Source organism: Homo sapiens, chromosome 2 (genome assembly GCF_000001405.40).
Source record: "Homo sapiens chromosome 2, GRCh38.p14 Primary Assembly".
In the NCBI taxonomy this organism is placed as follows: Eukaryota; Metazoa; Chordata; class Mammalia; order Primates; family Hominidae; genus Homo; species Homo sapiens.
The window spans coordinates 227674891-227746111 of record NC_000002.12 but is presented as its reverse complement, the minus strand read 5'-3'; the positions used below and the strand labels follow the sequence as shown (position 1 = coordinate 227746111).

The window sequence follows — 71221 nt, the reverse complement described above, 5'->3', positions numbered from 1 at the left end:
CAGCAGATCACGGGAGTGCTGCAGCAGCCTCCACAGCAGCCACGGCAGCAGGGGCAGCAGCTGGAGCAGCAGCCCACCCGGTAGCACCTGCAGGTGGTGCAGCTGCCACAGCCACCACCGCAGCCACCACCGCCGCAGCCACCACCGCAGCCACCACCACAGCCACCACTGCAGCCACCACAGCCACCACCGCAGCCACCACACCCACAGCAACCCATGGTGTCAGTAGAGAGGACTGAGGAGAAGCGAGGATAGAGGGCTCAGGAGAGATGAAGAGGTCTGATGCCGCCTTCTGTCCGGGGAAGCCCTTATATAGCAACTCCAGCAAGCCAAGCCCAATATGTGGCCCATTTCTTGTTGTTGTTTATCCTATTTCTTGTTGTTGTTTATGAGATCTCATAAAAGATCTCATGAGTTGTCTTACGCCCTACCTTGTGAACATCTTAACAAGCTAATATTGCTAAATTTAACTTTTGCTCATCTCTTAAACCTCTGTTTGGATGAGAACACACCTCTAAGATGTTTGTGTTTGCAAGAACTTAAATGTGTGTTAGGGCTTAAAATAGTGCCCGACACATTGTAAGTATTCAATAGGTATCTTTTGAATTAAATAAATGCCTAGAACATTTAAGAATAATCTTCATTTCTTTATAATCATGAGAGTCTGAATCCAGAGCCAGGTAAAAAGTCTTGTGTCTCTGTTGATACTTCTCAGTTGTCACAGGTTGGACAAAACATTGTTTTTCTCTCTGTTGGAATTCATCACACAGTCTTATGATATTAAAAAAAAACCTTCTTGGCTGGGCACGGTGGCTCACGCCTGCAATCCCAGCACTTTGGGATGCCGAGGCGGGTGGATCACCTGAGGTCGGGAGTTCAAGACCAGCCTGACCAACATGGAGAAACCCCATCTCTACCAAAAATACGAAATTAGCCAGGTATGGTGGCACATGCCTGTAATCCTAGCTACTTGGGAGGCTGAGGCAGGAGAATCACTTGAACCCAGGAGGTGGAGGTCACGGTGAGCTGAGATCATGCCATTGCACTCCAGCCTGGGAGACAGAGGGAGACTCTGTTTCAAAAAAAAAAAATTAGACCAGCTACTCAGGAGGCTGAGGCAGGAGAATCACTTGAACCTGGGAGGCAGAGGTTGCAGTGAGCCAAGATTGTGCCATTGCACTCCAGCCTGGGTGACAGAGTGAAATTCCATCTAAAAAAAAGAAAGAAACAGAGTAGGCATTTCTGAATGTATTACCTTGCACCTTATATCTCACCTTAAAACACAAATATTCTCTTTTCTAGCTCCTTGGGATTTTTCATTCACCAGAAGAATTGCTTGATCATAAAAAATTCCAAAAAAAATATTGTGCTATGTGAAATGCTAAAAACGCAATTATTTAGGGCCTACTCCTAAGTCATCTCCCAAGGGTGAGGTTTCTGTTTGTTGTTTATCTGTTAAATAATTGGGAAAACAAAAGCAACAAAGTTTACATTTGGTGGCTGGCCTTCTCTCGTGCCTCTCTCACGTTTAAGACCCATGGGGAGGCTCCAGGCTTAGGCCTGCCCACGCACTAATGGAATGTTTATTTGGAATGATCCCATTCGGTCCAACTGACTCTACCTGTCAGGCCTCCATTTCCTGCCCCAGGTAGCCCGTGGGTGTGAGTAAGTCAGTAGGGTAAGGTTCTTGCCTGACTATCTCCAGAGTTAAAGGCCTGCCCGGCTAATCTCTATTCTCCAGACAACGCACAGAAGAGGCCCATGCGGTGGAGACCCCGCAGTCCCTCTTGGAACTTACGCTGCAGGTTCTGATCAACAACCACCAGGCTCTGCAGGGGGCTGCATGTCCCCCAGGATGTCGGTGTCCGTGGTTTTACAACTGGCACCTCTTTCATAAGCTGACTTTTTGAAAGCAGAAGAAAGGCTTAAGACACCCTCCCTTGATCTACCTCTCACAGGTGTGGGGCTATGAGGAGTCCTCCTGCTCTCTGTTTTGTCTGCCCAGTGCCCTACATGAGACACTCGTATAATGTCTATGATGCCCACAGTAGAGACATAAGGGCCAGACTCCCTCAGTTGGTTCCTGCTACTTCCAGACCTGCCTGCCCTGCTGTATGAGATGGCTGTCCTTTTTGTTTCATTTTGTTCCTTGATTTTTTGAGACAGGGTCCTGCTCAGTCACACAGACTAGAGTGCAATGGTGCAATCATAGCTCACTGCAGCCTCAGGCTCCTTGGGTTCAAGTGCTTCTCCATCTTCAGCCTCCCAGTAGCTGGGACTATAGACCCATGCCACCAGGTTCAGCTACAGACGGCTGACTCTGGACTCTGTCTGGGGACCTTGTTTTTGTGCTCTTCTCCCTTTTCTTTTTAGATGGAGTTTCACTCAGTCGCCCAGGGTGAAGTGCAGTGGCACAATCTTCACTCACTACAACCTCTGCCTCCTAGGTTCAAGCAATTCTCATGCCTCAGCCTCCCAAGTAGCTGGGATTACAGACGTGCACCACCACACCTGGCTAATTTTTGTATTTTTAGCAGAGACAGGGTTTCACCATGTTGGCCAGGCTGGTCTCGAATTCCCGACATCAGGTGATCCACCCACCTCAGCCTTCCAAAATGTTGGGAGTGTAGGCATGATCCACCACTCCCGGCCTGTGGTGTGCTTTTGACATCACAGCTAAGAAGTATTAATGACCTCAGTAACCCCTAACCAGGGAGAGCAGCGCTCCTAATTCTTCTACTTTCCTGGACCCATGTGTCTTCCAACACATACACAATAGCTTTGGGGCTGGGCTGGGAGATGTCAGGCAAAAACAGCAGCAGTGACAGCATGACAATGGCTGCCCTCCCCTCTCTGTGGAATGCAGATGTCTGATTTTTCAATTGGCCAAAATCTTCAATGTCTCAGGGTTCCTGTAGGCTGAGAGTGAAGTTATTTGGGGGAAGTATCAGGGGATTCTTGGGCTCAAGTTTGCTCAGGCCATAGGTTTCAGTAAGTAATTCACCCTAATCTTATTCTCTGCAAGTGTTCAGCATTTATTATTATTATTATTATCATTATTTGAGACGGAGTCTCACTCTGTTGCCCAGGCTGGAGTGTAGTGGCGCGATTTCAGCTCACCGTAACCTCCACCTCCCAGATTCAAGTGATTCTCTTGCCTCAATCTCCTGAGTAGCTGGGACCACAGGCACGCAATACCACACCTGGTTAATTTTTGTGTTTTTTTAAGTAGAGACACGGTTTCACTACGTAGGCCAGGCTGGTCTTGAACTCCTGACTTCAGGTAATCCACCCGCCTCATCCTCCTAAAGTGCTGGGATTACAGGTGTGAGCCACATCACCCAGCATGTCTTCAGAATTCTTATAGCTCATGCCCAGAACATCTTTGCTCAGGGAATTAGACCACATCTACAACCATTGCTTAGATTCCCAGGGAAACACAACCTAGATGGGACACCTGCCTCAAAACACGTTCACAACAGAGTTGAGGGTTGTTCCAAAATGCACGCTATGGATAGTAACAGCACTTTCCCAAACACTTCAGAAGGTGCCACACCTAGACATCAGCAGCTGCCTCTACCTCTTTCCTGAGTCCACCTGTTGTCATGTCAGGTTATGGAAATTGGCATAGAACATTGAAAAAGAAAAATGGGGAAAATTGAGTGGTTTTTCTCTCCTCTAAATTTTTTTTTCTGAATTTAGAATAATAAATATAAGTTCATTATAAACAATTTTAAAATACAGAAAAACGTAAAGGAGAAAATTAATAGTGCCTGTAATAACCACTTTTACCATTTTGTCGTATTTTCTTCCATCATTTTCCTATGCCTTTTAAAAATGGAGATGGGGTCTTGCTATGTTGTCCAGGCTGGTCTTCAGCTCCTGGGCTCAAGCAGTCCTCCTGTCTTGGCCTCCCGAAATGCTGAGATTACAGGCATAAGCCACTTCACATTGCTCCATCATTTTTCTATGTTTTGTTTTTTTCCAATATTTGTATTTTGTAGAATCTTAAACCCACAGAAAATTTGCAAGAATATTATAGTAAAATCCTGTATACCATTTACTTAAGTTAACCAGTAGTTAACATTTTGCCATACATTTCATTTTAGTTCTCTCTCTTTCATTTTATTTTATTTTATTTTATATTACATTTTTGTAGAGATGGGGTCTGGCTATGTTGCCCATACTGGTCTTGAACTCCTGGCCTCAAACCATCCATCCACTTCAGCCTTCCAAAGCATTGAGATTACAGAAGTGGGCCACTGCACCCAGCCTTCTCTCTCCCATTTGAATGAAAGTAAGTTGAAGAGGAATACTACAAATTTTAGTAAGTGTCTCCCAAAAGGGAGATTCTCCTATAGAACTACAATACTATTATCACACTTGAGAGATTTAAAAGTGACACGTTTTTATGTAATGTTTAACCAATCTTAAATTTCCCTAATTATCCCAAGAATGTCCTATAATTTGGAATTGCATTTTTAATAATTTTTCATGTCAGATCCAATCAAAGATGTATTTTTATTGAACTTTAATCTAGAACGGTTTTCCAGCATTTTATTTTTGTCCTGGAGAGTTGTTTTGCAAAATAACCCTCAACAGAGATTTGGCTTATTGTTTCCTCGTGGTCAGGTTCTGGTTAAACGTTTTTGCAGAAATATTACACAGTTGATGTGTTTTCCTCAGTGCATCACATCAACAAGTGTGTGATGTTAATTGATCCCATTTCTAGTGATATTAAATTTTATCACCCAATTAACATGATGTCCACCAGATTTTGCCATTGCTAATCTACTGTTTTCTTTTCTTTTTTTTTTTAATTATTTGTTTTTTCTTTGAGATGGAGTTTTGCTCTTGTCACTCAGGCTGGAGTGCAATGGCGCCATCTCAGCTCACTGCAATGGCGCCATCTCAGCTCACTGCGACCTCCACCTCCCAGGTTCAAGTGATTCTCCTGCCTCAGTCTCCCGAGTAGCTGGGATTACAGGCATGTGCCACCACGCCCAGCTAATTTTTATATTTTTAGTAGAGATGGGGTTTCACCATATTGGCTGGGCTGGTCTCAAACTCCCGACCTCAGGTGGTCTGACCACCTCGGCCTCCCAGAGTGCTGGTTATACAGGCATGAGCCACAGCACCTGGGTTCTTTTTTCTTTTAATTAACATAGACTATTACCTTGATTTTTTTTTTTTTTTTTTTTTTTGAAATGGAGTCTTGCTCTGTCGCCCAAGCTAGAGTGCAATAGCGCCATCTGGGCTCAGCCTCCCGTGTAGCTGGGATTACAGGCACGTGCCACGATGCCTGGCTAAATTTTTGTATTTTTAGTAGAGAGAGGGTTTCACCATTTTGGCCAGGCTGATCTTGAATTCCTGACCTCAGGTGATCTGCCCACCTTGGCCTCTCAAAGTACTGGGATTACAGATGTGAGCCATCATGCCCGGCTATTTCCTTGAATTTATATGGCAAAATTAAAAATATTGTGAATATATAATTTTGTATCCCGGTTTTTAACTTAACATTTAATCATATACAATTACCCTCATTATTAAATATTTGCTTTTCAGAAACTGTTTCTTAATGACCACATAAACGCCAATTATGTATGTAACTTCTGTAAATTACCTCATATTCACCACTAAGCTCCCTAAGCAATTAAACATTTAGCTAACCATCTGGAAGAATAAACCTGGATACCAACCACCACCACCACAACAATAACAAAATGACAAAAATGGGTTTTTTCCTTCTTTTTTTTTTTTGAGACAGGGTGTCAATCTGTCACCCAGGCTAGAGTGACAGTGGCACCATCATAGCTCGCTGCACCCTCGAACTCCTGGGTTCAAACAGTCCTCCTGCCTAATCCTCCCAAGTAGGTAGGATATCAGGCATGAATCACCACACTCAGCTAATTTTTATTTTTATTTTTTTGTAGAGACAGGGTCTCACTGTGTTGCCCAGGCTGGTCTTGAACTCTTGGCCTCAAGCGATCCTCATGCCTCAGCCTCCCAAAGTGCTGACATTACAGTTGGGAGCCACTCTACTCAGTGTTTTTGGTTTTTTGTTTTTTTACTTATTTTGAAATTATAATAGACTTTTGGTTGCAAAAATAGCATAGAGAGGGCCCACGTACTCTTAGTCCAGCTTCCGTCAAGGATAACATCTTACACAACTAGAGTATGACATAAAATGATTTTTTAAGTAAAACCCTTGCATCATGCCATAAAACCCTTGCATCATGCCAAATCTCCATAAATTCCGGATTAAGTATTGAAATATAAAAAAGTAAGGCAATAGAGGTAGTATAAAAAATATGGGAGAATAGTATTATATTCCTGGGCTGTGGAATACCTTGCTTAATATGGCACCAATACCAAAAATCATACGCATTGGGGTGATCAGACCCAACACCAGGTCGCGCGGGCAACAAAGTCTGGCGGAGTCAAAGGATTGAGAAAAAGACAGTTTGAGAAGTAAAGTGGGACCAGGGTGCCATCGCGATTATGGAGGCGGCGAAGGCCCCGAGCTCTAGGAGCCCACGCTATTTATTGGTAATCCAACAAAGAAACCGGCAGTGAGAATGTGGGGGTCAAAAGGGCAGACACATGATCCACAGCTGTGATAGTTTAGTGTTTATATGGACCATGTTCTGCTACTTGAGATAATGCGAATACGATTGATCTGGGAGCCTAGGAGGGCTAGAAGCAAGGAGCCAGCAAGTCTAGACACATTCCAGAGGACATTATTTCAGACATGCAAGCCCTGCCTCAGTTTTTTCCCCAACACTCAGCTTTTTCCCAACAATATGGAAAAAAATTGAGAGATGTGACTTATAAAATGTTTAAATTTCTGACAAAAACAAAGCTTCAAAATTTCTGAAACTGGGGAAAATATATATGCATATAGGACAAAAGATTAATATCTTTATATGTAAGGAACTTTTATAAATTCACATAGGGAAATATGTAAAGGAAGAATCAGGCATTTTAAAAAGAAATACAAATAAGAGCTCCTTGAAAAATGAATGATTCCAGGCTGGGCACGGTGGCTCATGTCTATAATACCAGCATTTTGGGAGGCCTAGGCGGGCAGATCACTTGAGGTCAGGAGTTCAAGACTAGCCTGATCAACCTGGTGAAACACCACTCTACTAAAAATACAGAAGTTAGCCAGGTGTGGTGGTGGGCACTTGTAGTCCCAGCTACTTGGGAGGCTGAGGCAGGATAATCGCTTGAACCCGGAGGGCAGAGGTCGCAGTGAGCCAAGATCACGCCACTGCACTGCAGCCTAGGTGACAGAGTGAGACTTCATCTCGAAATCTCGAAAAAAAAAAGAAAGAAAGAAAAGAAAAGAAAAATGAATGATTCCAAGCCAGGCATGGTGGCTCACGCCTGTAATCCCAACACTTTGGGAGGCCAAGGCGGGTGGATCACTTGAGATCAGGAGTTTGAGGCCAGCCTGAGCAACACAGCAAAACCCCATCTCTAACTAAAAATATAGAAAATCAACCAGATGTGGTAGCATGTGCCTGAAGTCCCAGCTACTTAAGAGGCTGAGGCATGAGAATTGCTTGAATCCAGGAGGCAGAGGTTGCAGTGAGCCAGGATTCTGCCTCTATACTCCAGTTTGGGTGAGAGCAAGACTCTGTCTCAAAATAAAAAATAAATAAATAAAATGATTCCAGATTTGGGGCATAAAATGTACGGGATAAGCCTGGAATATCTTGTCACACCAGAAAACAAGGAAGCTACCAAAGGGTAATGGGTTCATATCAAGACAACAATTTAAGCATCAAAAAGAAAAATGGCTACAGTGAGCTAAAACACATAAATTTTTTTTAAATCTATGAGTTCATAATAATAGCAAATTTTTAAGAAATCCTCATTGGTCATCTTTGGAAGATGCTAAGAAATTAACACATTATTTTGAAATAGATATTTTTAATGGTAGGAGGAGAATTAGGCATTTATTCTTCTTTTCCTAAATGAACTGTACCTCAGAGTAAGCAAAGAGTTGAGGAGGGGACATTTCTTTTCTTTTCTTTGTTTTCTTTTTTTTTTTTTTTTTTTTTTAGTATTAGAGACAGTGTCTCACTATGTTGCTCATGCTGATCTCAAAGTCCTGGCCTCAAGTGATCCTCCTACCTTGGCCTCCCAAGGTGCTGGGATTATAGGTGTGAGCCACCCCACCCAGCCCACATTTCTTTCTATAAAGGTATTCCAACAAATAGATGAGGAAAAAGTAGAATATCAATCACCATTTTGCAACCCAAATGAATTAATGGATGTAGGCAGTGACTAACAGCAGGTGCCACTATCATTCAAAGAGAGACAATTAGAATTATATGCTTCCTGGTGGAGGAACCCAACACCACACATGAAGCATTCTTGTCCAAAAATAGAAACTGAATCTTAATAAGCCTCTAGATCTAATTACATGGGGATGCAATTATCAAAATTCAAAATTTGACCATGGAAAACTCACAGGAGAAACACAATTCAAGGAGAGAGAAAGAGAGGGAGATGGAGGGGGAACTACAGATTAAGAGAGTCATTCAGGCCGGGCACGGTGGCTCACGCCTGTAATCCCAACACTTTGGGAGCCCAAGACGGGCAGATCACTTCAGGTCAGGAGTTCAAGACCAGCCTAGCCAACATGATGAAACCCCATCTCTACTAAAAATACTAAAAATTAGCTGGGCATGGTGGCATACACCTGTAATCCCAGCCATTCGGGAAGCTGAGGCAGGAGAATCACTTGAACCTAGGAGGTGGAGGCTGCAGTGAGTCGATATTGTGCCACTGTACTCCGGCCTGGGTGACAGAGTGAGACTCTGTCTCAAAAAATAAATCAATTGATTAATTTAAAAAAATAGAGTAGAGTTGCATTTCCATTGAATTTTCCCAATATCCCTGGGCAATACAGTGAGACCCCATCTCTACAAAAAATTAGCTAGGTGTGGTGGCATGCACCTGTGGTCTCAGCTACTCGAGAGGCTGAAGTGAAAGGATCACCTGAGCCCAGGAGGTTGAGGCTGTAGTGAGCCGTGAGCAAGCCACTGCACTCCTGCCTGGGTGACACAGCAAGAGTCTGTCTCAAAGAAAAAAAAAAATTCCTTCAATAATGATGGCTGGATTCACCTGCATCTTTTTTGCTGGAATTTTATCCCTCTGGTAGTGACCTCTGCACTATGTACTCTCTGAGCTCATCTTTCTCTGAGAGTTTCCTGGGGTGCCAGGTCACACATCTAGGCAGGCAGAGACTACCCGCTACCGCACCACATCACACGCAGCATTGCTCTGCTTCTGGCCTCTTCATCAGGGAGCCTGCTGTCTTCCTGTCATCAGCTCTCAGGGGTCCCAGGTCTGCTGGGCTGACCCAACTCTCCTAGCATCCACTGCTTTCACCCCATTCCAACTAAGCTCCCCTTCTCTGTTCTCTATCCCAAGAGTGGAACAGGGTCTTCCTTTAGTTCCCTACAACCTTTCAGAACCCAGATCATAATTATTGGCAAGTCTCTAGTAAAGGTTCAAAGACAACCCAGAGTAGTTTAAAGTCATGGTCAAATACAACCTCTGGGTGCCTCTTACAAGTACTTAACCTCTATCCCATGCTGCCTGCATTGGGCAGCACCAGCCAGCTCCCTCCTCCCAAGGAATGCCCTCAAGCATCTTTGCTCCCCTTGGAGTCTGGTCAGGAACCACAGTTCAACTGCAATGAAAGGAGGAGGATGCCCCAACCTTTGGGAGGGCTTCACCCCCTTTTCAGTTCCCAGATCTGCCTCAGCTCCAGGTGATGGACAGCTAAAACATCTGCTCCCTTCAGGGTCTCCCACCCCTCTCCTACCCACACCAGAGTGGGCTTGTCCCCTGCCCAAGTTCACAGCTGGACAATTACTCAGGACTCAATAAACCAACATTATTACCTCCTGATACTTGGAGTATTTCATTTCAAGCATTGCACGTGTGGGATATGAATATTACTTCTTTGTTGAAATGTGTCAAACTCTGTCCTATTTGTGATTTCAGTCCCTCATTCAGCAGGAGGTTAAAATCAAACTGTGGCATCTTTTGTAGAGACCTGAAGTCAGTACTCCAGACCAGTTGTGAGCATCGGCTTAAATAAAAGCACACACACTCCCCACCCTCCAGGCAGGGAGCCACCTGAGTCTAAGCAGAGAAAAAAACACATCTATCCTAACGGCTCCATATCAACACGACAGAAATATATTCCAAATTGGCATGACCGAATGGAAACGGTGTCTGCCTCTGCATAAGCAAGGGGCAAATACTTATCTGCTTGTGGACCCAAACCAAAGGAACTGCACCTTGAAGGTAATGGATGTCTCCACATCTGAGAAGAATGAGAAGAATGCTGCTTTCAACTTTTATATAAAACCTCTCCTGCTCTCACCAAAGTTTTACAGGGGACACAATTATAGAAGGGAAGACAGTTAACAACTGAAAATTTACATGTTAGAAACTGAACACTTGAAATTCCCACCAGCAATCCCTACTCACACCCCAAAAAAGCACATGATTTTCTTGCAGATATGCCCTTTATTTTGGGGGATGAGGCAGGGGTTGAGACAGGTCTTGCTCTGTCTCCCAGGCTGGAGTTCAGTGACGCGCTCATAAGTCATTGCAGCCTTGACCTCCCAGGCTCAAGCAATCCTCCCACCTTAGCCTCCTGAGTAGATGGCACCACAAGCGCGCACCCACCATGCCTGGCCAACACCTTTTCTAGTTAATCTCAATAAACAGCAACTCCATCCTTTTGGCTGCACAGGCCAAAAATACGTTGGTGCCACCTTGACTCCTATTTTCCTCTCACACCCTACACTGGATGTATCAGCAAATCCACTTGACATTACCAGAGCTGAATCCTCTCTTGACCTACGCCCCTACCCCACAGGTTCAGGCTGCCTCACCCCTACCCAGCAAGAGCTTCCTCAAGATGGCCCAGGTCCTACCTTGGACCCTCCTGTGGTCAATTCTCAAGGCACTGTTTGGAGTAATCCTTTTATAAAGGAAGGCAGAGGATCCCTTCCCAGCTTCCCTGCTTTTCTCACAGTCAAAGCTGGTTTACAGTGACCTAAAATTGTCCCCGAGAAATGCCAACAACACCCTCTCCATTACTTCACTGAACTCGGTACTCCTGACACTCCCATTAAGTGGGTGCTGGTTGAACTGCCTTTTCACTGTTCCCTTCCCACTTTCTGGAGTGTTCTTGCCCCAGAGAACTGGATAGTTCACTTCTTCATCACTTTCTAGTCTTTGATGGAATGTCAGGTTCTACCTGAGTCCTATTTGGACCACCCAATTGGAAATTGAAATCCCATCCACCATTCCTTCAATCCCAATCTCTCATACTGTGCTCTATTTTTTTTTATAATGGTTACCACATTTTAACATATGCCATTTTTTTCTTTTTCTTTTTTTAATTTATTATTATTATACTTTAAGTTCTAGGGTACACGTACACAAAGTGTAGGTTTGTTACATATGTATACATCTGCCATGTTGGTGTGCTGCATCCATTAACTCGTCATTTACATTAGGTATATCTCCTAACGCTATCCCTCCCCCAGCCCCCCACCCCACAACAGGCCCCATTGTGTGATGTTCCCCATCCTGTATCCAAGTTTTCTCATTGTTCAATTTCCACCTATGAGTGAGAACATGCGGTGTTTGGTTTTCTGTCCTTGCAAAAGTTTGCTCAGAATGATGGTTTCCAGCTTCATCCATGTCCCTACAAGGGACATTAACTCATCCTTTTTTATGGCTGCATAGTATTCCATGGTGTATATGTGCCACATTTTCTTAATCCAGTCTATCATTGTTGGACATTTGGGTTGGTTCCAAGTCTTTGCTATTGTGAATAGTGCCGCAATAAACATACGTGTGTATGTGTCTTTATAGCAGCATGAATTATAATCCTTTGGGTATATACCCAGTAATGGGATGGCTGGGTCAAATGGTATTTCTAGTTCTAGATCCTTGAGGAATCGCCACACTGTCTTCCACAATGGTTGAACTAGTTTACACTCCCACCAACAGTGTAAAAGCGTTCTTATTTCTCCACATCCTCTTCAGCACCTGATGTTATCCTGACTTTTTAATGATTGCCATTCTAACTGGTGTGAGATATCTCATTGTGGTTTTGATTTGCATTTCTCTGATGGCCAGTGATGATGAGCTTTTTTTCATGTGTCTGTTGGCTGCATAAATGTTGTCTTTTGAGAAGTGTCTGTTCATATCCTTTCCCCACTTTTTGATGGGTTTGTTTGATTTTTTCTTGTAAATTTGTTTGAGTTCTTTGTAGATTCTGGGTATTAGCCTTTTGTCAGATGGGTAGATTGCAAACATTTTCTCCCATTCTGTAGGCTGCCTGTTCACTCTGATGGTAGTTTCTTTTGCTGTGCAGAAGCTCTTTAGTTTAATTAGATCCCATTTCTCAATTTTGGCTTTTGTTGCCATTGCTTTTGATGCTTTAGACATGAAGTCCTTGCCTATGCCTATGTCCTGAATGGTAATGCTTAGGTTTTCTTCTAGGGTTTTTATGGTTTTAGGTCTGACATTTAAGTCTTTAATCCATCTTGAATTAATTTTTGTAGAAGGTGTAAGGAAGGGATCCAGTTTCAGCTTTCTATATATGGCCAGCCAGTTTTCCAAGCACCATTTATTAAATAGGGAATCCTTTCCCCATTTCTTGTTTTCATCAGGTTTGTCAAAGATCAGATGGTTGTAGATGTGTGGTATTATTTCTGAGGGCTCTGTTCTGTTCCATTGGTCTATATCTCTGTTTTGGTACCAGTACCATGCTGTTTTGGTTACTGTAGCCTTGTAGTGTAGTTTGAAGTCAGGTAGCGTGATGCTTCCAGCTTTGTTCTTTTGACTTAGGATTGTCTTGGCAATGCGGGCTCTTTTTTGGTTCCATATGAACTTTAAAGTAGTTTTTTCCAGTTCTGTGAAGAAACTCATTGGTAGCTTGATGGGGATGGCATTGAATCTATAAATTACCTTGGGCAGTATGGCCATTTCACAATATTGATTCTTCCTACCCATGAGCATGGAATGTTCTTCTATTTGTTTGTGTCCTCTTTTATTTTGTTGAGCAGTGGTTTGTAATTCTCCTTGAAGAGGTCCTTCACATCCCTTGTAAGTTGGATTCCTAGGTATTTTATTCTCTTTGCAGCAATTGTGAATGGGAGTTCACTCATGATTTGGCTCTCTGTCTGTTATTGGTGTATAAGAATGCTTGTGATTTTTGTACATTGATTTTGTATCCTGAGACTTTGCTGAAGTTGCCTATCAGCTTAAGGAGATTTTGGGCTGAGATGATGGGGTTTTCTAACTATATAATCATGTCATCTGCAAACAGGGACAATTTGACTTCCTTTTTTCCTAATTGAATACCCTTTATTTCTTTCTCCTGCCTGATTGCCCTGGCCAGAACTTCCAACACTATGTTGAATAGGAGTGGTGAGAGATGGCATCCCTGTCTTGTGCCAGTTTTCAAAGAGAATGCTTCCAGTTTTTGCCCATTCAGTATGATATTGACTGTGGGTTTGTCATAAATGGCTCTTATTATTTTGAGATATGTCCCATCAATACCTAATTTATTGAGAGTTTTTAGCATGAAAGGCTCTTGAATTTTGTCGAAAGCCTTTTCTGCATCTATTGAGATAATCATGTGGTTTTTGTCTTTGGTTCTGTTTATATGATGGATTACGTGTATTGATTTGCATATGTTGAACCAGCCTTGCATCCCAGGGATGAAGCCCACTTGATCATGGTGGATAAAATTTTTGATGTACTGCTGCATTCAGTTTGCCAGAACATATACCATTTTTTAAGGGGCAGAGGAAACAATGGTTTGTGTGCCCTTTTGGTTCATAGAACACTTTAAACATAGCCTTCTTTATTTAATTTGTTAATTATTTTAATGATGTAACTGTTCAGGACTTTGACAGTATGATCTAACATAAGGCTCCTCCTGCCCAACCTGTCCTCCTGCCCTCCTACACCCAAGGTAGTCCTTGCCCTAAAGCTTGTGTTCAGCCAGGAGTGGTGGCTCACACCTGTAATCCCAACATTTTGGGAGGCAGAGGCAGGAGGATTGCTTGAGCTCAGGAATTTGAGATTGGGCAACATAGCAAGAACTAATTGCTATTAAACTTAAAAGTTAGCCAGGCGTGGCGGAGCATACTTGTAGTCTCAGCTACTCAGGAGGCTGAGGCAGGAGGATCACTTGAACCTAGGAGATCAAGGCTACAGTGAGCCATAATCGTGACACCACACTACAGCCTGGGCAACAGAATAAGACCCTGTCTCAAAAACAAAAACAGAAAAAGCTTGTGTTTGTTATTCCTTTGCATTTCTTTGGACATGGTTTTACTACATCCACTTACATTCCATTTCTGTTTATTTACTCTCCAGATGATAGGAAGTCCCGTTGTTTCCAGGTTTTTGCTATTTTTGACAGTGCTACTGTGAGCATTCTTGTATGTATCTATAGAATTTACACACACTTAGGAATGAAATTCCTGAGTCTTGTGGAAATAAATGACAACCCACCAAATTAGTCCAGGTAAAGGCTATTTAATTATGCTTGCCATAGCAAAGTGATGGTTTGCCACAGCATCCCCTCTGTTTTCGTGGACACTCAAAGGCAGGCGGAGGAGTGGGAAAGCTTTATACCAGAAGAAGGGAAGGTTTCAGGTATGCCCAGATGAGAGGCTTTTGGTATGGGACATTGCAGACAGACTAACTAGAAGCAGGGCATCTTATGTGATTCATTAGGAGTGCATATTCGACTCTCTCTAATTGGTCTTATATTGGAAAAAGGGAATAAGAATTAGGGAAACTGCCAGTTATTACTCAAATCCTGGCCATCTGGGGCTTGTTTTCACGTGTCCTACTGTGCCCACCGCAGTGTCTGATGCAAAGTTTGTGATTGCCAGATATATGCTGAAACAAATTCATCTACTTTATATTATTACCTGGTTCTTTTGATCCACATATTGATGCTGAAACTGACAGGCAATAACAAGAAATAACCACCAAGTCAGCACTGTAGCCCCTCATCTTTTAGGTCCCTACAGAAACACACTTGAGTCAGGCAAGAAGTGCCCATTTTTCCTTGACTCTTATGAAACTCTCATAACAGCCTCTCTTTGGAAGCATCCGTGGTGTTACTATTTAATGCAGACTTTGAACTTGCCCCTGGACTAGCATCTTCTACGGTTCTTTTCACTGTAGCATTTCTGAGGTATCTACTTTCTGTGAGTGCTTCCAAGAATGGAAGAGAAAGAGAAGAGACCTCTGTGGTCCAGGAGCAAGAATCAGTAAATTACCTTTCTCAGGCCCAGGGTGGCTGCCAACACCACGGAGAAGTCTTCTGTCCCTTTCTCCATCCCTTGCTTTCAACAGGGAAGAGAGTTGAGCTCAAAATTCTAATGGATATCTCATTTAATAAAGGACACTACATTCAGAAGATGGGTTTTTCAACATACACCATATGTGGCTTCACTTTCAGGGGACTTACAGATGTGGTATGAAAGCCACCCCTTGTGAACTCTGTATTTTTTTGTTCTTATAATATTCTTACTTACTTGTGATAGAATATAATTAAAGTAGGGCTAAGCGCAGTGGCTCACGCCTGTAATCCCAAAACTTTGGGAGGCCAAGGCCAACTCACCTGAGGTTGGGAGTTCGAGACCAGCCTGGCCAACAAAGTGAAACCCCATCTCTGCTAAACATACAAAAATTAGCCAGGTGTGGTAGTGGGCACTGGTAATCCCAGCTACTCAGGAGGCAGAGGCGGGAGAATCGCTTGAACCCAGGAGGCGGAGGTGGCAGTCAGCCGAGATCACGCCACTGCACTCCAGCCTGGGCAACAGAGTGAGACTCCATCTCAAAAAAAAAAAGGAAAAAAATATATATATACAAAATTAAAGTGGATATAGTGCCTTAGCAGGTCACAACTTTTACTAATAGATTTATTCCAGTATGGCCACATTAGTATTTTGTGACCATAATCTACCAGAAAGACAATTAACTAGTACTGATGATGAATTTTTTTTAATTTCATTGAACTGTAATTAAATTTTAGTCTGTTAATAGAACCAAAACCAAAATAACCAAGACCTAAATAGCTTTAGGTATTGAATTTCATCTGGCTATAGATGCTGAGGTTAAACTCTGTTAGAAAATTTGAATCTAAGGGTAGAGAGAAAGTGATGAAATAAGATCTCATTGATAGTTTTCTGAATCTTTTTTCTAATTCAGATAGAAGCCAACAAACTTTTACCACTGTGTGAAAACCTGTTAGGAACAGATTATTCATGATTTCTTCTCTTTTCTTTTCTTTTTTTTTTTTTTTGACAGAGTCTCACTCTGTTGCCCAGGCTGGAGTTCAGCGGTATGATCTCAGCTCACTGCAACCCTCACCTCCCAGGTTCAAAGTGATTCTCCTGCCTCAATCTCCCAAGCAGCTGGGACCACAGGCACACACCACCACACCCAGCTAATTTTTTGTATTTTTAGTAGAGATGGGTTTCACCATGTTGACCAGGCTGGTCTCGAAGTCCTGGCCTTAAAAGTCACCCACCTCAGCCTCCCAAAGTGCTGGAATTACAGGTGTGAGCCACTGCACCCAGTTTATTAGTGATTATTCTTTTCTTTCTTTCTTTTTTTTTTTTTTTTGAGATGGAGTCTCGCTTTGTCACACAGGCTGGAGTGCAGTGGTGCCATCTCAGCTCACTGCAACCTCCACCTCCCGGGTTCAAGTGATTCTCCTGCCTCAGCCTCGCAAGTAGCTGGGACTACAGGCACCCATCACCATACCTGGCTAATTTTTGTATTTTTAGTAAAGACAGGGTTTCACCATATTGGTCAGGCTGGTCTCGAACTCCTGAACTCCGCCCGCCTCGGCCTCCCAAAGTGCTTTAATTACAGGCGTGAGCCACCGCACCCAGTCTGTTAGTTATTATTCTAAAGCCATCACAAACAAACATACGGAGTGTTAGTTTTCTAGATTTCATCGCATCTTTCCTTTAGACACATTAGAAGAATGAAAGAAAGAAGGAGATGTCCATGAATCTTTAATGCCAATTTTATGTGGTTAATTGGGAAAATATTGTCTCAGGTTTACAGAAACAGAAAGCAGGAGCAGACATGCAGGATACAGAAACTACAGAAAGGAGGGAAAAGGAATGGAAACAAACATTTCAACAGTAAAATTTCAAGAAAACATAGCATTAAAAATATCCCTCTGTTTTTTTTTGGACTCATACTTTGATTGGTGATTGATAGAGAAGGTTTGTGTTGGTGGTTTTCACGTGCAGGCAGGATCTCAGAGACCAGGGAATGTGGATAAAACTTCTTGTGACTTTCAAATCAGAGAAGCCTGGCAGGAGGGAGAGAAAATTTACCAACAGGACAGTTCGTTACCTGCAGCATCTTCCCAGAGGCCGGGGGCCCGCCTAGCAGCAGCATTGCTTCTGGCAGCAGCCTTTCTGCTGGCAACAGCCCTTCCCACAGCCGCAGCCACATGAGCCGCAGGTGCGGCGGCAGCAGCAGATCACAGGTGTGCTGCAGCAGCCCCCACAGCAGCCGCGGCAGCAGGGGCAGCAGCTGGAGCAGCAGCCCACCCGGTAGCACCTGCAGGTGGTGCAGCTGCCACAGCCACCACCGCAGCCACCACCGCAGCCACCACCGCAGCCACCACAGCCACCACCGCAGCCACCACAACTTCCACAACCACAGCAACCCATGGTGTCAGTAAAGAGGACTCAGGTGAAGTGAGGAAGGAGGACTTGAGAGGTGAGGAGGTCTGATGCCTCCTTCTGCTGGGGGAGGCCCTTATGTACCAACTCTGGGAAGAGGAGAGGGAAGACACATGACCACTTCCTAGTTATTGTTTGGGTCAACTGTCATGGGAGGATCTCATAATATATTATTTACTGCCCTTTGGAATGGGAGCTAGGTTTATGAGATTACTTGTTTTGTTTATTTTCTGAGTCGAATGTCCTAAAAATTCCAGTAAGACCTCCTGAGAGCCATGGGAAAGGGGGTATTATCAACAGTTTTGGACACACTCAGAAAGCCCATATAGTACAACAGCAATGCTTGAATGGATGGTCCAACGTTCGAACAATGAATAAACATTATCAGGAGGCTATTCCTGTATAGTGCCCAGAAATTCTCTTACCAAAGACTGGAGAAATGGCAGGTGTCTCAGGCACATATGTCATTGCCAACTGCAGAAGCAGCCGGATACTCTCACTGGAGATTGTCCCCCTGAGAATGGAAGATTTTGCTCCCCACCACACAGTTATAAAGCCTGGCTCTATGTTTCATTATTCAGTATATTTAACGTTGTGTTGGCCAGGTGTGGTGGCTCATGCCTGTAATCGCAGCATTTTGGGAGACCAAGGCGGGTGGATCACCTGAGGTCAGGAGTTCGAGACCAGCCTGGCCAACATGGTGAACCCCCATCTCTACTAAAAAAAATACAGAAAGTTAGCTGGGCATGGTGGTGCATACCTGTAGTCCCAGCTACTTTGGAGGCTGAGGCAGGAGAATCACTTGAACCTGGGAGGCAGAGGTTGCAGCGAGCCAAGATTGCATCACTATACTCCAGCCTGGGTGACGGAGTGAGACTCTGGCTCAAGAAATAAACAAATAAATAAAATAACATTGTGTGATTGCTTATAAAGCACAAGTAAACCTTCGCAATGATACATCTTTTTTGATACAATTCACATGGCATTTAAAATAAGAAAGCATTTTGTAATTAGAATAAAGTATAAGTTTGGGGGCTTGAAAAGTTTTATCAATTACTGTCCAAGAGGAAAATCTACATGAAACATTATGTGGCTGACAACGGCAAATAGATCAAGAGAAATAAAAGCAAAAAGTTAAAAAAATAAAAGAGAGAGAGAGAATTAAATCCAATACTTTAGAAAAATAAAAGACTGCTTCAGGAAATGTAATTATATAGACTATTTGAGTTGAGCGAGCAATATTTATATTATAATAATCAAGTTACCATTGGTTATAGATATTACAAAAACTAGTAATACAAATATATTAGGAGTGACACAAGAGAGTTAAATCCCCATCCATCTTAACAGAAACTAACATTGGCAATTAAGAAATAAGGGAATTAGCTGGGCAGGGTGGCTCACGCCTGTAATCCCAGCACTTTGGGAGGCCGAGGTGGGCGGATCACGAGGTCAGGGGATCGAGACTATCCTGGCTAACACGGTGAAACCCCGTCTCTACTGAAAATACAAAAAATTAGCCAGGCATGGTGGCGGGCGCCTGTAGTCCCAGCTACTCGGGAGGCTGAGGCAGGAGAATGGCGTGACCCCGGGAGACAGAGCTTGCAGTGAGCCAAGATAGTGCCACTGCACTCCAGCCTGGGTGACAGAGTGAGACTCTGTCTCAAAAACAAAACAAAACAAAACAAAAAAACAAGCAAAAATGTCTTCGGATGTTGCTAAGTGTCTCCTGGGGGCAAAATTGCCCCTCATTGAGATCCACTGCTCTACAGAAATCTAAGGGATTTCTGTAGAAATCCCCACATCATAGCACTGTGGAAAAGGATGCCAGTTTAGGAATAGCCTTTGAAGGCTGCAAAAGGACTTTACATGAAGTTCTTCTTTTCTTTTAATTTTTTGGAGACAATTCCTAGGACATATGATTCTTTTTTTCTTCTTTGAGACCAAGTCTCATTCTGTTGCCCAGGCTGTCGAACCTCTGCCTCCCGGATTCAAGCCATTCTCGTGCCTCAGCCTTCCGCATAGCTGGGACGGCAGACATGAGCCACCACCTGGTTAATTTTTGTATTTTTTGTAGAGACAGGGTTTCACCATGTTAGTCAGGCTGGTCTCAAACTCCTGACCTCAGGTGATCTGCCTGTCTCAGCTTCCCAAAGTGCCGGGATTACAGGCATGAGCTACCACGCCCGGCAGGACGTATGATTCTGAAGGGGCTAAGTACCCAGGGTGGTGAAAGAAGACAAGAGTGAGCCTTGATGAAAACTATGGACTTTGGGTGATTATGATGTCTCACTGTAGGTTCACCAGTTGTAACAAATGTACCACCCTGGCATGGGATGTCAGTAGTGAAGGAGGTTGTGTTGGGGAGGACAGGGAATATATGGGAACTCTGTACTTTCAGCTCAATTATTATTATTATTATATTGCTATTATTTTTTGAGACAGAGTCTCACTCTGTCACCCAGGCTGGAGTGCAGTGGCTCGATCTCGGCTCACTGCAGCCTCTGTCTGTCGAGTTCAAGCAATTCTCTTGCCTCAGCCTCCCAAGTAGCTGGGACTACAGGTGCCCACTACCACGCCCAGCTAATTTTTGTATTTTTTAGTAGAGACGGGGTTTCACCATGTTGACCAGGCTGGCCTGGAACTCCAGACCTCAAGTGATCCACCCACCTCAGCCTCCCAAAGTGCTGGGATTACAGGTGTGAGCCACTGCACCCGGCCCTCAGCTCAATTTAGATGTGAACCAAAAATTGCTCTAAAAAATAAGGTCTTTTAAAAGTTTATGCATTATTTACCCTAAGCTAAGGAAACTGGGTCACATAGGGATCATGGCTTTTTTAGGGACATGAAACCAGCTGGTGGCAGAGGCTCTTAGCTACCTCATCCACTAATCCATGAGTATAGGACAAGAGGGGAACATGAGCCAGTGTGGGAAGCTCACTTTGAAATACACCGTGACCATCAACCCAAGATGGGTATCTTTCCCATATTTTGACTTGTGAATTAACAGCAAAAGTAAGTCTGAAAACAGGTGAGAAAGCCTTCTGAGATGTTAGCCAAGGGACCTTATGACATGTGAAGCTTTGAGTGTTTCCTTCATGAGGGATCTCACCTTCTCTTGCATTCTGCAGACACCACCTGAAAACAGAAAAGCCTTCCTTTAGAGGAGGGGGAAACCAAGGGAAAGATCCTCTCGGCGCCAAGGGATCCTGATTAATGGAAGATAGGAGATGGGCTTTCATCAAATGAGACTCATAGATCACACTTGAAAACTGCTAGGTTAAAACAAGACTAAATATTTAAGAAACAATTAGAAGCATAACCTGAGGAAGAAGTAAATGTGAAAATAAGCAATTTTATGAAGTCAGAGGTGTTCAATGAGGAAATACACTCAGGGTCTTGTGAAATTCCTCCAGGGAAGCTGGAGGAAACAAGGAAGTGGCCACCTGCCACATGTTAGGCCTGGAAGGGGTATTTAAGAGCCCCTGAAGCAAAGAACATCAGACCTCCTCACCTCTGCTGAGTCCTTCCTCGTCACTTCACCTGAGTCCTCTCTACTGACACCATGGGTTGCTGTGGGTGTGGTGGCTGCGGTGGTGGCTGCGGTGGCTGCGGTGGTGGCTGCAGTGGTGGCTGTGGTGGTGGCTGCGGTGGTGGCTGTGGCAGCTGCACCACCTGCAGGTGCTACCGGGTGGGCTGCTGCTCCAGCTGCTGCCCCTGCTGCCGCGGCTGCTGTGGAGGCTGCTGCAGCACGCCCGTGATCTGTTGCTGCCGCCGCACCTGCCACTCATGTGGCTGCGGCTGTGGCTGTGGGAAGGGCTGTTGCCAGCAGAAGGGCTGCTGTCAGCAGAAGGGCTGCTGCAAGAAGCAATGCTGCTGCTAGGCGGGCCAGCCTGGCTCTGCCTCTAGCCTAAGAAACGCTGAGGCTTTGCTCACAGAATTTGGTGAAACTTTCCTTCACCCTTCCTTTCTGCTTCTGTCCTGCCTCATCTGCCTGGATGCGTTGGAACTGCTCATGCTGTCCCTTGTAGTCTGAAGTGTCAGGATTGTTTTTCCTCCTTTGTGGTGGTATGTCTACTTCAATTCCTTCTCCCTGTATCTTCCAAGACTTAACATTATGCTATTATGCTATTGTGCTATTATGCTATTATTCTCCATCATTTTCGTAATCTTGTTTTCTTTTGGAAAAAAAGATAAAAGATTAGCATATGTTATCAACATAAGGGGTGGAAGCACAGCCACCCATGTCAAAAATATATTTGTATTCTGAGCTTAACAAAATAAAATCGTGAGAACTAATATTTCATTTTTTTGAAAAAAATTCTTATGATGGATTTATTGTTGTTTCATATTGCACATTCACTAACTTCTTTCCTGTTTCTGTGTCCCTGTTAAAAAAAAAAAGGCTACTCTTCCTTAATAAAAATAATAATCTCTCCATATTCTCAGGCATCTCTGTGTTCTGTAAGATGTACACCTTGCATTGGTGAGGCCAACAAAGCAAAAGACAACGGGTGATATGTAAAGATTTGGGATGGGTTTCAGTTAGTGGATGCCAGGTCCCATACTATGCTGTAGCAGATTTTACAATAAAGATAAAAAATTAGGAGTAAATTCCAACCTTTGGTCATCAGTGTCACTGACAGAAATTCCTGTGCTCGTCTACACATCTTCCCAGGATGTGGGTCCGTGTTGGGGTCAATGCAGTTTCCCCTTCAGCCTCCAAAGGTTCACTGAAAATCAACTCACAAAAAAGGTACATTCATTACAGAAAAGGCATACACCCAGAATTTTAGGAGGCGGCTGAGGCTGGTGGATGACTTGAGGCCAGGAGTTTGAAACCATCCTGGCCAACACTGTGAAACCCCATCTCTACTAAAAATACAAAAATTAGCTGGGTGTGGTGGCACATGTCTGTAATCCCAGCTACTCGGGAGACTGAGGCACACAAGAATTGCTTGAACTGGGAGACGGAGGTTGCAGTGAGCTGAGATGGCATCACTGCAATCCACCCTGGAAGATTAAAAAAGAAAAAAAAGGTAAAGTCATAGAAATATATTAATGTTTGCACAGGGAGAATCACTGAGTGTACCCACCTCCCAACAGGGTTCAGAAGCTTATACACTGTGGGGGAAAGAAAGATAGATCAGATTGTTACCGTGCCTATATAGAAAAAGGAAGACATAAGAAACTGCATTTTGTTCTGTACTAAGAAAAATTATTCTGCCTTGAGTGCTGTTAATCTGTAACCCTAACCCCAACTCTGTGCTCGCAGAAACATGTGCTGTATTGACTCAAGGTTTAATGGATTTAGGGCTGTGCAGGACGTGCTTTGGTAAAAATGTGTTTGCAGGCAGTATGCTTGGTAAAAGTCATCGCCATTCTCCAGTCTCGAGTACCCAGGGACACCATGCACTGCGGAAGGCCGCAGGGACCTCTGCCCAAGAAAGCCTGGGTATGGTCCAAGGTTTTCCCCACTGAGACAGCCTGAGATATGGCCTCGTGGGAAGGGAAAGACCTGACCATCCCCCAGCCCGACATCCATAAAGGGTCTGTGCTAAGGAGAATTAGTGAAAGAGGAAGGCCTCTGTGCAGTTGAGATATGAGGAAGGCATCTGTCTCCTGCTCATCCCTGGGAATGGAATGTCTCGGTGTAAAACCCGATTGTACATTCTATTTACTGACATAAGAGAAAACACCTTATGGCTGGAGATGAGACATGCTGTTGGCAATACTGCTCTTTACTGCACTGAGATGTTTGTGTAAAGTCAAACATAATTCTGGCCTACGTGCACATCGAGGCACAGCACTTTTCCTTAAACTTATTTATGACACAGAGTCCTTGGCTCATATTTTCCTGCTGACCCTCTCCCCACCATTACCCCATAGTCCTGCCACATCCCCCTCGCCGAGAAGGTAGAGAGAGTGATCAATAAATGCTGAGGGAACTCAGAGACCAGAGCCGGCGCGGGTCCTCCGTATGCTGAGCGCCGGTCCCCTGGGCCCAGTGTTCTTTCTCTATACTTTGTCTCTGTGTCGTATTTCTTTTCTCAGTCTCTCGTCCCACCAAGAGATGAACGAGAAATACCCACAGGTGTGGAGAGGCTGGCCCCCTTCAATCTACCAGCCTGGCTAAACACATTATGGGAGGAGGAAGAAGAGGAATTCTGCTGAAGGACAATAAAGGATCAGGTACTGAGATTAATTTGTAAGTAGTTCTCTTTGACTGTGAGAGGGTCTATTCAAGTGTGGTTACATTCTTACTCTTACAAGGAGGGGAAGGAAAAACCATAGTTCCCCTTGGTGGGTCTAGATCTTAGGCAGACAGAAGACTTCAGCTTCTTCAGAAGAGACCTTGTCGGGGAGATCAGACAGACCCTTAGGCTTCTGCAGTTCGGTATCTCAAGGCACTGTATTTTGTGTTATCGGTTTATGAGCTCCAACATCTGCAACTGATTTATGATTGGGAGTGTTGGATGGTCCCAGTACGGCAGGTCACAGCTTCTCTCCAACTCTCTATGTGTTTTTTACTCATTCACTCAGCAAATATGTGGCTGCTCTATTAGGCCAGTTATCCAGCCAAGATAGAAATCTAAAGATAAGGCCAGGTGCGGTGGCTCACACCTATAATCCCAGCACTTTGGGAGATCGAGGCGGGCAGATCACCTGAGGTCAGGAGTTTGAGACTAGCCTGACTAACATGGTGAAACCCTGTCTCTACTAAAAATACAAAAATTAGCTGGCCGTAGTGGCAGGTGCGTGTAATCCCAGCTACTCGGGAGGCTGAGGCAGGAGAATCCCCTGAACCCAGGAGGCAGAGGTTGCAGTGAGCCAAGATCGACCCATTACACTACAGCCTGGGCAACACAGTGAGACTCCATCTCAAAAAAAAAAAAAAAAAAAAACTAAACAAATATTTGCCTTCAAAGAGTTAACATTTAAGAGTGAAACAGATAAATTAGCCTACTTGCAGTAATCCTAATGTGAGATTTTCTTTGCCTGGCCACCTTTTCTCCACTCCTATATCAACTATTCAAATAGACTTTTTTTTTTTTTTTTTTTTTTTTTTGAGACAGAGTCTCACTCTGTCACCCAGGCTGGAGTGCAGTGGCGTGATCTCGGCTCACTGCAACCTCCACCTCCTGGGTTCAAGCGATTCTTCTGCCTCAGCCTCCCAAGTAGCTGGGATTACAGGGGTGTGCCGCCACGCCTGGCTAATTTTTGCATTTTTCGTAGAGATGGGGTTTCGCCATGTTGGCCAGGCTAGTCTCGAACTCCTGACCTCAGGTGATCTACTCACCTGGGATTACAGGCGTGAGCTACCATGCCTGGCCTTGTATAGGTTTTCATGGACATAATTGCAGCCACATTTTTTAGTAACAGTGCAAGAGGAAGTATAATAGGGAGGTACACAGTGTTGAGCAACTCCCTAATACACTATGGCTCCCTCTCCTACTGTTCTCATTCAGCCTCCCTGTAGGTTCTTTCCCAAGTTGGAGCTCCAAGCCTCAGGCTTAGTCATCTTCTCCATCCTCTTCTCAGTGGGATCCACGGCACTTACCACTTTCTAACACACTATAAAATTCACTAACTCATCATGTTTACTATTTATGTTCCCTCTATATACCCCATCCCAAGCTAGAATGTAAATTACAAGGCAGAGATTTTTAGCTTTGTTCACGAATGTATCCCAAGCACCTAGGACAGTGTCTGGCACATAGTTACTCAATAAATAACTTCTTAATGAACAAATGATTTTTTTTTCTTTTTTGTGTATGGGTTTATTTGAGACAGGGTCTGGCTCTGTCACTCAGGCTGGAGTGCAATGGTGTGATCTCAGCTCATTGCAACCTCCACCTCTTTAGGCTCAAGCCAATCTCCCACTTCAGCCTCCCAAGTAGCTGGGACTACAGACGCATGCTACCACGTCTGGGTAATTTTTGTATTTTTGTAGAGACAGGGTCTCACTGTGTTGCCCAGGCTGGTCTTGAACTCCTGGGCTCAAGCGATGCACCCACCTCGGCTCCCCAAAGTGCTATATTACAGGCATTAGCCACTGTGCCCAGTCAGAATAAATGATTTTAAAACAATTTTGTATTATGGAAAATAAACATATACAAAAATGGAAAATAGTGCAATCAGTTTCTAAGAACTACTGCCCAAGTCAACAATAATCAACACACAGCCAATCTTTTGTCATCTATGACCCCATCCACAGCCTTCTCCCCACACAGTCGTATGGGATCAAACTCAAATGTCATGTCATGTAATCTGCAAATGTGTCATTTATGTTTCTATGCATGAATGAATGAATTCCTCAATATCTCTCTCTGATTTAGACTGTGGCTATGAGATATTAGAGAATCAGAGTAAACTTCTCAAGGTCCAATTTGAACTCATTTTCTTCAAGAGGTGTGAAGGAAATCATGACACCTTCAGCCTTTAAGAAAATTTCACAATATTCTTTGGGAGGACCCAGCAATTTGCAAGGTTGCACAATGAGCAGGGCACTCCTACACCTAAGGTTCAGCTCAGGACTTTTCACAAATCATAGGAAGATGAAAATAGAAAACGCAGAGTCGTAGGACAGAGAACCAAGACACCTCGGGGTGTTTTAATCCATTTCACTTCCACTGGTAGCCCTTAGAAGCCACGCAGTGTTTATCTTTAGGGAGGGTTTTTCAAGTCCACCAAGAGATGAACAGAAATAAAAATATTTTTTCCATTTTAACCAATAAGAACCTTGTAATGCTTTAAAAAAATTCTCTGTTTAATAAGAAGTTTCACTTTAATATATAAACTCTTTGCAGGCTAAGCGTAGTGGCTCATGCCTGTAATCCCAACACTTTGGGCGGGCAAGGCAGGAGGATCCTTTGAGCCCAGGAGTTCAAGACCAGCCTGGGCAAGATAGTGAGACTCTGTCTCTACCAAAAAAAAAAAACAAAAAAATTAATGTGACGTGGTGGCACCCACCTGCAAGCCCAGCTACTTGGGAGGCTGAGGCAGGAGGATCAGTGTGCCTGGGAGATTGAGGTTGCAGTGAGCTGGGGTTGCACCACTGCACTCCAGCCTGGGAGATAAAGTGAGACTTTGTCAAAAAAAAAAAAAAAAGAAAGAAAGAAAGAGAAAAGAAAAGAAAAGAGGCCAGGTGGCCGGGTGCTGTGGCTCACACCTGTAATCCTAGCACTTTGGGAGGCCGAGGCGGGTGGATCACCTGAGGTCAGGAGTTTGAGACCAGCCTGGACAACATGGTGAAACCCCATCTCTACTAAAAATACAAAAATTAGCTGGGTGTGGTGACGGGCGCCTGTAATCCCAGCTACTAGGGAGGCTGAGGCAGAAGAATTGCTGGAACCCGGGAGGTGGAGGTTGCAGTGAGCCAAGATCGTGCCATTGCACTCCAGCCCGGGGCCAACAACAGCGAGGCTCCATCTCAAAAAAAAAAAGAAAGAAAGAAAGAAAGAAAAAAGACCAGGCGCGGTGGCTCACGCCTGTAATCTCAGCACTTTGAGAGGCCGAGGCAGGCGGATCACGAGGCCAGGAGTTCGAGATGAGCCTGGCCAATATGGTGAAACCAAACCCCGTCTCTACTAAAAACACAAAAATTAACTGGGCGTTAATTTTTGGAGGCTGAGGCAGGAGAATCGCTTGAACCCGGGAGGCGGAGGGTTGTAGTGAGCCGAGATCGCGCCACTGCACTCCATCCTGGGCGACAGAGGGAGACTCTGTCTCAAAAAAAAAAAAAAGAAAGAAAGAAAAGAGAAAAGAAAAGAAAAAGAAGAAGAAAAGAAAAAATTGTTTGTATCAGATTTTCAAAGTGCCAGGAAACCATCCCACTCTACCTCCTTTAAAAAAAAAAAGTGCAGAGTGATTATAACCACTGGCTCTGGAGCCAGGAGCCCCAACTAAAACCCAGGCTTCTCTATTTACTAGGCCTACTTCCTTCCGCCTCACTTTCTTCATGTGTAGAGTGGGGGTGACAGCCAGCCAGCCCTCTCTCCTAAGCTTTTGGAGAGAAATAAATGGATTCATAAGAAAGGACATATTTGTAAATAAAGCAAACGATCGCTGTTGGATTCAGGCCCTCTTGCTTCATTATGCTGAATGTCAGTGTATTACTTAAGTTGTTCCTTTCAGCAGAGTTGACTGTTTCTGCCCAGAAAACCGGCCCTGGGCCAGGAAAATCTGGGCTTCCACACTGGGATGAAAGGTCTGGACGCCCGGATTCGCATATGCAAAGCGTGGGGGCGTGGCCCCGGGCTCCGGGCCAGGCAGGCTCCGCCCCCTTCCCACCAAGAGCGCCTGGATCCATCCGACAGCCGCGGGTGCGTGGTCGTGCGGCAAGTGAGCGATTTGGTGAACAGACACTCCCTTCTGTAGGTAAGAATATCTCGGGGGGCGAATTAATTGAAGAAGCACCGTCATCCCTCGGTCTTAGCAGTGTCGCCTCTCTCTTCCCGGGTTTGGAGAGCTGGGGGCGGGTTCCTGGCTCTGCGGGCCTGGGCTACACTCTGAGCCGCGTGAGGAGCTCTCCCCCTACGCCGCAGCCCGCGTGCTGGGATTCACCCAAGTGGGTTTGTCTGGAATTCCCATTTGCAGCCTTCTGGAAGCGCAGATTAAATAAAATCATGATTCCCGTAAAGTGCCAGCACCTCCTATGGTTACATCCCACGTTCACAGATTTTAACTGAAAAGGCATTTTAGCATAGAATTCCAAATTCCAATCCAAGGATGGAGAAAAGGTCCTTCCTAGTGGGAAAAAGGAAGGTGAGTTTGAATTTAAGAGAGCAGGGGCTTTTTTGGGAACCACTTGAAATTTAGTTAATTGAAACTAAAAGAAAACGCAACTACACCTTACAAAAACACTGCTGGAAAGGATACCTAAGTCATCAAATAATAAATAGTGTGACAGCTGTTTACCAAATCAATGTCGCTGCCGCAAATGTGCAAAAGGTTGGGACTTTCGGAGTGCTTCAAGTTTGAAAAAGGTAAAGGAATAATGTTTTCTAAAAGTACTCTCAGGCCAGGCGCAGTGGCTCACGCCTGTAATCCCAGCACTTTGGGAGGCTGAGCGGGGCGGATTGCTTGAGGTCAGGAATTCGAGACCAGCTTGGCCCTGGGATGAAACCCCGTCTCTACTAAAAAGGCAAAAATTAGCCGGGCATGGTGGCGGGTGCCTGTAATCCCAGCTACACTGGAGGCTGAGGCTGAAGAATGGCTTGAACTTGGGAGGCGAAGGTTGCAGTGAGCCAAGATTGCACCACTGCACTCCAGCCTGGGCGACCCAGCAAGATTCTGCCTCAAAAAAAAAAAAAAAAAAAAAAAAAAAGCACTCTCATGTGTTTTGCTCCTATCAATATTGAAACATTGGTGTCTCCTGTGGCAAAAGGTGTTTTTTTCATCGAGGCACATATATTAAATAGACCAAAACATAACTTCCCAAATATCTTATAAGATTATCCTAGTAGTAGCTGAAATGGACAAAAATACCAATTTCCTTCAGTCATTATTGCTAATAGACCAACAACACTCTTTTAAGGTTGTGTAATGGTAAATGCATACACATTTATTTAACATGCACACAGGGAGAATCAGAGTGATTGATTACCCACCCTGCAACATGTCTCAGAAGCTTATAGACTACCCTGGCAAATGAGGTTACGGGAGGGAGCCGAAGAGCATCCAGCAGAAGTGGATGGGCTTCTGCTAGGGAGCATGAATGGGTCAGGGGAGAGAATAAGCTACATTATCTTGTGAATGGGTCTGTTCAGGTGTGGGGTATATTCTTGGTCTTACAGGGAAGGGAAAAGAAACAGTTGTTCCTTTTGGTGGGTCTGGATCTTAGGCAGACAAAGGTTTTTTTGAGCTGGGAGCCGGGAAGGTCAGAGAGACCTTGAGGTCTCCAGCATGTCAAAGCCCCATATTTTGGGGTATCGGCTTCTGAGTCCCGGCACTTATTAGTGACGAAACTGATGAGTCTGTAGTAGCCAGATCAAAGAAGAACCCAAAGAATGGGTACATTCGTAGATCAGGAATATTGAATAATGAAATATAGATCAGGAATATTGAAACTGGTTTTCCATGGGGGAAAGGAAGACTGTTGTCCTTCATGGGATAAACCTTATTTGCATGTCTATAGACAATAATTACTTAACATTGCCATCAGTTGTTAAAATTTACAGAGTTGTAAAATAGCTCAAATGACCTCTAATTTTTCTTTAATCCAGTTTTTTCCCTACAACACCACCTTCTCTCAGTGCATTTAATCAGAAACTTTCACTGCATCTCAAGGATTAGATGTCAGCTGACTTTCCTTTTTTGTTTTGTTTTGTTTGGGGTTTTTGAAATTTTTTTTTTTTTTTTTTTTTTTTGAGACGGAGTCTCGCTCTTGTTGCCCAGGCTGGAGTGCAGTGGCTGGGATCTCGGCTCACCGCAGCCTTGACTTTCCCTGTTCAAGCAATCTTCCCACTTCAGTCTCCCAACTACCTGGCACTATAGGCACACACCACCATGCCTAGCTAATTTTTGTATTTTTTATAGAGGTGAGGTCTCGCTATTTTGCCCAGGCTGGGCTCAGTTGACTTTCTAAGCCGTTTTATGTTTTTCTTAGTTTTATGGTTTTCTTAGGCATATTCCTCCTGCTCTCCCTAAGACTAGATTGATCTGAACATAGACATAACAGAATAAACAGAATTTGGAAGGAAATGATTAATTTACCAGCAAACACCTCATGCAAATTAAAAGGAATGGTACCATATATGATAAAATAAAATCTGAAGCATCTTAAAGATCACTTGGGCTGGGTGCGGTGGCTCACACCTGTAATCCCAGCACTTTGGGAGGCCAAGGCAGGCGGATTTCTTGAGGCCAGGAGTTCAAGAGTAGCCTGGCCAACATGGCAAAGCCCCATCTTTACTAAAAATAAAATTTTAAAAATATCACTTGTTTCTGCTCTTACAAAAACAAACAACAGAACTATTCTGGCCCACATACTGAATATCTGGGTCTAGTTTACGTCTTTGGAAGTTGTGTGGCATGCTTTATTTCAGCAAAGATTTTTTTTTGGGGGGGGTGTGGGGTTTGACATAAAGGATTATAGATGGGTGATAAGGCTACTTTGTAGTTTTTTGAGAGTCTAGGTCACTTAGCACAAAATTCTATAGAAGCTAAATTAGGTGACTTTAGTAAGAATAGTCAGGGCAAGGCCAGGCACGGCGGCTCACACCTGTAATCCCAGCACTTTGAGTGGCTGAGGCGGGTGGAGCACTTGAGGTCAGGAGTTCAAAACCAGCCTGACCAACAAGGCAAAACCCTGTCTCTACTAAAAATACAAAAATTAGCCAGGCCTGGTGGCGGGTGCCTGTGGTCTCAGCTACTCAGGAGACTGAGGTGGGAGAATCGCTTGAACCCAGGAGGCAGTGGTTGCGGTGAGTGGGGAGATTGTGCCACTACACTCCAGACTCCAGCCTGGGTGACAGAGGGAGACTCTGTCTCAAAAAAAAAAAAAAAAAAAAAAAGAATAGTCAGGGAAAGGTGTTATTCATGTATTTATCTCTCTAATCACTTGTATTTCAGAAAGATCTGGATCTGGGTGTCTGCTTTTTTTTTTTTTTTTTTTTGGATGGGATTTCAAATGTCATCGGCTGCAGAAGAGGGTGGGCCCCAGTACATAAAGCCACCAGAAGTGGATGGGCTTCTGCGTATAAAGCTATTGCTCTTGGCAGCTCTGTCTGAAGGAGGAGGACAAGAGACTCCAGGGTATGGAAAGGGATTTTCATAGTGGCGGGCAGCAGGAAGGAGCAGAAGTTGGACCTGAAGGCAGGAAGCCAGCTTGGTTCTAGAAAGAAAGAAACTGGGGGCACAGAAAAAAACAGGTAACTCAAGGGATCCTCCTGCCTCAGCTTCTGAGATTCAGATTCTATCTGTATTAACTGAAAAATGTTATATGTGGCCAGACTTACAAGGTTTATTGCCCTGTCCTAGCTTTGCGTTACGGGCACTGTTTTCATCAGAAATGTTCTGGGACAGACTCAGTTTCAAAGATCCTGTTCAGTTTTCCTATTATACGGAGGCCTTGCCCTGATGTGGACTTTAAATTTAAAATAGTCATTGCACCCCTAGAAAAGTCCAGAGCTACAGAGAGTTGTACACAGTAAAATGCTTTGGAGGAGGGAGAATAGGATGCATTTCTTTAAGTTGAGGTATAATCTACATACAAACAAAGATTTTAAGTGTTTATAATTGTATACACCCACATAACTATATCCCATCAAGATATAGGATATTTCATCAACCCAGAAAATTGCCTCCTGCCCTTTTACCATCAATTCTTACCCACCCCCACCTCCAAGATGACCGTAGTTGTGATTTCTATCAGCATGAAGTAGTTTCGGTTGTTTTGGACCTGGCGTAAATGAAATCTTCATGCTATGTCCTTTTTGTATCTGGATTCTTGTACACAGGATAATGTTTGAGACTGCTTTATTTTCTTCCGTGTATCAGTGATTTGTTTTGTTGTTTTTTTTTCAAATCATCTTTGTTGAAGTACATCTTTTTTTTCTTAATCTGTTTTCTGTTGCTTATAACAATACCTGAACGTGGGAAATTTAGAAAGAAAAGAGCTTTATTTCTTACAGTTATGGAGGCTGGGAAGTCCAAGGTTTAGGGGGCACTTCTTTCTAATATGGACTCTAAAGAATCCCAAGGTGGCGCAGGTATCACATGGTCAGAGGGCTAAGGCTGCAAGCTCAGGGCTTTCTCTTAGAAAACCACCAGTTCCCCTCCCATGATGACCCATTAATACATTAACCTTTGACTCCATTAATTCATGAATGAGCTAATTCATTCATGAGCACAGAGCCCTTATGATCTAATCACTCTTGAAAAGCCCCACCCCCTCTTTTTTTTTTTTTTTTTTTTTTACAACAGGGTCTCACTGTCCAGCCCAACCTGGAATGCAATGGTGCAATCATGGCTCACTGCAGCCTTGATATCCTGGGCTCAAGGGATTTTCCTGCCTCAGCTTCTCAGTAGCTAGGACTACAGGCATATACCACCATGCCCAGTCATTTACTTAATTTTTTTGTAGAACCGTGTTCTTGCTATCTTGACCAGTCTGATCTTGAACTCCCGGCCTCAAGCAATCCTGCCTCAGCCTCTCAAAGTGCTGGGATTATAGGTGTGAGCCACTGCACCCAGCCTGGGATTAAGATTTAACATGAGTTTTGAAGAGGACAGATATTCAAACCCTAGCAGTGTGGTTTACAAATAAGAAAATGTATATTATAAGTGTATAGTATGAATGCATGAGTTTGGACAAATGTTTGTAATCATCACCACAATCAAGGTGTAGAGTGTTTTGGTCACCCCAGGAAGTTCCCCTGCGCTCTATTGCAGTCACTCTCTTCCCTACCTCCCACCCCAGGCAACCACCAATCCGATTTCCATCACTACAGATAAGTTTTGCTTGTTTTAGGACTTTATATGTTAATGAAATCATACATTTTTTTGTGTCTGGATTCCTTGGCACAGCAAATTTTTCTTTTTATGTTCATTCACGTATTTGCAGTAGTTCACTCCTTTTTATTGCTAATTAGTATTGGTTGCCAAAATTTATCATTATTTATTCATTCCCCATTTAATGGACATTTAGTTGCTTCTCATTTTTTCACAAATATAAATATATGAACATTCTTGGATAGATTGCCAAATGATTTTCCAAAGGGTTGGTGCCATTTTACATTCGAACAAGCAATGTATATGGATTCACTTGCTGTAAATCTTTGCCAACATTTGGTATGCTGGCCTCTGTAGCCATTCTAGTGCTAGTTTTCTCTCCTAGTCTTAACTTAGGATTTCTGATTACTTATGTTGAGTATCTTTGCATGTGCTCTTGGCCAACCACATCTTTTGCAAAGTATTTAAATCTTTTGTTCATCTATTCTTATTGAGTTACAGGGGTTCTTTATTTTGGAGACAATTCTTTTATCAGATATTGCTTTTAAGACTATTTTCTCTTCAGTCTGTGGCTTCCCTTTCTAATTTCTTTGCCTTTGTGTGTGTGTGTCTGTGTGTGGTATTTTTTTGTACAGACAAAAAAAGGTGTTGTCCAGGCTGGTCTTGAACTCCCAGGCTCAAGTGACCCTCCTGCTTCAGCTTCCCAAAGTGCTGGGATTACAGTCGTGAGCCACTGCACCTGGTCCCTTGCCAGTTTCTTAACAGTACCTCTTGAGAAGCAGATGTGGCTTTTTTTTTTTTTTTTTTTTTTTTTTTGGAGACAGAGTTTCATTCTGTCGCCCAGGCTGGAGTGCAATAGCGGGATCTCGGCTCACTACAACCTCCACCTCCTGGGTTCAAGCGATTCTTCTACCTCAGCCTCCCGAGTAGCTGGGATTACAGGCTTGTGCCACCACGCCTGGGTAATTTTTGTATTTTTAGTAGAGACGGGGTTTCGCCATGTTGGCCAGGATGGTCTCAAACTCCTGACCTCAAGTAATCCACCTACCTCGGCCTCCCAAAATGCTGGGACTATAGGCATGAGCCACGGTGCCCAGCCTCCTTTCCATTCAGTTTCTTAACAGTACCTCTTGATAAGCAGATGTGGCTTTTTGATGAAATGCAATTTATCTTTTTTTTCTTTTAAGATTCTTTTTATTATTTCAAATATGTGCCAGTCCCTAGGTAACGAAGATCTGTTTCCTTCTGGATGGCATGCTGTGGTGTTAGTATTTGTTATGTCAAATTAGTTTTTGTGTATGGAGTGAGGCAGTGATCAGTAAGATGCATTTCAAGTAAGATGAAGTTACAGCCAGAATACAATAACTCCCTAGAAGTTGGTGGAACCACCTTCCAATTTTTATTTTATTTTATTATTTTATTTTATTTTATTTTATTTTATTTTTTTGAGACAGAGTCTCGCTCTGTCACCCAGGCCACAATGCAGTGGCACTATCTTGGCTTACTGCAGCCTCCACCTCCTGGGTTCAAGAGATTCTTGTGCCTCAGCCTCCCAAGTAGCTGGGAGTATAGGAACCCACCACCATGCCCAGCTAATTCTTTTGTATTTGTATTAGAGACGGGGTTTCACCATTTTGGCCAGGCTGGTCTCGAACTCCTGACCTGAGGTGATCTGCCTGTCTCAGCCTCCCAAAATGCTGGGATTAAAGGCGGGAGCCACCGCGCCTGGCCACCACCCACTAATTCTGACTGCAGCAGAACGACGGTGGTTAAGCAAGACCCTGGAATCCTTTCCCCTGCCTTCCTTCAGGACCATCTTGCCCTGACTTAAGCTGACTGCAGCCCTTTGCTTTATTTGAATGTTTTACTGAAAGTTATATTCTCTTCTATTTTAGTAATAAGCAGATTAAAAGGCATAATTAGTTTGTCTGCTCTGATATGTCAGCTAAAAGCAAATATTTTTGTTTTTAGTAATCAGACTTTGAGTTTGCTCTGTCTAGGGAAGGGCTTGACTCTAGCAGTGTTGAAAGCCTGGGAGGTGGGCTTTTTGGAAACTGTAACTGATATAACATAAAATGTATTTGGTCTTTAAGCTAAAACTTTTGGGAATTCCTGAGTAACAGGTGTCTTTTTATTCATAATGACCCTCTTTGATAACGTGTTTATGCTAATAAGATAGCTTGGAGTGGGGTCCATAGATAGTCTAAAAACTGGGGGGGAAGGAGCTGAAGATCATGCTCTGTAAGATTCGTTTTTCTTTTTTTTAATATTTAAAGAGATGGGGTCTCTATGTTGCCCAGGCGGGTCTTGAACTGGCTAATTTTTATATTTTTAGTACAGACCGAGTTTTGCCATGTTGGCCAGGCTGGTCTCGAACTCCTAACTTCAGGTGATCCACCCGTCTCGGCCTCCCAAAGTGCTGGGATTACAGGTGTAAGCCACCGCACCCAGCCTTATTTTGTATTTTTGTAGAGATGGAGTCTGGCAAACATATAATTACCAATTTATTGCTCTTCTGTTTGAAAGAAGTGTTTTGACTGCAGTAAAGTTCTAGCCTATTGTGAAAATCAGGCTAGCCCATTTCTCAGATGGCTGCCTGGCTAGACACCCTCTCTGAGATGGCTGGAATGATTAGTAGAAAGGAGTGGGCAGGAAGTAGGTGGAGAGTGGGGATTCTAGATCAGGGGTCCTATGGCCTGTTAAGAACGGGCCATTACAGCAGGAGGTGAGTGGCGGGCAAGCAAGCATTACCACCTGAGCTCCGTCTCCCGTCAGATCAGTGGCGGCATTAGATTCTCCTGGAAGTGCAAATCCTACTGTGAACTGTGCATGCAAGGGATCTAGGTTACGAGCTCCTTGTGAGAATCTAATGCCTGATGATCTGAGATGGAACAGTTTCATCCCAAAACCATTCCCCCTAACTCCTCCCCCATTTTTTCATGGAAAAATTGTCTTCCATGAAACGGGTTCCTGGTGCCAGGAAGGTTGGGTACCACTATTGTAGATAATTTCCTTCCAAATTACTGGCATCTGGGTTAATTCTGGCAGTATTGTCAGTACAACATGGACGAGGACTTGATAAAGTGATTTCTTTCCACCCACCCAATATCTTGTTCTTCTCCAGGCAGTCAGTTGTGGGAAACTTATCAGGTTTGAGGGAGTTACTTGCTTTCATCAGGTCACCTTGTCCCCTACCTCAGGGAGCCCCACAGCTCTGAGTGCTTTGGCTGTGGGAGAATTCCATCCTCTGGGTGTGCAAGTGGGTGTGTATGGGTGGAGGAATCTGACCAAATAAGGCTTTACCTTAGCTAGAAAATCACCCTGGCTTCAGGAAACCCACCAGTGCATGCCAGCTTTGCAGTTCTTTTGTTGTTGTTGTTTTTGGGACAGAGTCTCGCTCTGTCACCCAGGCTGGAGTGCATTTGCTCAATCTTGGCATTTGCAACCTCCACTTCCCAGGTACAAGTGATTCTCGTGCCTCAGTCTGCCAAGTAGCTGGAATTACAGGTGCCCGCCACCATGCCTGGCTAATTTTTGCATTTTTTAGTTTGAGACGGGGTTTCACCAATGTTGGCCAGGCTGATCTTGAACTCCTGACCTCAAGTCATCCACCCGCCTCAGCCTCCCAAAGTGCTGGGATTACAGGCATGAGGCACAGTGCCCGGCCTCAGTTTCTGCAGTTCTTGCTTTTTAACAGTTGTTTACCCTACAAAAATGGAAAATATACTTGGAAATATTTGTGGACATAGGGCTTTTAAGTATATGCACTTAGAGATAGATACAGACAACCTATGGATTAGGAAATAGGACACTATCCATGTCTGAAATTTAAATAAGGTCCAAATTAGCTTAGATCCAATATGATTCCCCAATGCATATATGAACAATACGTGAACATTGTTGTGTGCACAACTATGGAAAGGTCTTAATCCGCACAGTGACTCTGAGATAAGACTCACTGAAGGAAATACAGCAGCAAACCCAGGAGATGTGAGTTCCAATCTTCATTTGTAACTCACTCCAAATGAGATCCTAGCAATGAAGTAATTTTTTTTTGTTTCCCACTAAAAACAAATAAACAAAAACCTTAGTTTTTCTATGCTACAGAATTAGGATGACAAATGAACTTATCTTGCAGTCACTATAAGAACACTGACAGTTTCAGAGATAGTATTAAAAATCAACTAAACACTTATAATTATTGTGAAAGCATTTATCTATCAAAGAAGGTTAGCCTGCAGCCAGTTGGAAAGTTTTTTTTGTTGTTTTTTTGGTTTGTTTGTTTGTTTGTTTGTTTGTTTGTTTGATAGAGACAGGGTCTCACTATGTTGCCAGGCTCTCCTGGGCTCAAGCAATCCTCCCGCCTCAGCCTCCCAAAATGCTGGGATTACAGGCATGAGCCACCGTGTCCGGCTGCCAGGTGGAAAGAACAATTTAAGGAGATGGTTAAAAGTGGAAAAGCCAATAACATGGTAATAATTGAAATAAAAGAAGAAAGAAAAAATTGAACTCTGATACAAAGAGACTACAACTGTGTAATAGGTTGCATAAAAAGAAATTTTGCAAACATGTAATAGGTTGCAAGGCAGATAAAAACAAAAATCATGAGAAGCCACTCCTGCCAAATTCATTCATAGTCAAAATACAAGTTAACTTTTGTGGGAGATTAAAAAAAAGAAAACTAAGAGCATTTTAAAATGAAGTAGGATTAGGTATGCTAGCAAGAGAGTTTTTTTCAAAAGGCTGTGGCACCCCACGTACCCCAAAGAAGGGGAGCCAGCAGTAAACAATGTGGCCTTATGTGGAATACATGGCAATGGGCTCCAAATACAGATTCAGGCTGGGCGCGGTGGCTCACATGTGTAATCCTGGCACTTTGGGAGGCCAAGGCAAGTGGATCACCTGAGGTCAGGAGTTCAACACCAGCCTGGCCAACATGGTGAAATCCCGTCTCTACTAAAAATACAAAAAACTAGCCAGGCATGGTGGCAGGCACCTGTAATCTCAACTACTTGGGAGGCTGAAGCAGGAGAATTGCTTGAACCTGGGAGGCAGAGGTTGTAGTGAGCTGAAATTGCACCACTGGACTCCAGCCTGGGCAATAGAGTGAGACTCTGTCTCAAAAAAAATAGAGATTGAGAGAAGCTGGAGGCCAAACAGTAGAGAACTGAAGCATCCCTTGGTGGGACAGCTGTGGCTTTTTTCATAATATGAAAAATAATTATTTCCATTATTTTTTAAATTTGTTTTTTTTTATTATATTTTATTTTATTGTATATTTTTTGAGAACAGGGTCTTGCTCCGTTGCCCGGCTGGAGTGCAGTGGCACCATCTCAGCTCATTGCAACCTCCGCCTTCAGGTCTTCAGTGATCCTCCCACCTCAGCCTCCCAGGTAGCTGGGATTACAGGTGCGCATCACCATGCCTGGCTAACTTTGTATTTTTGTAGAGACAGGGTTTCACCGTGTCGCTCAGGCTAGTCTCGAACACCTGAGCTCAAGCGATCCACCTGACTTGGCCTCCCACAGTGGTAGTATTACAGGCATAAGCCACCGCGCCTGGCTGAAAAATAATTATTTTTCTACCAGCAAAAGAAGAAAGGAACCCATCAGTTCCAAGGCAACTGAAGTGACCACTTGCAATGCAAAGGTGTTGGCTCATTCAAAGTCAAAGATGTTGGCTGGATCAGCGCCTCTGTGTATCCCCACAGTGTCTGTGGCCATTTTCTTCAGGGCTCATGTGGTGTGCTGCAACAGGGTCAGGGGACAAGTGCACTCTGGTCTGCCGTGCAGGTGCAGCAGGGAGACCCGCCCAGGGTCACTGTAGCTCTGGAGTGGAGCAAAGGCCAAAGCTCAGGGTTCACCTCCTCAATCTGCTGTTGTAGCTAACACTGTGCCACTGTAAACTCTCTCCTGTGCGTCCAAGTCCACCAAGGTAAGGTCTGTTGTGGATTTAGCTGCTCTGAGTCTCTGCTAAAAAGAGCAGCTGATGAATTGACTCTTTCTTTCTACTTTCAGCATCTTCACTGCATGTTTCAAATCGTGAGAGCCTGATAGGCTGACTTTTGTTTAGGGAATGTGCCTTTTGTTGTTGTTATTAACACAGTCGTTCTCTGTTGCCCAGGTTGGGGTGCAGTGGCATGATCTCCACTCACTGCAACCTCCATCTCCCGGGTTCAAGTGATTCTCCTGCCTCAGCCACCCAAGTAGCTGGGATTACAGGCACCCACCACCGCAACCGACTAATTTTTGCGTTATTAGTAGAGATGGGGTTTCACTCTGTTGGCCAGGCTAGTCTTGAACTCCTGACCTCAGGTGATCCACCTGCCTCAGCCTCCCAAAGCGCTGGGATTACAAGCATGAGCCACTACACCCAGCCTTTTAAAATTTTTAATCTACCGTTTACACAGTGTTCTTGTACCTTTTTAAAAAGTGATAGAGCTTATAATAATGGGTGAAGATGACTGCTACAGGAGTAACTTTTAAAAGGACTATCTTGTGATTTGGAACACACAGAAAATGAAGGGGAAAGGTAAACATCTGGCTTTCACAGGTATGAACTCAGAAAATCAAGTCAATTCATGTCCTCACCTTAGAAGCAGTGGAAGCAAAGGGACGTTTAGAGCACTTTTTTAGAGGCGGATAATATGACGGGATCAAAATGGAATGATAAATGGAAAAAAGACAAAAGAACAGTCTATTCCAGAATAATACTTTGTTGTGGAGGAAGTGATCCTCCCAAACAGCACAGGTGGTTACTATGTTTATAAGGGACATGTGTTCATATTTAGTGCATTTTTTCTTCTGCATTTTTTTTTTTCAGACAGGATCTCACTCTGTCGCCCAGAGTGGAGTGCAGCAGCATGATTACAGCTCACTGCAGCCTCGAACTCCTGGGCTAAAGTCATCCTCTCACCTCAGCCTCCCAAGTAGCTAGGATTACAGGCATGCTTCACCACACCACGCTAAATCTTTGTTTGTTTGTTTTTTCATCAACTTTTATTTTAAGTTCTGGGGTACATGTGCAGGATGTGCAGGTTTGTTACACAGGTAAACGTTTGCCATGGTGGTTTGCTGCACAGATCAACTCATCACCTTGGTATAAGCCAAGCATCCATTAGCCATTCTTCCTCCCCCGCCTCCCCATTTCCCCGACAGACCCGAGGGCATGTTGTTCGCCCCATGTGTCCATGCGTTCTCATCATTCCATTCCCACTGGCCAGGTTGCCGAGAAAAATAAATGCTTTTACATTGTTGGTGGGAACGTAAATTACTTCAACCATTGTGGAAGACAGTGTGGCGATTCCTCAAAGATCTAGAAACAGAAATACCATTTGACCCATCATTCCTGTTACTGGGTATATACCCCCAAGAAATAGAAATTATTGTATTATAAAGATACATGAACATGTATACCTTTTTTTTTTTTTTAAGAGATAGGGCCTCGCTATGTTGTCCAGGCTGGTCTCAAACACCTGACCTCAAGCAGTCATCCTGCCCTGGCCTCCCAAAGTGTTGAGATGACAGGCATGATCCACTGAGCCCAGTCTTCCTCTACAACTTCTAACTTAGTACCGTGTCCTATAGTAAGATAGTGTACATTATGATTATATATTTGTATTTATATATTGCTGACCCAAACAGAAGTTTCAGAAAAAAAGCTTAGCCTTTCTCTGCAATGCATTCTGATAGTTAACATTTTTTGTACCATTAAAAAAATCCAACACTTTGGGAGGCTGAGGCGGGCGGATCACCTGAGGTCAGGAGTTTGAGACCAGCCTGGCCAACATGGCAAAACCCCATCTCTACTAAAAACACAAAAATTAGCCAGGCATGGTGGGTGCCTGTAATCCCAGCTACTCTGGAGGCTGAGGCAGGAGAATCACTTGAACCCAGGAAGCGGAGGTTGCAGTGAGCTGAAATCGTGCCACTGCACTCCAGCCTGGGCAAAACAGTGAGACTCCATCTCAAATAATAATAATAATAATGCTGTTTGCAACCCCATACTAAATTTCCTTGACACCACAATATGAAAAGCACTGTTTTAAAATAAACTGAAATTGGATTTTTATTTTTATTTTTGAGACAAGATCTCACTCTCACCCAGACTGGAGTGCAGTGGTGTGATCACAGCTCACCGACACCTTGATCTCCTGGCCTCAAGTGACCCTCCTGCCTCAGCCTCCCAAAGTGCTGGGCACCATGCTCAGTTTAGAATGGGAATTTTGAGGATATAGCCAGGCTGTCTCAAACAGAGGGTAAGAGGAAAGATAGCTGAACTTGGAATTAGGAAACTGAGACCAAGTCCAGGCTCTGATGTTTGTTAAAGGTGAAAATGAGCACAAATCTTACTACCTTTAGTCCTCCATTTCCCCATCTATCCAGTGACAACCATACCACCTCCATGTGCCTCACAGAATGCTCCAAGAAAAATTAAATCATTTTCAAAATGTAAAAATTATTTTAAAAGATTGCATAAGTAATTCAATTATCATAGTCCTAGTCGTAAATGGTAAAACACTTGGAGATCTGAGGACCTTTCTGTCCTGTAAGGCATGCAGCTAGGAAGTGAGATGCACTCACGAAAACCAGGCAGCACTTGAATTTATTCTCAGTGGTGAGGCGTGACTCATGCCCTTCCTTCTATAAGATTGTCTTCCCTAACTCCTGGATTCTTGCCTGTTCCTGACACTTCTCTCTTTTCACCCTTACCCTTCTTCAAGTAGACTGTAGTGGTTTGTTTATTCAATTCATTCAGCATCTTCCTTGAGTGCTATGTATTAGGTGCTATGCTAGGCACTTAAGACAATGTGGTGGACCAGGCAATACGCCCTGCCCTCCTGGGCTTGTACTTTAGTAGGGCATGTCTTATTATAGGTTTTTTTCTGCTTGACCATCCCAACTAAATCGATTTGGACAGCTGTATTAGAAACCTAAAGAAATAAAAAGATAGATAATCCAGCAGGCTTTTAGCAGCCTGTGGATCACTGTGGCATAGTCCTAGGTCTCAGATGCACAGAGAAGATGATGACCTGGATTTAGAGAACAAATCCGTGGTCAGCAAAGGTGGAGAGGAGGCTCTGGATATAGAGCCAGCAGATGCTACCCCAGCAAGACCACTCTTCAGAAGATGACCAAGCCTCAGTGATCACCTGTCCAGGACAGCCATTTCTATAAGATCATTAACAACGAAGACAGAAAGCACCAGCAAACCCAGCAGCATTCCAGGAAGAAGAGAAAGCCCTGTTTTCTGGACTAAGGGAGTAGGTTAACAGTCACTGTAATTTGCCTTTGGCAAAATTTTCACATTGTCAGCATTGCTCACTGATGCTGTAATCCTAGTTTCAAAATCTGATCGCTCTTGTCTCTCCACTGCTTAATCAAGGGCTTTGTTGACATAAACAGTGTTTACCCTATTGAACTTAAGAGAGGAATTATGCAGCTGTCGGGGTCACCTTGGGAAAGGGTAGGGTGAGTGGCAAGCCGCAATGATGTGACCTAGTAGGTCCTTCCTACCTCCCCAACCCCTAGTAAAGCTCCCCACCCACTGGATACCTGGAATTCCACCCAGGTAAGACTTGCTATTCCGGAATGAGAATGCTTTTCCTTCTCTCTCGTCTGCTTTCAAACTGCAATTGACCCTAAAAGCTCTATATATGTAACCATAATCTTTAGTGTGAATGTGTTTATAAATACACGTTTTTTCCCTCACTGTGGTTGTCATTAGGTTAATACCAGTAGCTGAGGGGGCCTCCAGAATGAGGGAGAGTGGAGTGGGTGAAAGATTCCTGATGGGAGTAGGGAGACCTGGATTCAGATCTTGATCATGTGGTTTGAAGCCAGTGTTTGGGCATCTTGGATCTTCCATATGCTCCTCTGGGAATGTGGGGAAATGATATCTGTCTTACAGTTATTATGTAGATTTAAGGAGATAGTATGCAGAAAAGCATCATACAACAAATTAGTTTCCTTCCTATAAATGTATCTCAGAGAACTTAGCCACATGCAGGACCATCAAAAATCTATAAACATTACAATAAGGCAAAGCTTGAGCTAAAATGTGGAGGAATTAGTGAATTTTCCTGTGCACATGATAATTCACATGAGATAGCAAGATGTTTTCAAATATAGCTGCCATACAATGATTGTTTTTTGTTTTTTGTTTCTTCTGTGCAGTGACAAATGAGATCCTCTATTGGGCTTTATGTCTAAAGCTTGCATTTCAAGCAATTTCCTCACTCGAGGTCAGGAGTTCAAGACCAGCCTGGCCAACATGGTGAAACCCCATCTCTACTAAAAATACAAAATTATCCAGTCATGGTGGCAGGCACCTGTAATCCCAGCTACTTGGGAGGCTGAGGCAGGAGAATGGCTTGAGCCCGGGAGGCACAGGTTGCAATGGGCTGAGATCATGCCACTGCACTTCAGCCTGGACAACAGAGCGACCCTCCATCTCAAAAAAAAAAAAAAAATCAGGTTTTCATCGCATCAAGGATGCTAAAAAGAATAAGCATCACTTAATTTTCTCTTTGTTTCCATTTGATCAGCCATGGATTGTTACAGAACTTCACTAAGCAGTTCCTGGATTTACCCCACTGTGATCCTCTGCTTATTTGGTTTTTTCTCCATGATGAGACCCTCAGAACCATTCCTTATCCCATATTTATCTGGACCAGATAAAAACCTGACCAGTGCAGAGGTAAGTTAACATACATACATATCTTAATGTGGTTTTTTAAATTTTATGGGACTTGAACAAGGATACAGGGCTTCCCTCAACTTGATATAAGATGAACACATTAAACTCAGTGAGCCTGATTTTCATAATATGTGTCCCATATAGAACTTTTCAAACTATTTCCTCTTCTTACTTGCAAAAAATTGCAGCCAAAACATATTACATGTGTTAACAAATTTTTAACTTGCATAGAGTCCTAACATTTGTGTTAATGATAGGAGACTTTCAGGTCTCCGTTGATTCTATTATACTAATCCTAAAATAGCATCACTGGCAGGCACAGGATCTAGATCTAAATAAACTCTCAGGCTGCTGAGGGATAAGCAGGATCTCATAAAAAATTGTGGTATTTCTTTATGACACTGTTTGCCAGCAGGTGAGCCATTAACAGCTTTATCTCCCAGCCCTTGCCTCCTTCTCTGGAATGCCAGTTTCTCTTACTTAAAAGAGCAACGCCTTTCTTTTTCTTTCTTTCTTTCTTTTTTTTTTTTTTTAATTGTTTTTGTTTGAGATGGAGTCTCACTCTGTTGTGCAGGCTAGAGTGCAACGGGGTGATTTTGGCTCACTGCAACCTCCGCCTCCCAGGTTCAAACAATTGTCCTACCTCAGCATCCCGAGTAGCTGGGACTACGGGCATGAGCCACCATGCTCGGCTAATTTTTGTATTTTTAGTAGAGACAGGGTTTCCCCATGTTGGCCAGGCTGGTCTCGAACTTCTGGCCTCAAGAGATCCACCCGCCTCGGCCTCCCAAAATGCTGGGATTACAGGCGTGAGCCACCGCCACCGGCCTCGCATTTCTTTATAAGAAGTACAACAAGAAAATGCACTGACCTAACTGCAAAATTACCCTGGGCTGATTTTACAATCTCCAGCCTTAGCCTTGAAAACACTGTGTAAAGTGTGTGGCTTCGCCTGCAAGGCTGATGGGTGCCTCGGGTGGTGAGGTGGCAAAGACAGAAAGGCAAGCTTCTTCTGTAGCATCAGATCACTTAGGGACAACCCTGTTTCCGAGTTGCTCAGGTTGAAGCATGCCACAATTAAGACAACAAAGGACAGATGCAGGGTCAGAAGCAACTCAATGAATCCACTGGGTTCTGCTTCTCGAGCCACTGTGGACCAGTTAACAGACCTTCCCTCCAAGGAGCAGCTCAGTTGTGTGGTCTTTGCTCTGTGGCCTCCTGCTTTCTCCAGCAACCTCAGTGATCCAGGTGTCAAGGTGGGTACGTTCAGTGATTTGAGAGGCTGCGGCACTCACCCATCCCTACAGATCAGCAACTCCAGTCCTTCCAACTGTGAAAATTGAGATCCCATGCATTTCTGACTAAATCTGTGAGATGATCCATATTAAATTGAGCCATAAACAAATCAGCAGAATTGTTAGGGGGAGCAGGGGGAAGGTTGGGAACCTAGCAAATTTGCCCATGAAGGAAAATGAGATACATTATTTGCTTCCACTCTATAATGTGGCAAAGTTATTTACTCTTTCCCTATTTTCCCATATCTTTCCAGATGTTGGAAGGGCTGAAATATTTGATGTAGTGATAGATCACATGAAAATAAAGGCTGTTGGATTCTTTTTGTTGTTGTTGTTCAGATGGAGTCTTGCTCTGTTGCCCAGGCTGGAGTACAGTGGCACAGTCTCGGCTCTCTGCAACCTCTGCCTCCTGGGTTCAAGCGATTCTCCTGCCTCAGCCTCCCAAGTAGCTGGGATTACAGGTGTCTGCCACCATTCATGGCTAATTTTTGTGTTTTTAGTTGTAGACGGGGTTTCATCATGTTGGCCAGGCTGGTCTCGAACTCCTGACCTCGTGATCTGCCTGCCTCGGCCTCCCAAGGTGCTGGGATTACAGGTGTGAGCCACCATGCCTGGCCTGGATTCTTTTAACATTGTGGTCTACTTGTCTAATGTTAATATTCAAACAAGAAGGAAATTATATTTTTTAAGAATCTTGGGCCGGGCACGGTGGCTCACGCCTATAATCCCAGCACTTTGGGAGGCCGAGGTGGGCGGATCACCTAAGTTCAGGAGTTCAAGATCAACCTGATCAACATGGTGAAACCCCGTCTCTTCTAAAATACAAAAATTAGCCAGGCATGATGGCGGGTGCCTGTAATCCCAGCTACTCAGGAGGCTGAGATGGGAGAATGGCTTGAACCTGGGAGATGGTGGTTGCAGTCAGCGAAGATCGGGCCACTGCACTCCAGCCTGGGCAGCTGAGCAAGACTCCACCTCAAAAAAAAAGAATCGGAAAATCTTAGAAGTGTCCAAAAACTTTTTAACTCATCTACTCAACTGTACATACTATCTAAACTTAATACATAATTCAGATTGCACAATAAGCCAATATATTTTTCTGCCGGGGTTTATCTAAGTGTGTACATTGGTTTTTACCAATGGGAAAGGAGACTATCTTTTCTTGTGATTTCCTTGAAAATCAGTTTTCTCATTATGTTTCTCCGTAATGCGAATAATTTCCAATTGGAGGCAGAATTTGAGATACAAACCACAGGTACCTTAGTAAAGTACCGGTGCTTCGTGGTCATGCAATTTACCAACTTTGCAGATAACAAATGAGATCTTCCCCGTTTGGACATACTCCTACCTGGTGCTGCTGCTGCCTGTGTTTGTCCTCACCGATTATGTCCGCTACAAGCCAGTCATCATCTTGCAAGGTATCAGTTTCATCATTACCTGGCTGCTGCTGTTGTTTGGCCAAGGAGTGAAGACCATGCAGGTTGTAGAGTTCTTCTATGGGATGGTCACCGCCGCCGAGGTGGCCTACTACGCCTACATATACAGCGTGGTCAGCCCCGAGCACTACCAGAGAGTGAGCGGCTACTGCAGGAGCGTCACGCTGGCCGCCTACACAGCAGGGTCGGTGCTGGCTCAACTCTTGGTATCCCTGGCGAACATGTCGTACTTTTACCTCAACGTCATATCCTTGGCCTCTGTCTCCGTGGCTTTCCTTTTCTCACTTTTCCTACCAATGCCCAAGAAAAGCATGTTTTTTCATGCAAAACCCAGCAGAGAAATAAAGAAGTCATCAAGCGTGAATCCAGTATTAGAGGAAACTCACGAAGGTGAAGCACCAGGCTGTGAAGAGCAGAAACCCACATCAGAAATACTCAGCACTTCAGGGAAGCTGAATAAGGGCCAGCTGAACAGCCTGAAACCAAGCAATGTGACTGTGGACGTTTTTGTGCAGTGGTTCCAAGATTTGAAGGAGTGCTACTCCTCAAAACGTCTTTTCTACTGGTCTCTATGGTGGGCTTTCGCCACAGCAGGTTTTAACCAGGTTTTGAACTATGTTCAAATCCTGTGGGATTACAAGGCGCCATCCCAAGATTCTTCCATCTATAATGGGGCCGTAGAAGCTATTGCAACCTTTGGAGGTAAGCAAATGTCACTTAATCTTCCTTTGTTGGCTTTACCCGCTTAAGTCCATTCCTCCAGGTACCGAACTTCATGGCAGCGAATTAGCTCTGTTCAGAAGGAAGCATAACTTTTTTCAGTCAAGAATGAAAGTCACGGCCGGGCATGGTGGCTTATGCCTGTAATCCCAGCACTTTGGGAAGCTGAGACGCGTGGATCACGATTTCAGGAGGTCGAGACCATCCTGGCTAATGCAGTGAAACCCCGTCTCTACTAAAAATACAAAAAATAAAATAGGTAGGCGTGGTGGCGGGCACCTGTAGTCCCAGCACTTTGGGAGGCCGAGGCTGGCGAATCACGAGGACAGGAGATGGAGACCATCCTGGCTAACACGGTGAAACCCCATCTCTACTAAAAATACAAAGAAATTAGCCGGTCATGGTGGCGGATGCCTGTAGTCCCAGCTACTTGGGAGGCTGAGGCAGGAGAATGGCATGAACCTGGGAGGCTGAGCTTGCAGTGAGCCTAGATCGTGCCACTGCACTCCAGCCTGGATGACAGAGCGAGACTCCTCTCAAAAAAATAAAAATAAAAATAAAAAGAATGAAAGTCACTGGAAAAATAAGAATACTGTGACTTTCTATTGTGTTGTAGTTACAAGTAACTTTTTTATTTTTTGAGACAGAGCCTCACTCTGTCACCAAGCTGGAATGCAGTGGTGCGATCTCAGCTCACTGCAACCTCTGCCTCCCAGGTTCAAGCTATTCTCCTGCCTCAGCCTCCTGAGTAGCTGGGACTACAGGCACGTGCCACCATGCCCAGCTAAATTTTTTTGTATTTTTAGTAGAGACGGGGTTTCACCATGTTGCCCAGGATGGTCTCAATCTCTTGACCTCATGATCTACCCGCCTCAGCCTCCAAAAGTGCTGGGATTACAGGCGTGAGCCACCACGCCCAGCCACAAGAAGTAACTCTTAGGAGCTCAGGGATTAGCACCAAACAATGAAATTCTAGTTGAATCCCTAAGATTCCAATTCATCATTAGCACAAAGGTTAATAACATGCCCTGTTCTTTTAGGATTATTTTTAATATCAAAATATATACATATATGTGTATATGTTTTCATTATTTTAGAAAATAAATTAAGGATTCCAAATTCTCACTGAGGGTTTTGTTAATACAGGATTTGAACTAGCTAGCATGCACCTATAACAATTCTAGGCTATACACCAACAACTTTCAAAAGCAGCTTTCTCATGGTATTTAAATGAGGGCTGGAAGAGATGTGAAAGTCAGGATTTTAATATCAGAGGGAAATCTGTCTTTGAAGTTTAATCTACAATAAATGTTTATTTCCTAGTAACTGGAAGCTTAAATGTCAAATGAGACTTTGAAGATATTTTTTAGGAAGTGAGAATTCGCCCCACCCTCATTTACAAAAAGTTTTAGAAAACCCGTGTGACCTCTATTTTATTATTATCTCCCTTTTGGGAAGCTTCAGTTTAACTCCTGGAAACCAGGACTGTGCCAGAATTGCTTCACTGAAATTATTGCTCCTACATTCCAAATCCATGGGGGGAAAAATAGTTATTTTTTTTTTCCTCTGTGGTCATGATCACATGTGGGAAAGTTAGTCATATGTCAATGTAGTAATTTGAAATCTAAATACCTTTTGTTTATTTATTTATTTTAGACAGAGTCTTACTCTGTCACCCAGGCTGGATTGCAGTGGCATGATTTCAGCTCATTGCAAACTCTGCCTCCAGGGTTCAAGTGATTCTCCTGCCTCAGCCTCCTGAGTAGCTGGGATTGCAGGTGCCCGCCACCATGCTGGCTAATTTTTGTATTTTTAGTAGAGCTGGAGTTTCACCATGTTGGCCAGGCTGGTCTCTAACTCCTGACCTCAAGTGATCCACCCCCTTCAGCCTCCCAAAGTGCTGGGATTACAGGAGTGCGCCACTGTCCCCAGCCCTAAATACCTTTTACCTTTGTTAAAGAGAACCACACAAAAGTGCTAACCCTAATTACTGTCAATTATTTCAATTTCTTGAACTCTGTAAGTCTATATAGATATTTTCACCCAAAGCTTCTCAAGTAAATTATGTCAGATGTTGAAGACTTTAGAGTGGAGATTGGAAATAAGACTAAGATTACTAAAGGTTCATAATAAAGACTAAAACTGGGTAGGGCAAGAAAAAAGACTAAAACTTTCAATGTAACACATCTGATACTCATCACTGAAAAAGACTTACAGCAAAAACTGAGAAAAGAAAGGCAAATAGAGAGGCCAGTGTATTCCCAGAGAATTTATTTCATCCTTTTCCATCCCTGCATGTTGTACTGAGTGACTAGGTTAATGTATCATTTCTCCTTACACTGCTGTGGTTAGGAACCTTTCTGGCCCCTCTGCAGAATACAGTGTCTGGCGTGTAGTTGATGCTAATTAAAAGTATGGTGACTAAGTGACCGAAAGAATAGCAAGTGAAAAGAAAAGCCAAAAGAAGACACGCTTGAGAAAAGGATAGATCCACATTCAGGTCGATCACACAATTTTGTGAAAGCAATATATTTATCTTTCAGAATTACCCGAGACCTGGGTTTTTAAGAGAGGGTGTTGATATTTTCCTGCATGCAAAGTCATTATGTTTGATTGCCTTCAATGTTTTTTTTCAGGGGCTGTGGCTGCCTTTGCAGTGGGTTATGTGAAAGTCAACTGGGACCTTCTGGGAGAGCTGGCTCTGGTGGTCTTCTCAGTTGTCAATGCCGGTTCTTTATTTCTCATGCATTACACAGCCAATATCTGGGCGTGCTATGCTGGCTATTTGATATTCAAGTCCAGCTATATGCTTCTTATAACCATAGCAGTGTAAGTTTTACCAACCACTCCTAAAACTGAACTGTATTCCTCTCTCTTCTGTCTTTCTAAACTTTCTCTAAGAACTTCAGAAGGATTTTAGTCAATTGCAATATTAAATGTTGACTGCTTTATATTAAATTAGACACAACTAAGCCAACTTTTCATTTAACTATTTGCTCTCTGAATATTGCTACAATATACCTTAAGTCATCAAGGGAAAAAACTCTGTAGGTTTATAGACCAAAAGCAGTGATACATTGTCAGGTTTTTCTTTTTGTTTTATTTTGTTTGAGAGATGGCCTGGCTCTCTTGCCCAGGCTGGAGAGCAGTGGTGCGATCACGATCAGGACTCAATGCAGCCTTGACTTCCCAGGCTCAGGTGAGTCCCCAACCTCAACCTCCTGAGTAGCTGGGATGACAAGCATGTGCCACCATGCCTAGCTAATTTTTCGTATTTTGTAGAGATGGGGTTTCACCATGTTGCTCAGGCTGGTCCCAAACTCCTGGGCTCAAGCGATCCACCTGCCCTGGCTTCCCAAAGTGCTGGAATTACAGGTGTGAGCCACTACATCTGGCATCATTGTCAGGATTTGATTTGTTTATTTCCAGCAACTTTCTACATAAAGTGTGATGTGATCTGCTTTCAAATGGTTAGGTTTAGATTTCATTCCTACTTTCATTTGTTTGCTTGAGAAATTCTAAGCACATACTTTTATGACACAAAAGATTCTCAGGAAAGTTATTAAAAAGTTGGATACTAAAAAAAGTAGATGCAAAGATAACAAGAAACCTTTAGCTGCAGTCGTGTATGGAACCAAGCAGTTTTTCTTTTCTTTTGTTCTTTTTGAGACAGGGTCTCACCCAGGCAGGAGTGCAGTGGTGCAATCATAGCACACCACAATCTTGATCTCCTGGGCTCAAGCAGTCCTCCCACCTCAGCCTCCTGAGTAGCTGAAACTACTGGTGCACACCACCATGCCTGGCTAAATTTTTAATTTTCATTTTTGTAGAGACAGAGTGTCACTGTGTTCCCCAGGCTGGTCTCAAACTCCTGGGCTCAAGTAATCCTCTGGCCTCAGCTTCCCAAAGTGGTAGGATTACAGGTGTGAGCCACCACGCCAGATCTAGTTTTCAGTCATTTTCTAAAAATAATTTCTGGGATTTAGAATTTCCCGTCATTTTTGCTTCTACTTTTTTCTCAGAGATCTCTTTAAGAAAATGATTAAAAAACCATTCGGTTTCATATAAAAGTACAGCTAAAGCTGACTACAGAAAATATGCTTTGCTATTAACCAAAAAAAATGAGAAACATTTGAATTTCAAATTGCATGAAAGAAGTGGAGACAAAAGCTTCATCAAGTTTTGCTTTCAATTTGTGAAGAATGTTTTATAAACAATTTACAACACAGAAATATGAGCACTCTGGGAAAAAATCATCAAAGGAAAAAACAATTAGTTGGTATGTTTATTTTCTTCATGGAAATGTCTTAATTTAATCAGAATCATGTATCTTAGGTTGCTTTTTTTTAAATGTGAAGATTTTGTTAAAGTAGGATTATATCATTTCTTTGCATTAAAAAAAAATATTCACGGCTGGGCACAGTGGCTCCCGCCTGTAATCCCAGCACTTTGGGAGGCCAAAGCAGGTGGATCACCTGAGGTCAGGAGTTCGAGACCAGCCTGGCCAATATGATTAAACCCCGTATCTACTAAAAATACAAAAATTAGCTGGGCATGGTGGTGAGAACCTGTAATCCCTGCTACTGGGGAGGCTGAGGCAGGAGAATCCCTTGAACCTGGGAGGCAGAGGTTGCACATTCTCATCAGCATTTATTGCTTGTTTTTTGGATAAAAGCCATTCAAATTGAAGTGAGATAATATCTCATTGTAGTTTTGATTTATAATTCTCTTATCAATGATGTTGAGCACCTTTTCATATACCTGTTTGCCATTCGCATGCCTTTAAAGAAACATCTGTTCAGATTTTTGCCCATTTTTAATCTGATTATTAGACTTTTTTTCCCTGTAGAGTTGTTTGAACTCCTTATATATTCTGGTTTTTAATCCCTTGTCACATGGGTAGTTTGCAAATTTGTTTTTCCATTCTGTGGGTGGCCTCTTTCCTTGGCTGTGCAGGAGCTTTTTAACTTGATGTGATCCCGTTTGTCCATTTTTGCTTTGGTTGCCTGTGTTTGTGGGGTACTCAAGAAATCTTTGCCCACTCCAACGTCCCAGAGAGTTTCCCCAATGTTTTCTTGTAGTTGTTTCATAATTTGAGGTCTTAGATTTAAGTCATTAATCCATTTTGACTTGATTTTGTATATAGTGAGAGATAGGGGTCTACTTTCATTCATTCTTCTGCATACGGATATTCAGTTTTCCCAGCACCATTTGTTGAAGAGACTGTCTTTTCCCCAATGTATGTTCCTGGCATCTTTGGTGAAAATGAGTTTACTGTAGGTGTGTGGGTTCACTATTGGGTTTCTGGGTTCACTCTTCTGTTCCATTGGTCTACATGTCTGCTTTTATGCCAGAACTATGCTGTTTTGGTTACTATAGCTCTATAGTGTAATTCAAAGTCAGGCAATGTGATTCCTCCAGTTTTTTGTTGTTGTTGTTGTTGTTGTTTCATTTTGTTTTGTTTTGCTTAGGATAGCTTTGACTATTCTGGGTCTTCTGTGGTTTCATATAAATTTTAGAATTGCTTTTTCTATTTCTGTGAAGAATATCCTTGGCATTTTAATAGGGATTGCATTGAATCTGTAAATTGCTTTGGATAGTATGGGCATTTTAACAATATTGATTCCTCCAGTCCATGAATATGGAATATCATTCCATTTTGTGTGTGTGTGTCCTCTTCAATTTCTTGTATCAGTGTTTTATAGTTTTCATTGCAAAGATCTTTCACTTCTTTAGTTAATTCTTAGGTATTTTATCTGTAGCTATTGTAAATAGGATTACTTTCTTGATTTCTTTTCCAGATTGTTCTGTTTGCATATAGAAATGTTATGGAGTTTTGTATGTTGATTTTATGTCCTGCAAATATACTGAACTTATTTATCAGTTCTAATAGTTTATTGGTAAGAGTCTTTAAGTTTTCCTAAATGTAAGATCATATCGTCTGCAAGCAAGGATAATTTGACTTGATCCTTTCCAATGTGGATGCCCTTTATTTCTTTCTCTTGTCTGATTGCTCTAGAGAAGACTTCCAGTGCTATGTTGAATAGCAGTGGTAAAAGTAGGCATCCTTGTCGTGTTCCAAATCTTAGAGAGTAAAGCATTTCAGCTTTTTCCCATTCAATCTGGTACTAGCTGTAGGTCTGTCATATATGGCTTTTATTATGTTGACTATGTTCCTTCTATACCCAGTTTTTTGAGGGTATTTAGCCAGAAGGAATGTTGAATTGTATCACATACTTTGTTTAGCATCAATTGAATGATCATAGTTTTTGTCCTTCATTCTGTCGATGTGATTTATCACACTGATTGATTTACATATGTTAAATGATCCTTGCATCCCTGGGATAAATCCCACTTAGTCATGATAGATTATCTTTCTAATGTATTATTGAATTCAGTTTGCTAGTATTTTGTTGAGAATTTTTGCATCAATATTCATCAGAGATTGGCCTGTAGTTGTTTTTTGTTTTTAATGTGTCTGGTTTGGTGTTAGGGTAACACTGGCCTTGTAGAATGAGTTTGGAAGTATTCCCTCCTCTGTTTTTTAGAATAGTTTGGTTAGGATTGGAATTAGTTCTTTGATAGAATTCAGCAGTGAAGCCATTGGGTCCTGGGCTTTTCTTTAGTGGGAGGCTTTTTATTATGACTTCAATCTTATTACTTATTATTGGTCTTCTCAGGTTTTGGATTTCTTCATGGTTCAATCGGATAGGTTGTTTGTATATAGGAATTTATCCATTTCTTCTAGATTTTCCAATTTATTGGCATATACTTGCTCATAGTAGCCACTGATGATCCTTTAAATTTCTGCAGTATTGGTTGTAATGTTTCCTTTTACATCTCTAGTTTTATTTACTTGGGACTTCTCTCTTTTTCTTAGTCTGGCTAAAGGTTTGTCAGTTTTATCTTTTCTAAAACCCAACTTTTTGTTCATTGACATTTTGTATTGTTTTCTTCATTTCAATTTCATTTCTTTCTGATCTGATATTTATTATTTCCTTTCTTCTACTAATTTTGGGTTAAGTTTACTCTTACTTTTCTAGTTCTTTATGACGCATCATTAAGTTATTTATTTCAGATGACTTTTTTTTTCTTCTTTTCTTTAAGAGACAGGGTCTTACTATGTTCTCCAGGCTGAACTGCACTGGCGTGATAATCTCTACTCACTGCAACTTCTGCCTCCTGGGCTCAAGTGATCCTCCTGCCTCAGACTCCTGAGAAGCTGGGATCACAAACATGCACCACCACACCTGGCTAATTTTTGTGTATTTTTGGTAGAGACAGGGTTTCACCATACTGCCCAGGCTGGTCTAGAACTCTGGAGCTCAAGTGATTCATCTGCCTCAGCCTCGCAGAGTGCTGGAATTATACACATGGGCCACCACACCCGGCCTCTCTTCTTTTTTTTATGTAGGCACTTGTAACTATAAACTTCCCTCTTAATACTGCTTTCACTGTGTCCTATAGGTTTTGGCATGTTGTGTTTCCATTATCATTTATTTCAAGAAATTTTTCAGTTTCTCTCAATTTCTTCATTGACCCACTGGTCATTCAGGGGCATATTGTTTAATTTCCATGTGTTTCTATGGTTTCCAAAATTCCTCTTGTTGTTGATTTCTAGTTTTATTCTATTGTGGTCAGAGACGATGTTTGATATTAATTATTTCAAATTTTTGAATATGTTTTAAGAGTTGTTTTGTAACCTAACATGGTTTATCCTTGACAATGATCCATATGCTGAGAACAATGTGTATTCTGTGGCCATTGGATGAAAAGTTCTGTAAATATCTATTAGGTCCATTTTTTCTATAGTGCAGATTAAGTCTGATGTTTCTTTATTGATTTTCTCTCTGGAAGATCTGTCCAGTGCTGAAAGTGGGGTTTTAAAGTCTCCAACTATTACTGTATTGGATTCTCTTATCTCCTTCTAGCTCTAATACTTGCTTTATATATGGGTGCTCCATACGTTAAAAAAAATTTACAATTTTTTTTTTTTTTTTTTTTTTTTTTTGAGATGGAGTCTCGGTCTGTCACCCAGGCTGGAGTGCAGTGGCACGATCTCAGCTCACTGCAAGCTCCACCTCCCGGGTTCACACCATTCTCCTGCCTCAGCCTCCCGAGTAGCTGGGACTACAGGCGCCTGCCATCATGCCCAGCTAATTTTTTGTATTTTTAGTAGAGACGGGGTTTCATCGTGTTAGCCAGGATGGCCTTGATCTCCTGACCTCATGATCTGCCCACCTCGGCCTCCCAAAGTGCTGGGATTACAGGCATGAGCCACCGCGCCTGGCCGTATTTACAATTTTTATATTCTCTTGCTGAATTGACCCTTTTATCATTGTTTAATGACCTGTGTCTCTTACAGTTTCTGTCTTGAAATGTATTTTCTCTGCTATATGTATAGCTACAAGTCCTCTTTTTTTGTTTGTTTCCATTGGCATGGCATATCTTTGTCCATCCCTTCATTTTCAGTCTATGTATGTCTCTATAGGTAAAATGTCTTTCTTGTAGGCAACAGGTCATTGGGTCTTTTTAAAAATCCATTCAACCACTCTCTTTTGAAGAGTTTAGATTGATAAGTAAGGACTTACTCCTGTTATTTTGTTATTTCTTTTCTGGTTTTGCAGTGTTTTTCCTTTTCTTTCTTCCTTTTAGTGAAGGTGATTTTCTCTGGTGATATAATTTAATTTCTTTTTTACTTTTTGGGTATCCATTGCATGTTTTTCAATTTGAGATTACCATGAGGCTTGCAATACTATCTTATAACCCATTATTTTAAGCTGATAACAACTTAAGACTATTTGCATAAACAAACAAGCAAAAAGAAAACTAATAAAAACTCTACAGTGTAGCTTTGTCCTCCTGCTTTTTAACTTTTTGTTGTTTCTCTTTATATCTTATTGTACTATTTGTCTTGAAAATTTGTAGTTACTATTTTTGATTGGTTCATCTTTTAGTCTTTCTACTTATGAGAGTAGTTTACATACCCCAGTTACAGTGTGATAATATTCTGTGTTGTTCTATGTACCTATTATTACAAGTGAGTTTTGTGCCTTTACATGTTTTCTTATTGCGCATGAACGTCCTTTTCTTAGAGATGGAAGTACTCCCTTCAGCATTTCTTGTAGGACAGGTCTGGTGTTGATGAAATCCCTCAGCTTCTATTTGTCTGGGATGGTCTTTATTTCTCCTTCGGGTTTGATATTTTCACTGGATATACTATTCTAGGGTAAAAGTTTTTCTCCTTCAGCACTTTAAATATGTCATGCCACTCCCTGGTTCTAAAATTTCTACTGAAAAGACTGCTGCCAGACATTGGAGCTCTCTTGTATGTTATTTATTTCCTTTCTCTTGCTCCTTTTAGAATCCTTTCTTTATCCTTAACCTTTGGGAGTTTGATTATTAAATACCTCTAAGTAGTCTTCTTTGGGTTAAATCTGCTTGGTGTTCTGTAACCTTGTCCTTGGATATTGATCTCTTTAGGTTTGGGAAGCTCTCTGATATTATCCCTTTGAATAAACTTTCTACCTCTATCTATTTCTTTACCTCCTCTTTAAGGCCAATAACTTAGATTTTCCTTTTTGAGGCTGTTTTCTAGGTATTGTAGGTGTGCCTCATTCTTCTTTTTTCTGTTGTCTCCTGACTGTATTTTTAAATAGCTTGTCTTCAAGCTTGCTAATTATTTCTTCTGCTTGATCAGTTCTGCTGGTATGAGATTCTGATGCATTCTCAGTATGTCAATTGCATTTTTCAACCACAGCATTTCTGCTTGATTCTTTTTAATTATTTCAATCTCTTTATTAAATTTATCTGACAGAATTCTGAATTCCTTCTTTGTGTTATCTTGAATTTCTTTGCGTTTTCTTAACACAGCTATTTTGAATTCTGTGTCTAAAAGGTCGTATATGTTTCTCCAGGATTGGTCCCTGGTGCCTTATTTAGTTTGTTTGGTGAGAACGTTTTCCTGGATGATCTTGATGCTTATGGATGTTCATCAGTGTCAGGGTATTGAAGAGTTGTATTTATTGTAGTCTTTGCTGTCTGGGCTTTTTTGTACCTGTCCTCCGTGGGAAGGCTTTCCAGGTATTCAGAAGGATTTGGGTGTTGTGATCTAAACTGTATCTACATTAGGGAGCACCCCAAGCCCAGTAACACTGTGGTTCTAGCAGACTCTTAGAGCTACTGCTTTGGTGGTCTTGGATAAGATCCAGAAGAATTCTCTGGATTACCAGACAGAGACACTTGTTCTTTTCCTTTACTTTCTTCCAGACAGTCTCTCTCTCTCTTTGCTGGACTACCTGGAGCTGGAGGTGGGTGACACAAATACCCCTGTGGCCAATATGTTCTATCTTTTTAAGACTTCCATCCATGTATATTATAGTTAAAATGCTTATTTATGTTTAATGATAGATTTCAGATTGCAGTTAATCTGAATGTGGAACGCTATGCCTTGGTATTTGGAATCAACACCTTTATTGCCTTGGTGATTCAGACCATCATGACTGTGATTGTAGTAGATCAGAGAGGGCTCAACTTGCCAGTCAGCATTCAGGTAAGCTGCAATACTTCTGTTTTCAACTAGGTAACCTCAAAAATTTCTCAACCTTACAACAAGCAATATTTAAATTTCTTGAGTTCCTTGGTTAAGCAATTAAAAAATACATAATTCCTTCATTATCATATTATAACACACCAAGTAGGTTTTGAGCAATAATTGCAACTAGGACAACATTTACATGGATAAGGCAGGTAAGAAGTAACCTCAATGCTTAAATTTATTCTTGGAGACATTGAATGTAGCATTGCACCAGCCTCCAAACAAAGACATAGAGACAGGTCAATGAGTTTTAGTGTTTTTTTGGGTTTGTTTTGTTTTGTTTTTTACTATTGATGATAGTAACTATGATTTTAACCCAAGCAACCTGCTCTAAAGCCAAGACTCTTAGTCACCGTATTGCTTACACCTTCTTACTTGATCTTGATTTCTTACTTGATAGGAGAGTATTGTTCAACCTAAATGACCCATATTAAAAACCTGGGTCTCAGTTACCCCATAATCCAAGCAAACCAACAGTATTAGGATGTATTATCATTGACATAGATGGTCATATTTTATATGTGGCTAATTATTTGTTTTTCTCCAGTTTTTAGTTTATGGGAGCTATTTTGCAGTAATTGCTGGAATTTTCCTAATGAGAAGCATGTATATTACCTACTCAACCAAATCCCAGAAGGATGTACAGAGCCCTGCTCCAAGTGAGAATCCAGATGTGTCTCACCCAGAGGAAGAGAGTAATATCATCATGTCAACAAAACTCTAACCTCATCGCAACAAACGCAACAGTGGCTTTCAAAGTTATGCAATAATAAGGAAAGATTTTGAGATGGGTGGCATATGTTTTGCCATAACTTGACATGCTTTGCAAATCTGGATTCCAATGGACCTTTCAAAACCACAACAAAACCTCAGTTTTAGATGAGTTCTCTATGTGACCAATTTTACTGGATGCAATTGACAGGACCCGTCATCATAATTAAACAACCCATATTGGGGACCCCCTGTGACTAGTAGCAGCTGGAAAATTCTGGTTTTTATCACTTGTAAAGACATGCAGATGGCGTGGAACCAAACCATGAGAAAACTCCAGCCATCCTGGAGTTGATATTCACCATTTGTGAGGAGAAATACTAACTGGACTGACCCTATTGCTAGGCTTAAATACTTATTTGATCTTACCAAAGAAGTCAACACATGGGACCTTTGTGTCACATGAACCATTTTCTTTCCTCTTCTATTAAGTGTATTTCTGTTTAAGTTACAGTTCTCTAAGAGAATTACAATGTTTGTCCCATTTCTAAGGGCTTCTCTTCAACTCTAATAACAGCATTATTCACGTTATGATTTGATAGTATTATTATTTAATTTTTTTATGATTATTTTCCATTTTGTGCTCTGAGTTTTGCTGTTGAAAGTCTCCCTCAAGAATAGCTTCAGATCCTCTTGTGTATTTGCAGAATACACAAGGTCATTTCCCAGTGGCCTGGGAGAGGCAGTGAGCCTTCTCTCCACCACCATAGACAGGTGTTAATGCATCTATGGGCCAGGTGCAGTGGCTCACTCCTGTAATCCGAGCAATTTGGGAGGCCAAGGTGGGAGTTTTGCTTGAGGCCAGAGGTTCAAGACCAGCCTGGGCAACACAGTGACACCTGACTCTACTAAAAAATTAAAAAATTAGCTGGGCAGCGTGGTGTGTGCCTGTAGTCTCAGCTACTTGGGAGGCCATGGTGGGAGGATGGGTTGAGCACAGGAGTCAGAGGCTACAGTGAGCTATGATTGCACCATTGCACTCCAGCCTGGGCAACAGAGTAAGACTCTCATCCCCCTCCTCCCAAAAAAGAGCACCTGTGTGGTGTCTGTCTAAAATAGGAAAACTTAAAGGAGGTTTCTAGAAGTATTAGAAATAAGAAAACACTGATGGGGGGAGTGGAATAAAACACCTGATTTTGTTTTGTTTTGGTTTTTGAGACAGTCTCGCTCTCTCACCCAGGCTGGAATGCAATGGCGTGATCTTGGCTCACTGCAAACTTCACCTCCTGAGTTCAAGCCATTCTCCTACCTCAGCCTCCCAAGTAGCTGGGACTATGGGTGCACACCACCACGCCTGGCTAATTTTTGTATTTTTAGTGGAGATGGGGTTTCACAATGTTGGCCAGGCTGGTCTCAAACTCCTGACTTCAGGTGATCTGTCTGCCTCGGCCTCCCAAAGAGCTGAGATTACAGGCGTGAGCCACCATGCCTGGCCAAAACACCTGATTTTTAAATGGTAGCAATTGTGCTAAATAAAATGTGTAAAAATTTTAAAGAGTTGTTAACATTTTTTGATGAATTCTGCTGAAAATTATCTGAACATACCTGTTTTTCGAAACTTCAAGAAACTTCAATAAGGGATGCATTGAGCAGTCTGACAGTGAGAATAAAGAATGCTGAGTCAAGATTTATATTAAGGCTGGAAGCTGTGGCTCACACCTGTAATCCCAGCATTTTGGGAGGCTGAAGTGAGAGGTTAATTTGAGGGTAGGGGTATGAGACCATCTTGGCCAATATAGCAAGACCCTGTGTCTAAAACAAACAAAAAAATTTTTAATTGGATTTTGATATGGTTTGGATCTGTGTCCCCACCAAATCTCACGTTGAAGTGTAATCCCCAATGTTAGAGGTGGGGCCGGCTGGGAGGCGACTGGATCATGGGTGTGAAGCCTTCATGAATGGTTTGGCACCGTCCCCTCAGTGCTGGTCTCATGACAGTGAGTTATCGTGAGATCTGGTAGTTTAAAAGTGTGTAGCACCTCCCCACTCTCTCTTTCTCCTGCTTTGGCCACGTGAAGATGCCTGCTCCCACTTTGCCTTCTGCCATGAGTAAAAATTCCCCGAGGACTCCCTAGAAGCAGATGTTGCCACGCTTCCTATATAGCCTGTGAGCTAATTAAACCCCTTTTCTTACAAACTATCTAGTCTCAGGTGTTTCTTTATAGCAATGTGATAATGGACTAATATGTTTCTCAAGTATACTCCTCTCCAAATCCCGAAATTCTTCACTGGACTAAGATCCAGCCCAAGAATCAATGCACTCACTTAGTGGAGAAAACTAATAACATTCCTACTTACATTAAAGGCAAGGAAGGAATGGCCGCTATTCTTTTTCTTCTTCTTCTTTTTTTTTTTTTTTTTTTTTTTTTGATAGAATCTTGCTCTGTCACCCAGGCTGGAGTGCAATGACGCAATGTCAGCTCACTGCAACCTCCGCCTCCCGGGTTCAAGCAATTCTCCTGCCTCAGCCTCCCGAGTAGCTGGGATTACAGGCGTGCACCACCATGCCCGGCTGATTTTTGTATATTTAGTAGAGACGGGGTTTCACCATGTTGGTCAGGCTGGTTTCAAACTCCTGGTCTCAGGTGATCCGCCCGTCTCGGTCTCCCAAAGTGTTGGGATTACAGGCTTCAGCCACCTCACACCCAGTCTATTATCCTTCTTTTTTAACTTATTATTCTGGAGGCATTAGGCATCACAATTAGACAAACAAGAAAAATCAGAGGTCAGAAATTGGAAAGGAGGCCAGGTGCAGTGGCTCACGCCTGTAATCCCAACACTTTGGGAGGCTGAGGCGGTCAGATCACATGAGGCCAGGAATTGGAGGCAAGCCTGGGCAACATGATGAAACCCTGTATGTACTAAAAACAACAAAATTAGCCGGGTGTGGTCCATGCCTGTAATCCCAGCCACTCGGTGGCTGAAGCATAAGAGTCACTTAAACCCAGGAGGCAGAGGTTGCAGTGAGTTGAGATTGTGCCACTGCACTCCAGCCTGAGCGACAGAGTGAGACCCAAAGTGGATTAAAAAATGCATTATGATTCCTTCACATATTCACCTATAACAAAATTAACTGCTAAAAAATGAGGAAGATCTTTAGTGACACAGAACTCTAAGAGCTCTACTATCAAGTGGAAAAAAGTCAAGCACCAAAATAATAATGAACGCAGCAACTCAGCATTTGTATAAAAAGGACAAAAATATCTGTATTGGCTTATATATGCGTATAACTTTTCTAAAAAGACAAATGAGGCCTGGCACGGTGGCTCATGCCTGTAATCCTGGCACTTTGGGAGGCTGAGGTAGGTGGATTGCTTGAGTTCAGGAGTTCAAAACCAGCCTAGGCAACATGGCAAAACCCTGTCTCTACAAAAAATACAAAAATTAGCTGGGCATGGTGGCTTGCACCTGGACTCCCAGCTACTTGAGGGGATGAGAAGGGAGGATCGCTTGAGCCCAGGAGGTGGAGGTTGCAGTGAGCTGAGATCATGCCACTGCACTCCAGCCCTGATGACAGAGTGAGACCCTGTCTTGAACAAACAAACCAACAATCAAACAAATAAATAAACAACTGAAACTCATACCAATGATTGCCTACTGTGGAGTAATGGGAAATGGGAGGGAGACATCACATTCTCATGGTGTTTGATGCTTGCACCAAATGAATAACCCACCAGTAAATTAAAATACGACTTTTACAAAAAAGCATTTAACCTCTTGGGAAATAAATTCGCATTGAAGAATAAGGAGCTGGAGATTTGCCATGCAACCATTATGATAGTTTTATATTTTTGGCAATGTGAATGGATTACTAAATGTGCATTTATAATTAAAAGGAACAAACAACAGAAGAAAAAAATAAGTGGGCCTGGTTGGGCACCTTGGCTTGTTCCTGGAATCCCACCACTTTGGGAGGCTGAGGAGGGAGGATCGCTTGAGCCCAGGAGTTTAAGACCACCCTGGGCAACATAGTGAGACTCCATCTCAAAAAAATTAATAATAATAAGTAGACCTGACATTGAAAAATTAAATTAAAATTTTTTATTTGGTATCTCAGTAATGAAAAAAATTTTTTAAATAATGACCCCTCATATAAGTACCAGCCACTTTGGGGTGTCATTTGATTATCAATCCCAACTGTGATTCCTCAATCAGGAAAGAGGCTCATAGGCATATGAAACTGGTTCAAAGTCAAGCACACAGGAAATAGTGAAGGTGCAATTTGAATTCAAGTATGTCTGACCACAAAAACTGTGGTCTTTCTACAATACCACCCTGCTCTATACTCAACACAGGAGAGTATTGTGTCCACTCATGAAAATAAAATTCAGAGCGGGGTCCCTATTTCCCCGGTCCACGGACTGGTACTGGTCGGTGGCCTGTTAGGAACTAGGCCTCACAGCAGGAGGTGAGCGGCAGGTGAGTGAGCAAAGCTTCATCTGTATTTACAGCTATTCCCCATTGCTCACCTGAGCTCTGCCTCCTATCAGATCAGTGGAGGCATTAGATTCTCACAGGAGTGGGAACCCTACTGTGAGCAGTGCATGCTAGAGATCAAGGTTGTATGCTCCTTATTAGAATCTAATGCCTGGTATCTGTCACTGTCCCCCTTCACCCCCAGATGGGGCTAAATGGTGGCAGGAAAACAAGCTTAGGGCTCCCACCAATTCTACGTTATGGTGAGTTGTATAATTATTTCATTATATATTAAAATGAAATAGTAATGGAAATACAGTGCACAGGGCCAGGCGCAGTCGCTCACTCCTGTAATCCCAGCACTTTGGGAGGCCAAGGCAGGCAGATCACTTGAGGTCGGGGGATCGAGATCAGCCTGCCCAACATGGTGAAATACCATGTCTACTAAAAACACAAAAATTAGCCTGGTGTGGTGGTGGGAACCTGTAATCCCAGCTACTCAGGAGGCTGAGGCAGGAGAATTGCTTGAACCTGGGAGGCAGAGGTTGCAGTGAGCCAAGATCACGCCACTGCACTCCAGCCTGGGTGACAGAGTAAGACTCTGTCTAAAAAAAAAAAGAAAAAGAAAAAATAAATACAGTGCACAATAAATGTAATGTGCTTGAATCATCCTGAAACCACCCCCACCCCCACCCAGTCCGTGGAAAAATTGTCCTCCACAAAACCAGTCCCTGGTGCCAAAAAGTTTGGGGACCACTGCTCTAGAGGATCCCACTAACCAGCAAAATTCCAACTCATAGGATTGCAAGGAAATTAAGTGTTGTGAATTTTAAAGTATATTTTAGATTAACTCAGGAGTAGCTAGAAAACATTTTGATCTAAAGAATCTTTATATTTCAAAAAGTTTCTTACATAACTGCCCTTTACTGGGTACCATAAAAATCAGTGAGGGTTGGCCAGGTGTAGTGGCTCATGCCTGCAATCCCAGCACTTTGAGAGGTGAAGGCAGTAGGGTTGCTTGAGGCCAGAAGGTCAAGACCAACCTGGGCAACATAGCGAGACCACGTCTCTACAAAAAACTTTTTAAAAACTTTGCTGGATGTGGTGGTGTGCGTCTGTAGTCTTGGCTACTCAGGAGTCTGAGGCAGGAGGATCATTTGAGCCCAGGAGTCTGACAGAGAGACCCCATATTCTAAAGAAAAAAAACATCAGTGACGTTAAAGTAAAAAGGATGGCATGGTCCGCTCTTAAGGGACTCACTTAGAGACCAGCAGTAAGATAAATAGGATCAGTAGCCAAATGCATGCTGTCCCAGAGAGAGGTTGAGGCCAAAAGAGCAGATTCCCAGATGCATGCTAGGAGGGCCGATCAACAATACCTGCTCAGGGCAAGGAATTCCTGACAAAAAGAAACTACTGATCACTGAACTGAGTCCTGAGTGTGAGATTTTGAGAACTTTTAGAACCTTTAAGATTATCTGGGTACTTGTGTTTTTTTCAGATTCAGTAGACTAAATCTGATGGAATAATGTATAAAATCATTGTGATTCATAACTCTGAACACCAGCCCTCCCCTTTTAGTGTTTAAATTATATATAGGGATGGCTTCTATTTTATTTTAATTTTTTTTAAGGATGTGATATTTGACTCTGTGTCCACCCAAATCTCACCTTGAATTGTAATCCCCATAATCCTTATGTGTCAAGGGCAGGACCAGGTGGAGGTTATTGAGTCATGGGGGTGGTTTCCTCCATGCTGTTCTCATGATAGTGATTGAGTTCTCACGAGATCTGATGGTTTTATAAGCATCTGGCATTTCCACTGCTTGCACTCACTCTGTCCTGCCGCCTTGTGAAGATGCCTTGCTTCCCCTTTGCTTTCCACCATGATTGTAAGTTTCCTGAGGCAACCCCAGCCATGCTGAGCTGTGAGTCAATTAAACCTCTTTCCTTGGTAAATTACCCACTCTCAAGTATTTCTTCATAGCAGTGTGAGAACAGACTAATACAGGTTGGTTTTTAAATGGAGATATATTTTGAACCTAAGGAAAAAAGTTAATTTTCAATTATTTCCTTCTTGATATGGCCTTTTTTGGTTGCTATGCTTCTTTTCTAAAATTAAAACAATGATTATCTGAATAGGAAACTATTCCAATTAAGAGACGTGGCCAGGCATGGTGGCTCACGCCTGTAACATCAACACTTTGGGAGGCCGAGGCGTGAGGATCGCCTGAGGTCAGGAGTTTGAGAACAGCCTGACCAACATGGAGAAACCCCGTCTCTACTAAAAATACAAAATTAGCCAGGCGTGGTGGTGTGTGCCTATAATCCCAGCTACTTGGGAGGCTGAGGCAGGAGAATCACTTGATCCCGGGAGCTGGAACTTGTGGTGAGCCATGCCATTGCACTCCAGCCTGGGCAACAGAGTGAGACTCCATCTCAAAAACAAAAAGCAAAAGAAAACAAACAAACATAAAAGAGACATAATCCTATGGCTGGGCGCAGTGGCTCACGCCTATAATCCCAGCACTTTGGGAGGCCGAGGCAGGCAAATCACAAGGTTAGGAGTTCAAGAACAGCCTGACCAATGTAGTGAAACCCCATCTCTACTAAAAATACAAAAATTAGCCAGGTGTGGTGGCACGCACCTGTAGTCCCAGCTACTTGGGAGGCTGAGGCAGGAGAATAGCTTGAACCTGGGAGGAGGAGGTTGCAGTGAGCCGAGACCATACCATTACACTCCAGCCTGGGTGACAGAGTGAGACTACATCTCAAAAAAAAAAAAAAAAGAGACATAATCCTGTGGTCCACCTATATTCACTTTAACTGTAATGCTCTAGAAGAAACTTTTACCATGTCTGTATCTTTTTTTTTTTTTTTAAATTGAGTCTCACTTTGTTGCCTAGGCTGGAGTGCAGTAGTGTGATCTCGGCTCACTGCAACCTACTCCTCCCAGGTTCATGCAATTCTCCTGCCTCAGCTTCTTGATTAGCCAGGAATTCAGATGTGTGCCACCATACCCTGCTAATTTTTTGTATTTTTAATAGAGATGGGCTTTCACCATGTTGGCCAGACTGGTCTCAAACTACTGACTTCAAGTGATCTGCCCACCTCGGCCTCCCAAAGTGCTGGGATTATAGGCGTCAGCCACCGCGCCCAGCCTACCATGTCTGTATCTATTATCTTATTCTCCACTGGTAGTTTGACCAGCCTTAAAACACATTTTAAAGAACATGTATATCTGACTACCTGTTTTCAATTTATTAACAGCTACACACTATGTGTCCATTTTATTGGCAAGAATGGAAAGTCTCCTTCAGGGTTTAACACTTAAGATACCTCATGCCTACTACCTTCTTTCCCTTCCTAGCAAAATTCTGTGGACTCTAGTTTATCATTTTCATTCCACCCTAGGAGACTGTCACAGATGCACTATGGAAAACATTATCTTGGAGTGATGATTTATTAGTGATACCTCTGTTTCACTTGTGGGTCAACAAAACTTAGTCTTGACCTATAAGCTGTTTCAAAATAATCATTAATTTTTTTAATTTTTTTTTCCTTTTTTATTATTATTATACTTTAAGTTTTAGGGTACATGTGCACAATGTGAAGGTTAGTTACATATGTATACATGGGCCATGCTGGCGTGTTGCACCCATTAACTCATCATTTAGCATTAGGTATATCTCCTAATGCTATCCCTCCCCCCTACCCCCACCCCACAACAGTCCCCAGAGTGTGATGTTCCCCTTCCTGTGTCCATGTGTTCTCATTGTTCAATTCCCATCTATGAGTGAGAACATGCGGTGTTTGGTTTTTTGTCCTTGCGATAGTTTACTGAGAATGATGATTTCCAATTTCACCCATGTCCCTACAAAGGACGTGAACTCATCATTTTTTATGGCTGCATAGTATTCCATGGTGTATATGTGCCATATTTTCTTAATCCAGTCTATCATTGTTGGACATTTGGGTTGGTTCCGAGTCTTTGCTATTGTGACTAGTGCCGCAATAAACATATGTGTGCATGTGTCTTTATAGCAGCATGATTTATAGTCCTTTGGGTATATACCCAGTAATGGGATGGCTGGGTCAAATGGTATTTCTAGTTCTAGATCCCTGAGGAATCACCACACTGACTTCCACAATGGTTGAACTAGTTTACAGTCCCACAAAAAGTGTAAAAGTGTTCCTGTTTCTCCACATCCTCTCCAGCACCTGTTGTTTCCTGACTTTTTAATGATTGCCATTCTAACTGGTGAGAGATGGTATCTCATTGTGGTTTTGATTTGCATTTCTCTGATGGCCAGTGATGATGAGCATTTTTTCATGTGTCTTTTGGCTGCATAAATGTCTTCTTTTGAGAAGTGTCTGTTCATATCCTTTGCCCACTTTTTGATGGGGTTGTTTGTTTATTTCTTGTAAATCTGTTTGAGTTCATTGTAGATTCTGGATATTAGCCCTTTGTCAGATGAGTAGGTTGCAAAAATTTTCTCCCATTTTGTGGGTTGCCTGTTCACTCTGATGGTAGTTTCTTTTGCTGTGCAGAAGCTCTTTAGTTTAATTAGATCCCATTTGTCAATTTTAATTTTTTTCATGAAGGAAAAGATACACGAAGATTTGCCGAACAGATTAGTACTACGCAGAATAATCCTAAAACCATGATCTAAACTAGGAAAGTGTTTGCAGTGGTCATTCCAGTTTTATAAAATACACTCAGTCTAGTTTTTAACAAGGATATTCCATTGGCCAATCTGCTTACCTGCTTTTGGCTTTGTTTCAGAAATGGATCACTGCCAAAATTTGTTGAGCCTATCTGGGGTTGTTCCTACAGTAATCATCTGTGTATATAGATTTTTATGTGACCTCAAAGAAGAATACATGCTTAAGTTTACACTCACAGACATTTATGATTCTTGGATAATAAATAACAAAGATTCACATTATTTTATTCATCTTAACCAGGATTCATTTCAAGGAAGCTTAGTCTCACCTGTTTGCTTTTCCACACACACAAAACTAGTGGAGGATGATTGGGATTCAAAATGTTCAAATGCCTTATATATACAGTACCTCAAATTGTAAATTCTGACCAGATGATCCTATTGCCCTTGACTTAAAATTAAAGACTTACAAAGTAAAGGAATACTTGAACAAATATTTCCCAAAGGGAGTATTTATTCTTCTTTGAGGTCATCTCACCATTTTTTTTTAAAGCAATACTAGAAGGTACATCATCTGCTCCCAGGATTTGTCCCAATATATCTGCAGGTCATGGAAATACAAGTAGGAGAAGATAAGAGGCTGCAGCAGTTCACTTGCTTTGGGATAGAAATGTCACTTAAATCAGAAATTTACCCTTTCTTTTCCCAAGATCCATTTTCTTCCCCACGATCACCTTCCCTCATTTAAATGATCCACCAGTTGTCCTTGTTAAAATCAAAATGAGAAAACATCTTGGTTTACTTGATTTGTCTGTCCTAAATGAAGACTTGAACCACTGGGCTAGTTTTATATTCTCCAAGTAAAGCCAAGAAGACAGTGCATGGAGAATGACATTGATTGGAAGCCTAAATACCACTACTCTTGGTGGCTAGACTAAAGGCAAAATGGGGGAGGAATGCAGTTTGCCTCAGAAATAGAAATGTAGATACAGTTACATCTCAGACAGCTCTAGGGTGAGAAGGGTCAAGTCAAAACAAAAGAGAAGCTCTACGTCCATGTATGCACATTATTTAGCTTCTTATAAGTGAGAACATGCACTATTTGTCTTTCTGTATCTAAGGTATTTCGTTTAAGATAATGGCTTCCAGTTCCATCCATGTTGTTGCAAAAGACATGATTTTATTCTTTTTTATGCCTGAATTGCATTTCATGAAGGGTGGGGGTCCTGGGAGGGGTGGATGATGAGAAATTACTTAAGGTGTATAATGTATATTATTCTTGTGATGGATACACTAAAAGCCTTGACTTCACCACTGGACTTTATATTCATGTAACAAAATTACATTGTGCCCCATAAATTTACACACACACACACACACACACACACGGGAAAAAGAAGCACAGCCCAAATTCCGCCCAGGAGATCCTCTGCAGCCTCAATTCAACTACCCTTTTTTAAAATTTTATATTAATAAATAGAGATGGGGGTCTCCCTGTGTTGCCCCGACTGATCTTGAACTCCTGGGCTCAAGTGATCCTCCTACCTAGGCCTTCCAAAGTGCTGGGATTACAGGCGTGAGCCACTGTGCCCAGCCAATTCGCCCACTCTTAAAGGAAGACATTGGTAGATTATTGCCAGTAGCTCCTTCACTGCTCTGCCTTCTCTGTGGCTCTACATGTGGCTTCTATTCCCCCAAGTTCAGACAGAAGAAAAGGAGAAGCAATTTGGGGTGGACATCTGCACCTTCCTCTATGCCTTCTTCTGCCAATTGTCCTTCTGTTTTCTAGAAATTGAGATTCCGAGAACCAAAGCTCTTCTGAGTTTCTTAGGCAATCCATGTTAAATTGTGACCAGAATTGACCGAAACCAGAACAGTATTATGTGGGGGAAAAGAGGTTATGGTCCCTTTGTATCTACCCAGCATATTATAATTCAAGTTTTATGGAATCATAAGGCATCATTGTATAATTCTCACATATATAACAAGGCAAGAGAAGCTATTGAAGTGTAAGGTGTTTTTACTTTACCTTGTCAAAGTAAACATTCTTTAAGTCAGTTTCACAAAATGGCTGTGGATCTGTGCGCATTCAGAGGTCACTGTCAAGAACACTTTTTTTTTTTGAGATGGAGTCTTGCTCTGTCACCCAGGCTGGAGTGCAGTGGCATGATCTCAGGTCACTGCAACCTCCACCTCCCGGGTTCAAGTGATTCTCCTGCCTCAGCCTCCTGAGTAGCTGGAATTACAAGCATGTGCCACCATGCCCAGCTAATTTTTGATTTTTAGTAGAGATGGGGTTTGACCACGTTGGCCAAGCTGGTCTTGAACTCCTGACCTCAGGTGATCCATCTGCCTTGGCCTCCCAAAGTGCTGGGATTACAGGCTTGAGCCACCATGCCCAGCCAAGAATACTTCTTATTAAGAAAGGCATGATTAGAAAGCAGGGAACCCAACAATTCTACTTTTGTTATATCCTTTATCAAGGGAGCATGTGATTAAACCTTAATCGGACAGACTAATTCTCAATCATATTCTATTCCTTACAAAGTGTGTAAGTTGTATAATACTCTTTGAGGCTGCATTTCATCAGTGTAAAATTAAGAGATACCACCGATTCTATATATCCTGCTTATGTTTTATGTTTGTTTGTTTGTTTGAGACAGGGTCTCACTCCCATCACCCAGGCTGGAGTACAGTGGCATACTCTCTGCTCACTGCAGCCTCTGCCTCTGGGGCTCAAGCAATTCTCCCACCTCAGCCTCTCAGGTGGCTGGGACTACGGGCATACGCTACCATGCCTGGCTAATTTTTGTGTTTTGTTTTGTTTTGTTTTGTAGTGACGAGGTTTCTCCATGTTGCCCAGGCTGGTCTCAAACTCCTGGGCTCAAGCAATCCAACTGCCTTCAGCCTCCTATAGTGCTGAGCTTACAGGCATGAGCCACTGTGGCGGGCCTCAGAACATATTACTTTTTAACAAACACCATTTGATTATGGAGATGACAGCAGAGAAAAAGAAGAATACAGAGAAAGAAAATGAAAAGGTTGAATTGATAGTGGCAATGTGGTCTTAGCCAGCATCGGGACCTGGAGAAACTGCAGAAGGAAGTTCTAAAGAATGGTGGCCAGGTGCGGTGGCTCATGCCTGTAATCCCAGCACTTTGGGAGGCCGAAGCGGGCGGACCACCTGAGGTCAGGAGTTTGAGACAAGCCTGGCCAACATGGCGAAATCCTGTCTCCACTAAAACTGCAAAAATTAGCCGGGCATGGTGGTGGGCACCTGTAATACCAGATGCTTCTGAGGCTGAGGCAGGAGAATCACTTGAACCCGGGAGGCGGAGGTGGCAGTGACCCGAGATCCCACCATTGCACTCCAGCCTG

At 42.7% G+C, this 71221-nt stretch overlaps 4 protein-coding genes across 9 annotated transcripts in view, besides 1 other annotated feature; 2 read left to right on the top strand and 2 right to left on the bottom strand.

Annotated features, from left to right (window-relative positions):
- Window positions 1-218, bottom strand: part of SCYGR8 (small cysteine and glycine repeat containing 8) — a 327-nt gene extending 109 nt beyond the window's left edge. Inside the window, exon 1 of the mRNA NM_001395409.1 lies at window positions 1-218. This exon is cut by the window's left edge and continues 109 nt beyond it. Within this exon, the coding sequence (NP_001382338.1) occupies window positions 1-218 (218 nt within the window).
- A 17268-nt stretch (window positions 219-17486) lies between these two features.
- SCYGR7 (small cysteine and glycine repeat containing 7) lies at window positions 17487-17777 on the bottom strand. The gene has a single exon (NM_001395408.1). It carries the CDS (start codon window positions 17775-17777, stop codon window positions 17487-17489), a length of 291 nt encoding a protein of 96 aa, NP_001382337.1.
- Window positions 17778-21354: 3577 nt separating this feature from the next.
- On the top strand, window positions 21355-21672 carry SCYGR6 (small cysteine and glycine repeat containing 6). Its single transcript, NM_001395407.1, has one exon. It carries the CDS (start codon window positions 21355-21357, stop codon window positions 21670-21672), a length of 318 nt encoding a protein of 105 aa, NP_001382336.1.
- Window positions 27667-28553: an enhancer, noted in NCBI's record as "H3K4me1 hESC enhancer chr2:228582275-228583161 (GRCh37/hg19 assembly coordinates)". NCBI's record gives its function as "activates a minimal SCP1, AML or CMV promoter by ChIP-STARR-seq in naive H9 embryonic stem cells {active_cell/tissue: H9 hESC(naive)}" and the evidence as "EXISTENCE:reporter gene assay evidence [ECO:0000049][PMID:30033119]".
- SLC19A3 (solute carrier family 19 member 3) lies at window positions 28084-62349 on the top strand. 6 transcript variants are annotated; one of them, NM_001371413.1, is made up of 7 exons: window positions 28084-28169; window positions 43792-43943; window positions 45004-45199; window positions 46548-47376; window positions 50031-50223; window positions 57805-57946; window positions 58539-62349. In NM_001371413.1, the coding sequence occupies exons 3-7, from the start codon at window positions 45062-45064 to the stop codon at window positions 58713-58715; spliced, it is 1479 nt and encodes a 492-aa protein (NP_001358342.1). In that variant the 5' UTR covers window positions 28084-28169; window positions 43792-43943; window positions 45004-45061; the 3' UTR covers window positions 58716-62349. The 6 variants fall into 6 exon arrangements, with proteins under 6 accessions (NP_001358342.1, XP_047301883.1, NP_079519.1 ...); XM_047445927.1 differs by lacking the exon at window positions 45004-45199 and adding an exon at window positions 39369-39797; NM_001371414.1 differs by lacking the exon at window positions 28084-28169 and adding an exon at window positions 39333-39797.

Coding starts and splice junctions, on each gene's coding strand:
- SCYGR7 (NM_001395408.1), bottom strand. CDS start 17,777: ATGGGTTGCTGTGGTTGTGGAAGTTGTGGTGGCTGCGGTGGTGGCTGT.
- SCYGR6 (NM_001395407.1), top strand. CDS start 21,355: ATGGGTTGCTGTGGGTGTGGTGGCTGCGGTGGTGGCTGCGGTGGCTGC.
- SLC19A3 (XM_047445927.1), top strand. CDS start 39,764: ATGAAGGGGAAAGGTAAACATCTGGCTTTCACAG. Junction 43,944..46,547: donor AAAACCTGACCAGTGCAGAG/GTAAGTTAACAT, acceptor CCAACTTTGCAG/ATAACAAATGAGATCTTCCC. Junction 50,224..57,804: donor CTTCTTATAACCATAGCAGT/GTAAGTTTTACC, acceptor GTTTAATGATAG/ATTTCAGATTGCAGTTAATC.